This window comes from Epinephelus fuscoguttatus, linkage group LG13, assembly GCF_011397635.1.
Source record: "Epinephelus fuscoguttatus linkage group LG13, E.fuscoguttatus.final_Chr_v1".
In the NCBI taxonomy this organism is placed as follows: Eukaryota; Metazoa; Chordata; class Actinopteri; order Perciformes; family Serranidae; genus Epinephelus; species Epinephelus fuscoguttatus.
This window is the reverse complement of record NC_064764.1, coordinates 24,299,561-24,358,364: the sequence shown is the minus strand read 5'-3', so window position 1 is coordinate 24,358,364 and position 58,804 is coordinate 24,299,561. Positions and strand designations below refer to the sequence as shown.

Below are 58,804 nucleotides of genomic sequence, written 5' to 3'. Positions count from 1 at the left end.
AAACCCTTTAACGGGGGACAAAATGGTAGAAACCTCAGGAAGAGCAACTGAGGAGGGATCCCTCTTCCAGGGCGGACAGACGTACAATAGATGTCACACAGAACACCAAAAATAAGCATGAGCAACTCTTCCCCAAATCCAGAAGTGAGAGTGCTAAAATTCAAATTTGTGATGTCATCGAGTGTAAACTCTGGAGCTGCTCCACTGACAATGAATTGGTAAACATGGTAAAAATGACACTGAGAGCACCCAGGGGAATCTTGGGTACATTTTCTGTTTCACAACCGAGAACACTACAATGGAATAAATCTCGTTTGGGTATAAACAAGAAAACAGACATTCTGTGGGTCCACAAAATCCGTCGCCCGTTCATTGTCTATGGAGCAGCTCCAGACTTGTGACATCACAAGTTTGAGACTTACTTCTCTTGTTTCTGGCTCCGGGAGAGAGAAGCTCATGTTCATAAATATTACTTAAACTTTCCAAGGCAATTGAGGTAACATTAAAATTCTTAATTTAGATGGCGTTCCCCTTTAAATCCTTTTGGCACAGCAGGAGAGTTTATAAACCTTTCAATCATGCAAATGGAATGACCCGGGCTGAGTGAGTTTCTCCAATATTTAAACTATAGTATATGCAGTGACAGCCTGCAACACCTGTGATTACTAGATTGTCACAACTGTCATTTTCAGTAAATGGTGTTATATGTAACACCGCAGCATCTGTTGTTGTCTTTAACTTGAGCCAGGATATGAAAACAAAGCAGATTATTGTTTTCAGTCTGTGTCATGTTTTATGCATAATAGCTTGTTTATGCATAATGCTCATTCTCTGTGCGGTCTCTGTACATACCTGTATGCATGTGGCTCTGCCCTGTATCTGTGTCAGTGGTGTATTCGCAGGTATATTTGTGTATTTTTTTATGACAGAATGGATCCAACTCGCAGACACAACTCTAACGCTCCCAGTTCACCTGTTGATCACCTATAACCAGATATTTTGACATCGCTATAAAAATCCTCGCAGTAACCTCGGGAAGACTGACAAAATTAGATTGTAAAACATGCAAAATTGAAAACAATAAACATATCAAAAATAGCATGTTTATAAAAAGCTTTTTTAGCATCTTTACTGTATCTCAAAGTACTTTACTGGGAGCTGGAAACCTGGAAACTATGAAAATGAGAAAAACCTGGCTGACAATTTTCTAGCAGTGGGTGACATGGTGGCTGTTATCCAAAAGGTGGGCCTTTGAGACATTTGTTCCCAGTGGCATCTGCCAGGATTACTGCTCCCAGTGTCACCAAATGCTTTTCCTGCCTTCCTACTTGGTGGCGTGCGAGGTGGAGAATCTTCAAAAGGCCTTCAAATGATGTCAAAGCCCAGGCTGACATCGGACTGATTTCTGACCATCGTTATGATTACTGTTATGTTGGCTGCCAGGGCAAGATTAACAATATTCTTACCATTAATTAAAATCACCTCAGTGAGGGAACAGATGGCCAAACCCATTAATCTGCTGTAATGCTCTTACTGTCACCACACACGTCTTAATCAAGCCGTGATCTGCATTAATCACCTGACTTAAGTGACAAACAAGTATCACTCCTGTGTTAGCCGGGCTTTGTTTGTGGTGAAGGCCTCTGGTGACCTTGTAGTGATGTATTGATCAGAGAAATACTTGGGACACGAGTAGGCGGTGTTTGATATTGAGGCAGTTAGCTGGAACACAATGTAGGATACATGAAGAAAATCACAAATGAGCAAGACCTGGCTACCTGCTCAGCAGCTGTTTTAAGCATTATGTCTGCACTTTAATTTTAGACTGAAATATTTTCATCCGCAGCTGCTCAGCTGTTACCTTGAAACCACTGCCACACAAAGTGGTAAGTGCGTGATAAGATTAAAGCATAATCCTCTTAGTGGCAAACAACTAATTTGGCTAATAATTCTGCATTACCTTCTGACTCCTCATAGCCACAAAATCCTGGATTTCAACACCCAACCAGCATGGGCCTGTTGTGCTGAAGGCTTTGTGTGTCTGGTAATGGCAGAAAAGTATCTTATGTTTGATCCCCCCCGGCTGAGTGTTCATATGTTCAGCATGATCTTGTTTTTATTAAAACAGCGATATACAGCGAAAAGCAAACAAGAAATGAGCAGATAATGAGATATGGAGGCAGCATTTCTTGTTTACACTCAGCGCAACATCAGAAGATTCCTCACTCGTTGCTGAGCACCACATGTGATGACGCGACGCCTTCGCACTTACGAGACTTAACGATTTTAAATTGTACTGGCCTGCTTAGCGTACAGCCCAGAATACCACTTGATTTAATGGTTTGCAACATAATACAGACCTCAGCATTCAGGAGAAGAAAGAAAAAAAAAACACTTGTTGGTTTGATGCCTTGTGGATTTGTGAGCAAACTCTTAACACTGATGCTGTAATGTGGTGCGACTGAAGCACGTTCCAAGTTCAATATATAAACACAGCAGCTTTCAATGGCATGCATTATAAATTGGCTTACTCTGCTGCAAAGTGTTTTAGCAGTTTGTTATTGTTTTGTGTTCATGCCGCTCTGGTGTTCTTGCCAAGAATATAGCAGGCAACATTATCTGAAAAGGAAATCAATTTTTACATTTATATATACTAAATGTGGCCAGCCCCATCTGAACCTGAGCTGTGCTTTTATTATTGGATCTCTGTGCCAGCCATTGATTGGCTGAAACAAACGCCATGTTGGTACAAGAGCAACTAATTTGGTTAATAATTCAACATTATCTCCTGACTCCTAATAGCCTCTAAATCCATAACAAACACCATGTTGGTACTGGAGCACCTTAGGCCAAAGATCAAAGATAAACTTTGTGGTTGTATCACCTGATCTGCAGCCATACGTCTAGGATACTCAGATGAAGAGACTGCTCACCATCTTGTGGTTTGTTGGATCAGATGGAACATGTAGTGAGGATGAACTGGCAATGTCTGGCCGAAGCCACTGTAACTATCTTTATCTTCCGCCTCCGGAAGAATTTATCATGCATCCCAGGAGACGTTGGGGACATGGAATCCGTGTGGGCCATGTTCAGAGCCCCCCATCGTGGAGGCGGCTGCTCAGAGTTGTGGTCAGAAGGTCGTAGGGAGCCTTTCGTGGCGCCAACCTCACCAGAGAACCCGCTGAAGAGGCCTTTAAGCTTGAGAAGGAGGCTTGGATGGCCCAGGGCTTTCCTGGAGCAGCAGAGAGGTACCAGGAGGCTAGAAGGGCTGCAGCTTCGGGTGAAATGGAGCGTTGGATTGACAAGAGAATTGGTGTGGTGTCAGCAGTAATGTGAGTGTTGGGTCAGACCTTTGAGGTGAAGCGGGAGCTGAGCCAGAAGGCGAAGCTTTTGATTTACAAGTTGAACTGTGTTCTAACTCACCTATGGTTTGAGCTTTGGGTAATGGCAGAGAGAATAGGTGGTGAAAATGAGTTGGTGAGTCTTAAAGATGTCTGGGTTCACTCTTAGAACCACTCACTTTTGCCACCCAGATTAGTGTGTATATGCAGGTTTATTAAGAGACCAGAGCTGTGTACAGAGCCCTGCACAAGTTTGCTTTTCTGTGTGTCATGTTCAACTTCACTAATAGGAAAACAGGGTCAGTAAACAGTAGAAAGCAGGAGGAGGCCAGTGTAAATGTTACAGTTGTTACCTCTTTTTTATATCTGTTGCTTACTCAGTCTCGCTTTAAAATCACTGCAGACCAATTTGGAAAGATGTTCGAGTGCTGCTTGGATGGAGATGGATGGAATTAGTGGCAGCACATCACTGCATCACGCTGGAAAAGGGGCAGAAATTAATGCTTTCACGTGGATGACATGTTTCAATCACTGCCAAACGAAGCCAGTCGCAGCTGGAGCCAATAAACACCCACAACAACTGCAGAATGAATACCGATAACCTTTCCCATTATAGACAAAAGCCAGATGTTAGTGGGCGTTAGTGGGTTTTTTCGTCCAGCGGGAAATGGGCTTTAGAGATGGGCCAAGGAGCTCAGACATCTTGAGGGAGCTCAGAGTAGAGCCAGTTGAAGAGGTTTGGGCATCTGGTCAGAACGCCTCCTGGGCACCCTCCTCTTTTCTTTTTTTTTTTTTTTAACAGGGTATGTCCAAGTGGTGAGAGACCCCGGAGTAGACCCAGAACATGCTGGAGAGATTATATCTCTCATCTGGCAGCTCAGGATCCCTCCGGAGGAGCTGGAAAACGTTGCTAAGGAGAGGGACCTCTGGACTATACTTCCTTAGCTTGCTGCCACCATGACCTGGCCCAGAAACGTGGCAGGAAATGTACGGATGGGTGGTGATATATTGGATATATGTAAGCAAAATTGGGCTTGTGTAACACTTTAATTATGGCTTATCACCTCTTGCTGACACAGTATCACAACGATCTCTGGTCTCTGTGGCTGTTGTGTGCCTTTTCACACCTCCCTGTATGTGCCCACTTGGGGGCTCAGACAGATTTAACTGAAACTTTTGTGAGGTGTCAAGAGCCCTTTGAAGGGCCATAGACGCCTTTTAATCAGCAGACGCTAATCACCCATATGGTTGACAAAGGTCTGGTTGACTCATGCTCTTTTGTTATCACTATGGGAGCTGTTGCGTGTGTGTGTGTGTGTGTGTTATTTGAGGTGGGAGGGAAAATCATTCAGTGGAGTTTATTCTCCTGACTTCTTTGTTCTTCTGACTTCCAAGGCTCTTGTTTTAGAACTATTGTTGAAAAGGGTAAATTAAGTGCATTTGAGTGTTTATTACAATACAGATGGTCTTGATTATACAGGCAGATTTTCCCTCGAACACGGCGCTACTGATATTCTATGTGTAATTAACATCGTGGGTGTCCAAAAACACAACACTAATCAAATGACACTTGTCTGGCTTTGTGGGTTTCCCTCACCACATTATACTTAAATTCCTCCCCCGCTATTTGAACAGATGAGACGGTGTCTACAGCTGTACAACAGAACGAGTGACTTCTGCTTTTCCTTATTTTGTAAATTATTTATGTGCCGTTTCAATATGGATAGATAGATTGTGAGAGAAAAAGCTAAAGAAATAAATATTTATGACTTCATAGTTTGGGTTTCATTAAGCTGAAATGTCAGGGTAAGGATATTTATTGGGCTGTGTGATTATAATATATAGTTATGTGTGAATAACAATGAAAGTCATCAAACTCTGGGATGCTCCATTATTAAATGTTTTCTTGAGTTTTGTATTTTGCATTTCCCACCTAGTAAAAGTACTTCACTGAAATATCTTTGCTTGATTATTCCCATTTTATGTCATATTATACTTCGATTCATCTACATTTCAGAGGGATTTATTGCACTGCTTTCCAGCTGCTAGAAGAAAATGTTGGCATTGTGCACGTCTGCAAACCACAAATACGGCATTTGCACGTTTCACACTTACATCAATGTCTCTAAAGTGACAGAACACATGAGCTGACATTGTCATCCGCAGGTGGAGGGGATGGTGGATGTGTGTCACCGAGGCGAGACGCCTGCCAAGCTACAAACCACTGCAGACCGTTGTTCAAGACCAACAAACAAACACAAAATGGTTGTGTTGTAGTGAGTCACTGCTCTGTTTGCAGTGGCTTTTTAGGCACCAAACGTGGGTGTTTTGTTGCAACCCATTGCTGTTTCTTCAGCACACACAGTGCAATGAAAAGTGGTTGTTTTCTTATTGAGATGTTGCTGTGTTTCCTGCAGGGACAGTGCCCCCCATACCAGGTTCTTTCAAGCCAAAACATGATATTTTCATAACCAAAGCCAAGTGGTTTTTAGTATCTGCTACATTATAACGTGCAAATGCAATTATTTATTTATTTATTTACCCTTTATTTAACCAGGCAGTCCCATTAAGATTGAAGCAGCCAATCAAAACACATTTAAAACACAACAAATACAACACATAATCCAAAAATCCACAATAAAACAACAACTATTCAAACATAGTGACCTCTCAAGAAAGAAAAGAAAATGTCTCTGTCACCATATTCTTTATGATGCTCTTAAATTCATCAATTAATATAAGTGTTGCTAATTCTAGATCAACAAAAAATGGTTTGCAGAACAATGCCAACATGTTTTCTGCTGTTCGGATTGTGCACTTTTTACTTCACTACATTCACCTGACAGCTATTGATTAGTTAGATGATCAAGTTAATATGTAATGCATTGTTATAGATTTAACAACCCAGGAATATATAAAATGCCTCCCCCTTGATTAACTACATCAAAATGCTGCATAGGTATTAATAAATGCAATCCAATATTTTAATCTATAATACAACACTGTGAAAGCAGTCATTATGCATTATTAATATTATATTATATATTATATAATATTATTATTTTAAGTACATTTAGCTAATGATTCTTGTAGCCTGCTTATACTTAAGTTGTTTTTTTAATGCTGTAGTATTTCTATATTGTGGTATCGGTGCTTTGACTGAAAGAAAATAATTTGAGAACTTCTTCCACTGCTGCTTTTTACCACTCACACCTTACTTTTTTTTAAGTTCAGCAAAACAAAACTATTTTTAGCGTGCCAATGTTTCTCACAAGTCTCTGATGTTGTGAATGTTTTTCAATTGTTGCAAATTATTTATTTTAATTACATTTTTATGGGCATGTGAAGTTTCCCTCCTGCTTTCCCACCACAGTTTCTGCATAATTATCTGTAACTAACTGACTGACTAACAATCGGTTCAGCTTCCTATGATGGCACCTATAGTCTTATTAAACACCCTGCTGTCCTCTAAGTGTTTTAGTCACTTAATTAATTACCATGTGCAGATTTATTTAAGTCACATTGTTATCAGCCCTTCTAAAGCTCCACAATCAGTTTATCCAATAAACCATTTGCTTCCCCCCAAAAGTGACCAGCAGTTTGCTGCAGAGCCAAACGCTCCCCTGTTGGTGGACCACTGGAAGGCCATTGGTCGATGGGGGCAGGCTATTTGCATATACCGGGGCTTATAGTCCCACAGCAAAGTCAGAGTTTAACACAGTTGTGACTCGACCTGTCACAGCACAGAGGTGGATTACTTGCATCATTTATGACTCTTTTGAGCGGCACTTTTTTAACCCTTTAACATGGGATTTTGCAGGATTGCAGCGCTGTGCTTAGTGCTTTCTTTGTTTTTACAATATGCTCAGTGTACAACTACAAGGTATGTCACCTATGAGGAGGATGCACCCGGGACAGAGATTGGAAACCTGTCCCAAGATTTAAAGATTGATCCAGCTGATGACCCGGACACATCTTTCCGCTTCATGCAGGAAAACAACTCCTCTGTGATTGACATGAGAGAGATTGACGGACTTGTGAGTGTTGCAGAGATAATCGACAGGGAGCAGCTCTGCCCCAGGTCCCCGCGCTGCTTCATCACCTTCGACGTCGTGGCCTTCTCCAAAGAAAAGTTTCAACTCATCCACGTGGAGATCGAGGTGAAAGACATCAACGATCACGCTCCTTATTTTGCGCGCAACGAGACAAAGTTGGAGATAGTGGAGAACGTCCCGCTGGACTCCAGATTCCCTCTGCAGATTGCTCTCGACCAGGACGTGGGTGAAAACTACATTCAGAGCTACAACATTTCCCCCTGTAGTCATTTTGCCATTGAGGTGCGCGATCGGGAGGATGGAGTGAAGTTTGCAGAGCTGGTGCTGGTGAGGGAGCTCGACAGGGAGGTGGAGGACTCCTACACAATCGAGGTGACTGCAAGTGATGGAGGAGTGCCTGCAAAGTCCGGGTCTATGACTGTTAACATCAGCGTGCTGGACTTTAATGACAACAGCCCGACGTTTGAGCACAGCTCGCTGAAAGTTGATCTGAACGAGGATTCTCCGGTGGGTCATCGGGTCCTCAAAGTGCACGCGTTTGACCCGGACGACGGTGCCAACGGCGAGGTGACGTACGCGTTTGCAGACGGGCTATCACCAGAAGCGGGGCGCATTTTCCACATCGACCCTTACTCCGGGGACGTGACCTTGAAAGCGCTGGTTGACTTTGAGAAAAGGAGGTCATACGAGCTGCACATCAAAGCCTCGGACTCAGGCGCAAACTCTGTCCCGTCCACCTGCAAAGTTATGATCGACATCGTGGACGTGAATGACAATGCACCTGAGATCAGCATCAAACCGATGACTTCCAGCAGTGACGGGGTCGCGTACATCACCGAGGCTGCTGCTGCGGAGAGCTTCGTGGCTCTGATTAGCACCTCGGACAGAGACTCTGGCTCCAACGGGTACGTGCGCATCAGCCTGCTCGGGCACGAGCATTTCACCCTCCAGCAGGCATATGGGGACTCCTTCATGATTGTTACCAGCACTACTTTAGACAGAGAGAAGATCCCAGAGTACAACCTGACTGTCATTGCAGAGGACCTGGGAAGCCCACCCTTCAAAACTGTCAGGCAGTACACCATCCGTGTCACAGATGAGAATGACAACCCCCCTCTCTTCAGTAAGACATTTTATGAAGTTTCAGTGCTGGAAAATAACATCCCAGGTTCATATGTGACCACTGTTGTCGCTCGAGACCCTGATGTGGGGAAGAATGCCAAAGTCTCATACAAACTCTTAGATTCAGAGGTGCCAGGTGGATCCCCAGTGTCCACTTATGTCTCTGTGGATTCACTCTCAGGGTCTTTGTATTCTTTGAGGTCTTTTGATTATGAGACTCTGCAGCTGGTTGAGCTGGTCATCCAAGCTGAGGACAGAGGTTCCCCCTCTCTTTCAAGCACATCCACAATTAGAATTAGAGTTGTGGATCTGAATGACAATTATCCATACTTCACCTTTCCTGTCCTTGTAAATGACTCTGCTGATATCCCTCTGCCTTTTAATGCACCTGCCGGCTATCTCGCCCTTCGCGTCTCAGCTGAGGACAAGGATGAGGGAGTGAATGGCGAGCTCTCTTACCAAATCGTGCAAGGTGACCCGCAGCTTTTCGCAATAAACAAAGACACTGGAGAAATTGCTTTAAAACAATGGCTGACATCTGAAATTGGAGACGTGCTGGAAATGAAAATCGCCGTGAGCGACAATGGCAGGTCCCCGCTCTCCAGCAGTGCCACCATTAGGTTTGTCGTCTCAGACACACAGCCCTCCGAAGACCAAGTCGTCATTGTGTTGCGGTCAAGTGACGAAGAAGGCCTCAGCTTGGACGGCTCGCTAATTGTCATTATTATGCTCGGCGGGGGATGTGCATTGTTGCTGATTGCAATAGTGGTTGTTGTTGTGACATGCAAACTCAGCCGTGGGGGGAGAAACCGGGGCTCCAAGAGAGAAGTGTGTCGCAGCCTCTTCGACGGCAGGCCCATGCCCATGCTGGGCCCAGCAGAACCAAACATATACACCGGCCAGCGAGGCTTCTTCCACGAGAGAGCCTCTTCCTCTCTGGATGGTTCCTGCCTGTATGAGGAGAGGAGTGGGGACTCAGAGACAAAGGTGAGTCAACTACAAGAATAGGCAATTTTTTTTCATCTTTTTATTTTCATATGCATATGATGTTCCCAAGTGCTGCCTTGATCTTTGTGCCAGAAATGGAAACTAAGCTCTGTGCTGTCATTTGTGTTTGTTCTCTTAGATGTTCCTGCCCTCCAAGCATTTCCAAGCAACATCTGTGTGGCAAGGTGACAAATACTGCTTGCAAGTGAGGTAAGACAACTACATGTAATTTCTTTCTCAGATAGGATAAGCTTTATTCACAGTCAAATCTGTCTGTTCTCAGAGGATACTTAACATGCACCGTGCATGCATTTTGTTGCTTGTGGCATTCCAGTGGAATGAGGTTAGATGGGTTGCAGAGAGTGTGTGTGAAAAAAAACAACAACAAGATATCAATAATCAAGCTAATGTGGTGCAGTGGTGGCTCATACTGTATCTGTTGATTGTATTTGCAGTGGCATTGGCAACAGCGACCAGCTGAGCGTGAAGGACAGTGGTAAAGGGGACAGTGACTTTAACGACAGCGACTCTGATATCAGTGGCGATGGAGGCAAAAAGAACTTCAGCACCTTCCAGCCAAGGCTAAAAAGTGAGTTTTCCACTCGGAAGTTTTGAAGTTTTGACATCACGCACTGCTGAATTAAACATAAATATTCCCCAGAATGACATAAATGATATATGGTGGTAATGTAATACCTGCATCACCAATTCCTCATCCTTATTTTATCTATTTTGCTTTTATTTCAGGTTCATCCAATGCTGCGAACAGCTTGTCTGTGGATTGCCCAGGCACGTATTGTGCTGTGCCACCCCAGAGCTTTAGAGGCCCCAGAGACAATGCATACACAATAGGCTTCTCCCCGGTACCAGTCTTCAATAATCCTCATGGCTATCCTCACTTTTGGAAGGACTCTGGTTATGGTACAAATCGCCCCAAATCAAGGAGCAGCATGCAGACCTTCTCTAGAACCGGAACCCTGCCTTCTTACTTCCCCCAGCAGCAGCGTGACACTAGTGTTGGAGATGCTGACATCCACAGCCAGGGTCCAAATATTGTCACTGTGGCCACGGCGTTAGAGGTTGCAACTATCTTTTAACTGAGATGTATCTGGAGAATGTAAATATTTGTAAAACGGGCTGTTGCTACACAGTCAACAGGTGTATATATTTCTTTAGATGAGAGGAATTATTATAAAACCTATTATGTTTATTCCTGTTAGATTATTTCAGTATTCTGTATTATATGATGCACACTGCTGTTTCTTTTTCCAATAAAAATGTGATTGAAATCATAAAAAAGGGTTATTTATTCAACAATCTTCTCAAATGTGACAATTTAACGAAAATAGAGAGATCAGACAATGCATCGATTCAACGGAGAAATATTGCATCTTGAAGATTAAATATCGCTCCCTTGCCAGTTGAGACTCCACTCTGAATTGGTAAACATGTAGAACTCTCCCTCCAGTTTGAATCTACATGATCAAGACTCCAGTCAGCGATGATCAGATGTAAAATCTCAAGCTGCTGCATTACCTGGGAGACTGGCTTTGAAGACTCCTAGGTTGCGCGGTTGAGTTTCTTGCATGCAAATGAGAGAGTAGAGCCGGTACTCAAGTGGAAAATAAAGTATAAACCATTATTCCCACAAAATCATGCGCGGTGCTGTCACACCTGCTTCGACTCTTCTAAATAATTTACATCACTTTACACAACACAGTACAGCACGTATTAGGTCGCTCGGCAAATCCCTGACAGTCATTTGTTGCTGTGAGGGGCGGGTGTTTAGCTCTTGTATGTTGACTTAAAATGGGACAAAATATACTCTGGATAAAATGCAACTCTTCCTCTGTGCGCTCTGACATTGATCAAGCACTTGTTTGCCTAGCTGTACTGTCCTATTTGCAGAACAGGTCACTTTTATTAAGTTCAATTCAACCATATGTAGGGCAAGTGCAAGCTGTCGCTGGTCCCAAATGATTTATTGATGAAACATTGAGTGTAAAAACCACAACCAACACATACAAACATCACCCTGACTACTGGCGAGAAGTTATATGTAGCTGTAGCATACAAATTATACAACATTTGCATTCTTTTTTCTTATATACATCTCCCAAAATAGAGCAGCAAGAGGATTTTAGTAAATCCAGGACACACAGATGCAAGAAACCAGAAAGTCTAGCTAAATTATGCAAGATAAAATCAATTAAATACATCTCTCAATCAAGGGACCATGTCCATGGGGAGGTGCATGGGTTTTCATCAACAACTTCAAATGTACAGACCCGCTTTAATATTGCTTTTCATCAACATTTTAGAATCTGCACTCAAGTTGAGTCACTGAAAGGCTAACTGAGAATATGCATTTTAAATTATATTAAATACCTGCTGGTTTTTTTTAAATTTTTTTTATCTGCTCACGCACAAGTTTGTCACAGCATTTTGTCCTCATTATTTTTAAGGTCACTCTAAATGAGCTTTTGATGTACAAAAGCAAATGAGACAGAAGTAAAGGGTTGTTGCAAACTACATAATAGCTATCTAAGGGCCAGTCCTGAAGAGAAAATAAATAGTTTCCAAAACTGCTGCCAAGGAAGAGCTATCAGTGGAAGCTGACGGCAGACTGAGCCATTATTTTTTTTTCTTCTGTTTTCTGTTCATCGGCGGTAAAAGGGGGGCTAAGAGCATCGCTCATTTACATAAGCATAAATACCTGCTTTTTTGATAGCTGTGATAAAAGCTGGAATAGAGTGGATTAGATACCCTTTTACATAACTGTAAAGCACTAAACAGAGTTCTGACACGTTACCACAATATGCCTCATGAATAGAGGACATTCAAAAACAATTTTTCCTATTTAAGTAGTTCTGATCACCCTTTTTTTTAAAAAAAAAAAAAAAATAAAAATGTAATACTCTTAGTCTGCAAAGTCACAGCGGTTTGGAAATTGCAAAGTTATTAACTTTATTTTAGGCATAGAGTCCGCTGAGGTTTCAAGGCCATGCTGTACAAAAGGCAAGCAATAAGAAAGAAGGTCATATCTGTGCCCCCAGTGATGTGCACTGGTCTGACAGATAGCCAATTGTAGAGAGAGGGAAAATGCATTTATCAATCAATACAATATGATTCCCTTCATCATTGCTTCATATGCTCCTTGTAGGTCAAATAGTTGTGCATTGACCTGGCAATTTGTGCCACAAGGTATATTCATCTGCACAGTTTGGTATAAAATGTGTGTCTATTTGAGAAGTCACTGCTGGCAGACACTGTGTTCATTCCTATCCAAATGGACTTCACATTAATGTCCTGCAGCAGCTCTCACAACACATTTGAAATCTCCGGAGGTAATAGAAAATGAGTGTTTCAGAGCTGGTTTTCAGCTCATCAGTAGTCCACTGACAAATGAGTCAGATCCACGCACGTCATTTTTAGCCTCCGCACCTTTTGGTGTTAGGTTTATTTTTGACAAATGGCTAACTGTACGGCTGTGATTATGCTGTTATGGCCTCTTAGCATCTCAACTTTAAGTCCCCAGTTTACCAAGTGTGTAAAGATGGAGCCCTTTTTGAATCGATGTCATTTGGCGCTCGAGGCCCATCCCACGATGCAATGTTTTGTACCACTCGCACCTCATCTTCATCTTTGTCTCAACTGCCAAGTGTGGATATTGACTTTTGGATGCTTTGAATTGTGGGGCTGGTGTGTGAAAAAATAACACCATTTGTTTTCCACTTGACAGTTTGTCTAGAAGGAGAAGTTGTGTGTCTATTTCATTCACCATTAAGATGTTGTCTGCTTCATTTACAATAAAGTTATATCAAAGCAAGCTCACTCCCACAACAGAATCTCATACTTTAAGATAGTTAAAACGTGAAACTTGTGGAAGGTAAAAACAACAGTTTCTGCTAAATTACAGGATGCCATCACTGGGCTTTGCCATCCGTATAATTGTGGTCTAAACATACAGCATGTTGTAGACTGTTGTAATTTATCCCCTGGACGGATCTACACGTACGTCTTTTGTCACCTCAACATATACGCGTATCATAAAGGAAAACTTATAGACACAAGTTTATATTTTGGTTTCTGTTTAACTATTGACAGTCCAGGTCAGTGCAGATGTTAAGTAATTCAAAGGAATAGTTCCATATTTTGGAAAATAGGCTCATTCATTTCTTTCAGAGAGTTCCATAAGAAGATTCTACCCAGAAAACAGTGAAGCGTCCAATCAAGATGTCGTGTTACAGTTAGAGTTCTTATGAAATGGTGTCATCATGTTACTTACTTAACGTAAGTCTACGTAGGTTAGGTTTAGAAAAAATAAAAATTCAAGATTTGTGGTTTGATTGGTGGGCGGCACGGTGGGCGGCACGGTGGTACAGTGGTTAGCAATGTCGCCTCACAGCAAGAGGGTTCCTGGTTCAATCCCAGGAGGGACCCCTTCTGCACAGAGTTTGCATGTTCTCCCTGTGTCTGTGTGGGTTTTCTCCGGGTACTCCGGCTTCCTCCCACAGTCCAAAGACATGCAGGTTGGAATTGGTAAATTGGCCATAGGTGTGAATGGTTATCTGTCTCTATGTGTCAGCCCGGCGACCCTCAAGAGGATAAGCGGTTATGAAAATGGATGGATGGATGGATGGTTCCATTGGTGATTTGATCCCTGGCTCCTCCAGTCTGCATGTTGAAATATCCTTGGGCAAGATGCTGAGCTGCAAGTGGCACCTTGTGTGGTAGGTTCGGTCACCAGTGTGTGAATGGTTGAATGTGGGTGGTATAATGCTAAAATTGGGTGGTGCAAGTCCATTTACCATCCACATTACCTGCTTACTGTAGAGTTACATAGGTTATATTTAGGAAAAGAAACATGATGACGAAGTACCTTAAAATAACTCATAGTTCACTTGGTTTTACACAGTCCCCAACATCGGTCTCCTGGGGGAAAGTCCTGTGTTTGTTTGAACCATTCACCACGCTAACCTGCCTCCTTAAGTGGACTTTCGCTCTTTATGCTACTTATTTTACGCCCATCAGTGCATTGATCGTGTAATTGCAGCCTCTCCGATTAGGTGGGCTATATACAAATTCCTGGTTCATGATTACCTGGGTTATATACAAGCTGTGGTGCGTTACTCTCTGTAGGTACAAACAGTGCATGAAAGAAGCCATGCTGTTATGGTTAAAACATAGTTCCAAAAATAAAGTTGTGCTGACAAATTGAAATTTGTTCATTCATTTATTCATTTTTTCGGGGGCTAGAGCCTATCCCACCTGACACTGGGCGAGAAGTGGAGTACACCCTGGACAGGATGCCAGACTATCACAGGGCTGACACATAGAGACAGACAACCATTCATGGTCACATTTACACCTACGGAAAATTTAGAGTCACCAGTTAACTTGCATGTCTTTGGACTGTGGGAGGAAGATGGAGTACCCAAAGAAAACCCACACTGACATGGAGGGAACATGCAAACTCCACATAAACTCCGCTCTCACCCCTGGTTTGAAGCAGGAACCTTCTTGCTGTGAGGCAATGATGCACCACCTCACCACCATGCCGCCTTAAGTTCAAGTAGGACCAAATAATTAGCTAATGTTGACCCATATGGGACTTAAACACTATTCTTCTGGGTGAAAGCTTTGTGCTTCAGCCATTCATCCACCACAACTTTTTATTTCTGTGGACTCTGTCTCTTTTTATACTACGTCACCTGAATTTATGGCTAAAGGCCCTGAGGGCTACCTCCCCCATGTGCAAAGACAGCTTGGATAAAGACTTTTGGCTTTAACAATCCCCACAGGCTTAAAATGATGAGATAGGAATATAATTTACACATAGATAATGGCATAAATGTCTTCTTTCCTATTTCCAAAAAGGGCATTGAGTAATAGTAGTCACTGGATGTGGAATGGACTCACAGTGTGGCCACCTGACAACAACCTTTTCACAACCAAACAAATAAATTGTCAATAAAATGTTGCATTAAAAAGATGCATGTGTTTGCTTTTATTATAATAATAATATCATCATTATTTCCTGGTTTGTAAGAGAGGGTCTAGACATGGAAACAACATCAGCATCTGCCCGTCTGACTTGTAACCGCATCGCAGTTTTTGGCATCCGACTTGGATCATTTTGGGCCAGGGATGTGACGTCACTGTCTGATACTGGAGCCAGCAGCTGGTTAGCTTAGCATAAAGACTGCAAACAGGGGGGGACAGCTAGCTTTGCTCAGGAGTTTTCTTTACTTGCCAGTCAACCAGATGAAACTCCAGGAATTAACCACACATTACCTCCAGCACAGCAATTGTTGTTTTTACACTTTGGATTTTGTTTGGATTAAACAAACGAGACGGAACGTGTAATTAGTGCGCTTTAAAGGTACTTTCAGGTGAAATTTGTTACCTTTGAACAGAGCTAGGTGAGCTGTTTCCTCCTGTTTCCAATCTCTATGCTAAATTAAGCTAACCAGCTGCTGGCTCCGACTTCATTGAAGGACAGGCATGAGAGTGGTATTGATCTTCTCATCTAACTCTCGGAAAGAAAGCAAATAAGGCTAATTCCCCAAATGTGGAATTATTCCTTTAAACCTAAAATTGACCTATCAAGGACATCGTTTCCTCTGTTTTCTCGCTCACTCAAATCATCCCATAAATACTTGGATCTTCATTTTCTAATCTGGGCTGAGAACATTGTTTTCTCTTTTTTGCCAAGTTGTGCCATATGCTTGTGCCTATGATAGTACAAAGCTCTTCAAGACGGAGTCATGGTTTGCCCACCGTGTTACACATGTCAGAGCATCAGACTGTGGTCACATGGTGCTGTCCTCAGTTGCACTGCTGCTCTTTCTGCATCTGTTTGAATTAAGTAAAGGTATTATTTTGACTGTGGAAAGCATTGCTCTATCTGTACAACAGTTATCTTGTCAAATATGCATTTCGGTATATTAGAGATATTGCTGTTATACATTATCTTGTAGACTTGAAATGTCTGCTTGCATTTATAGTATTTGCAAAAACTAGATTGGAGTAGACCTATAATTTAAGGGTTTGGGCAAATTACGAAAAACCTTTCCAAAATCAGTCAAAGACTTTAAGAACTACTCCAAATATGGATTGCAAAATAAAGTGCTCATTTCATCTTTATATAAGCATTTTTCTTTCAGCTGTAATGATTTTATGGAAATCTGGGGAATTGAAGTGTTTTGTTTTGAAAACGCTGTGATGTGTTAATATGACATTATAGTGTGATAATAAAGTGCAGCTAAACTTGGAATTGACGATTGCAAAAATTGAACATGTTGTAGTTATGTTCCTTAATTATAAATACGGAAGCCGTTCTAGCTCTGAATGGACATTTAAAATACATTAAAGACACATAAAACACAGTTATGTTTCGGCATCCTCTCCCTGAAAACCCACTAATAGTAGACCTTCGAGCACACGCGGGTGCGAATAATGATTTAGATGAAGATTTTTATTTTTTTTTTTTTTAAATGAACAATGAGGTGTGGTGTGACATTCTCTCCAGACATCTGTGCCTGTGTGGGTTTGAATGATTGATTTGATATATTTACTGCTTTAATATGATGTGCTAGATTCCTTTTGTATCTCGAAAGTCTGATACAGATAATGACAAAGCGGGAGAAGTAGTAAGACACTAACATCAATTCATCACAGTAAAAAGAGCCCATTTCAAAGGAAGAGTTGTCAGATGATATGATGTAGAAGTCCTCTAGCCATTTCAGCCGCCTCATCAATCACTGCTGTTTTTTTTACATTATTATTATTGGGGGTATTTCCTAAATTCATAAATGTTCAAAACAGTCCTGGACAAGTAGAAAGGCTGATACTTGTTCATTACTTGGACCTAATTCTCCAGGTGATAAAAGGAAAGCTGGTTAATTACACAAGTACAACTACACAGCATCCATCCTAAACATTTATTATGTTTCATTTATGTACATAATATTGTGCAAACTGTGAGGACAACATTTACACAGGTGAAGTTAAGTCACATGAACCCTCTCTTGTTATTTAAGACAACATACCTGCCTGATTAATTAGCACATACTGCATGTAGCCTATAACAACACTGAGCAATGCCTATCTGGTCTATTTTAGTTCTTATACCACTAGGGGGAAACATCAAGCTATGCAACCTCACAACATTACCACCCAAACACCATTTACACCTATAGGCCACAGCTTCACATACAGCAGCCTGGCTAAAACATGATAAGAGGGGTATGATTTATCAAACTAAACAGCATATTTAACTCACTGCTGTTGTGACTGGCCCATCAGAACTTAAATATCTGTCACTGCTGAAGCAGGGAGGTGGAATTCATGAGCTGCTGCTGTGCTATTGCAAAATGTCAGTTTTAAATGGAGCATTACACATGAAGCCTGTGTCCAACGGTACAATGCAGTGATGTGTTTGTACTTTTATATCCAGGCTGCTATCTGAGATGCGTCCTCTCACTGTATGACTAGTGCTTTCAGTGAGAAGTTCACCACACAGCAGTGTTGTCGCTGTTTACGTAATGTCATTAAGAGCCACCAGTAATTTAAATTTTTTCACTCTAGGGTTGCAGCATCTGGAGGGCTTATACGCGTTGCATTCAAGTCTGGTGAATAAACAAGCGGTGGGTACACTTCGAGGGGCTTCGGCAATCAGGCCATCGAGTGCTCGTTTTCAGCTGGGGCACATTCAGCGAGTCATTCAGTGCCACCAATCCCACATTCTGCTCTTTTATCTTATACAGAACCAAACCCACACACGGCAAGGAGCAAATTAATATTCTCGATTTTGCCTTCTCTGTAAATCATATTCATGATTCTATAGAAACACTTGGGATAACCAATTCATATTCCTATTGAGCATATTTACAATACTGTACAACAAAAGCTGAAATCCCGATTGAGCTTGTATTCAGGATGTGCTGTTATTATGCCTCTTTATAAATAACAAATATCATTGCGTGCATGAGCGAGCAGAGCATTCTGAATGTTACCTCAGCGACAGAGGAGGCAACAAAAAATAACAATAAATATAAATGATCTCCCTTTAAGCCTCTTTGTTATATGGCGTCCATATAAAGCGATTGAAAAACAGAATGCTTCATCTCATCAGGCTGACAGCCAGAGGAATATTAATTCAGTTTATCGCTGCATAAATGTACACATGGAGTGGCTGCTGCTTTCTCACCTCAGTAACAGGCTGCTTGACCTCTGTCTTAAACAGCAATGGCAGCGCCTGCAGTTCCCTATCTGCGGAGTGTGTCAGTTCGCACATAGAGCTTTGGTCCTGAGCTGATGATGATAAATCCGCGCCAGTTGTTCACCAGTTGATTGTGGTTTACTGCCGAGCTGGGAGAGTGTCTCATTGTGTCAGTGTGGGCTGTCACAGAGACAGCTGCCAAAGGAAACAGGCTTTATGCTCCTCTGCTATATGGAAGAGAGAAATTAGGGAGACAGAGAGAGAAAGGGAGAAAGAGAGAAGGAGAGAGGGAGCACAAAATAATATGTTGCATCAATCAGTCTAAATGACTTGCTTATGTAATTAGCTAACAATGTTTTGTTTCTCCGGTTCCCTGAAGTTATTAGTGGCTCACAGTTAACCTTGAAGTAATTGGAAAGGCTTCGTTGATGTTTCCCTATCTGTACGGGACTGACAGTTTATTTTTCTTCTCTGGATGGCTTCCCTCCTCTTTCATGTTGCTACAGTATTTATGAATTAGTTTCCTGTCACTTTACAGTACAGCCTAATACTAATTGGTGGTGAGATATATGGGTTATTCACATCCCACTAGGTGGCATGCTGTCTTCCTTCCTCCCCGACATTAACATGACTGAGAATTGTCGAAACTAATAACATGGTGTTGCTCCGGTTATACTGCTGCACAAATTACACCTTCCTTGAAAATGGCATAATCTCAAACATAAATTTATGCACTAACTCCGCAGTCACTGCTCCTCCAACTAGTCCCTGACATTTTAATTTGATGCTTCATCTGCAATTAGACATGCACTGCATGGCCATTGGCTTATTTTTATTTAGTCAGAATCAAACATTCACTTTGGACTCCTCTTAATTTAAAGGGAGCCTCGGTGCAGAGGTTTCACCCTCAGTTCTTATTAAGTATTAATAAGCCGGACAGTGTTTTCACTGAAAAATGAATTTAGCTGTCATGGTTTTGATGACCAGAGTATCAGTTGCAAGCTATAGGACACAATCAGAGTGTGAATGTGCCAGAACGAGGATGATGCGAGAACAAGTCTGCTCCTCATTGTTTAAAATTTTGATAAGAAAAACACCCAAAGACAAAAAAAGGAGTAAAGCAATCTGTTAGGGAACATCTTGGAATGTTTGCGTAGCCGATGCTTTGCTCAGTTTTGTTCCATTTCTATTTCACACAGAAAACTGTTGCGTCCCTTTTTTAATTTTCTGATAGTCCCTTCCCTCTGTCGACCACTTTGCTGGATAGATATCTGCCCAAGAAGTTAATTTAAATGACTTCTTGAGGATGGTGATTGATCCATTGCATACTAAATAACTTTCCCCAGCCGTAGATAAAGTGCCACTGCAGAAAGAATAAGGAAATGTCATGAGCTCTCCTAAATCACACTGCTATTGTATCTATCTCTTATCACTGTTTCCATCTAATTATGTAAGCGGTGCTCGTTCTGTGGCTCTCACCTTCGAGTAATCCCACACAGAATACTGAAATTGAGTCATTGTCAACATCACAAATCTTATAATGAATTTATCGCATTGTTGTAGACTTCTTTAATACCCTGCATTTTTAAAAGGCGTTTTTTTTCAAGCGCTTCTGACTCATGTCTAATATTTAAAATATATAAAAACCAAAAAAGGGCTTTGTTTATTGTTTTCTGTGGGATTGTCAGGGATCGTGGAGAATGAGGCAGGTTTTCTTTTGTTTACCCAGGAAGATCACAGCCTGGGTCATATTAGAGATGTTTACTCCTCCTGTCAAAGGATAAGTTGTAAATTTTAGCTCACAGGAAATGAAAGATGTAGTGGCATGCTGAGTACAGACACCAAAGTAATGTCACCTTGAGTGAGCATTTCTCTTGTCTGGACTGGCAGGTGATATCAGAGGATAAACTCCATTTTGACCTTGTGTTCACTCATCACAACAAAAACACAAGAGAAGAACAGCACCCAAAAAAAAAAAGCGGAAAAAAAAAAAAAACCCACCCGTCACATTTCAAATATTATTGCTTCAGTCAGCTGATATCACCTGGCAAGGCTGCAGATAACTGCACTTCACTCTGTCTGGAGGAATGGATGGCTAGGTTTGATGTTAACACTGTTATTAAAAATGCAAAAAACAACTAAACATATCTTCATTAACATTCAGTGCCATGGAGGTGTGATTGATTCCATCATCAACCAAGTCATTTTCGTGGCCAGCATAGGAACATCAAACACCATGACCTCCATTATTTCCCCTTTGAAATTGCATTCACTTTACTCGCCTCTCTGGCTCTCCAATACCTTGAATCATTTCTCCTGGGAGGTGTTTTTTTCTAACCTGCTGCTTCTCTGCCGGTCCTAAGAGCAGTGTAACCAGCAATTCTCTCACACTGTATGTGGGACACTTGAGCTAAGAGTGAGACGAGGCATCTGGCACAACCTTCCTGAGACTGTGCGCTAGATTCAGCTCGGTGAAATTTAGACAGAGGCCCCCCCAAAAATAAACTGGCACACATGTTATATTTATCTTGATAATATATGGATCTTTTGTGGCACAGATCAAACTCACTATTCGATACAGAGCACAGGGCTGGAGAAAAGAGATGAAAATAGATTTAAACATTCATAAGTCTTTGTTAAGTTTACTCTGAACTTGTGTACTCCCCAAATCCCATTATAGATAGGCTTTATTCTCTCCTTTATATAATTCTTACAGGATTAAATCTGAGAGTTGGATGGGATACGACTTTCTTATGTTTGCGCTGTAAGTGTGAAGCTGAAGTCAAAGGAAAATTAGCTTAGCTTAGCAATAAGGCTAGCTTTAGCCTGGTCTCCACCTTGTAGTCCGGCTCTGTTCAGTCCAGTTCATTACACACTAGAAATTTTTGTGTTTCCATTGTCAAACGTTTTGGATAGAACCAATAAAACCACTCCACTCCACCCTGTTTTTTCATCACCCCTCTGATGAGGTACCTAGCACACTGATCGAATGCTAAATGGTGACGCTAACAACACCACAGTCTGTTGATTGATCAAGAATCCTCACTCTTGCTCAACAGAACTCAATGTACAAACCCCACTATTTTTAAATAACCCATCTATTGCGACAGAGACTCTTAACACTCAAGCCTGTTTTTTTTTTTTTGTTCTGACAATGTCGGCACATACCCCCATACTGTGGATGATCAATGAGGTGCAGACGTTCCTCTGCATAATGACATACAGTAACAACCCTGTCTACATTTAAGAGTTCTGTTTGCAGTGGAAACGCAAAATAGATCTAAGGTTTAGGTACATGTCAGGTTACCTACGGTTTCTCAGGGTGCTATGCTGAAAGTGTTCGGTGGAAATGCCAATTTAGATCCATCTAAAGCTTGAGCATCAGTCTACAAGCACCTCTGTAATTAATACAGTGCGTCATGATTGTTTAATTTATGCACAAACAGAAATGTAAAGTGACAATTTGTGGTTTCATGCAACGTGTTCTCTTCCCAACTTGTCACATACCGCCATACCATGGCTTTGTCAGTGGACCTGAATGCTACAATATGACGCACTAGGTACCCACCTACGACAGATCTGGACGTGGTTGGGTTTAGAAAAAAACACCATGGTTTGGTTTAAAATAAGTACAGTTATTACCAACGTCATGTCATGTCACTGTTATACGTCACTACACATACTAACACATCATGTTGTTATTAAAACAACTCCACTGGCTTTTGGTTTGACACGTGAAACGAACATTGGGCTCTTGGGTGAAAGTCTTAGGTTTGTTTGATCCATCCACCTTGTACTGACTTCTCGCTCTTTTTACTACGGTGGTTGATACGTTTTATAATGCTGCAAAAGGTGCCTTTGTGTGTCGTTGTTAGACACAGAAGTCCACTGACAAAGCGGCGGTATTTGATGAGTTTGGTTGTTGCCTGCTGCATGAATACCGCTGTGAAAGGTGCCTAACTGCTTCGGTATCTGACACTGAGATCAATCAGATACAAAAAATCAGGGGTATTTGACAAGTGCAAATGTCACCCACTGTGTCAACAACCGCTGTCACCCGTGAACATTATACCCCCATGGAAGATGCCTCACCACGTCAATATGTGACACTGAGATCAGTGAATAAGCAGCAGTATTTGACAAGTTGGAAATGAGAATGGGCTGTATGGGAGATTACAACTTTCCATGGCTACCTTTGAGGTTACCAGGCAACCACTGAAGACGCTGCACAGACGTGCTGGGTTGATAGATAAAGAAGCTGTGACATCACAGCTCCTTCTAAAACCACCAATTTTACATAACTGCATCCAGATTAAACAAACTTAATACACTGTATCAGTCAGGGAGGGTTTAAGGCGCCAGTGAGCATATTTTGGAAATTTGGACACAGTCACACCAGCTATTTCCCCATTTCCAGTCTTTTAGCTAAGTTATCACTTCACAGCTGCAGGTGCATACTTAATGCACGGACATGAGAGACGTACCAATCTTTTCTTCTAGCTCCTGTCAAAATGTCAAACAATTATATCCCATTTAAATCTTACACAATGAAAAGGCAGGATGACTCATAATAGTCCAGGTAGAGTGGATAGCCAAAGGTAAAAAAAAAAAAAAGGTCCATAACCTCTAGAAATTTTTCATAGTGGTGGCTAGAAGGGACCACTGAGAATCTTGGAGTTGGACACCAAAAGCAAAAGCCAAAACTGAATTTCAGGAGCTCTAACTTGCTGTTCAAATGCTGGTTGTCCTTTTTCTTAAAACGACAAATATACAGCTATAATTTGAAGGGGTATATTGATTATAAGACACATTTACTGGATATAGGCTTTCTCAAGTTTAGGGGAGACTTGTGGGTAACCATAGGACCCTTTGAAAATGGCCATGCCAGTTGCTCCCTCACCAAAATTCAGCCTAACTTTAAAGCATCATTTAGCCCCCCTCCTGATAAGTTATGCCGACATGGATGATATCAGTGGTTGCCTTTGGCTGTCTAGTTTCACAAGGAACCACTACATTGGCTTAAAAAATGACTGCACCACATACAGACAGCAATATCTGCCTCCAATTATCTTCGTTGGGGGGGGGCAGTGGGGGTACCAGCAATTGTATCCTATCTTTAGGGTGTATCAGTGCAGATCTTAAAGTGTTGAATAGTTTGTGGTAAGTGCTGAGTCCTTGTGAGTCGCAGACATTACAATAGGCTTGTCAGACGGGGAAAAAAAAGCCCTCAACTGAGCTGCCAACCACCGTTGAAAGCCTGACTCAAAATTTCAAACTTAAAATATTGTATTGTATTCCTATGATCATCAAAGACATAAAGACTCTCTCAGTAATTGTGAACATGTGTTAAAGGCTTGTTTTGAAATTTGAGCATCAAATTGTAAGCAGAGCCTCTGAAGCCACGCGGCAGGTTGTAGAGTACTGAAGTCTAACAAGTTGGGACACGAGGTCATTACTGAGATGAATAATCAATGTATTTCTGGACGGGTGATTCTTCCTGATGACTGCAATACTGTAGTCTCTCCAGCTCAGGCTATTTACAATTACTGAAGACTAATTTGTAATACAAATCCAGATTCTTTTATAAAACCGACTTGATTAGATGGTAAATAGTATGGATTGGCTGAAATATTTACAAAGCATGTGTGTTTTGTCGCTGTTACAATATTGCGACCATCTCTCATTTGCAACTTATCAAGAGGCAGACACAAATATGTCACTGTAATTGACTGTTTGTATTGTGTTAACTAGTTGACTTATTAACAAGGTTGTAATATGGGTGTTGAACAATAAACCAGCAGCCATGACAAAGTGCAGGTAATAACATAACATAATCTGACCTACTGACATTTTGGCTTGTTTGAAAGCAATTAGAAAGCTCTCTTGTTGTAACCCTGACCCCCTGAACATCACAGTATATTCAGTCTGCCTGTCATTTACTGTCAGGGCGGAAACCCAAAGGACTGTCTGTTGATTCATCGCAGGTTATGATGTTTGTTTTCTTGTTTCTCATAATTATATTCATGATTCCAGTCTCAACTGTTTGATGTGAATTGAATGTGAATCCTCTTCCGGAGAGTACACGTTTCAATCCTAATGTGTTTTGTGTTTGGATCAGAGCAGCATATTACACGCTTGTTTTCCAGACTGATTGATGAGCAGGTAATTTGAGAGTTTTTGGGCGGATATTTGTAAAAACCCTTTAAAAGACGCATTCTCAGCAGACAGTCACAGTCTTAGTTCCTTCCTCCCCGAAATGCAGATCAGGTTCAGAATTTATTAAACCCATCTTACCGACCACCAGCCGAAACTCCACTGGAGGCTATAAGAATCCAAAATGCTTTCAAGTCGGACTTTCAGTTTTGAGAATTTGGCAGAGGGTTGACTTAGCTGTTGGAGCCCCAGAGAGTTTCTCTAAAAATCTAATGCAAAAACATCACCTCATGAACCCCTACACTCTGGAGAGCACGGCTCGACTCCTGAGTTTTGATTCTGAATTGAAATGTTGGAGAATTGGCACATTGACCCCTTGAGGAGTTGCATTTACATGCAAATCCACAGCTGGTCTGTAACAAAAAATAATTTATTCGACATGTATCATGATAACAAGGCTTGTGGGATGTGAGGCTCCTTTTGTTGCACCCTGCCTCTCTGCCTCTGTGTGGAAGACCCACATGACAAATGTCAACCTACAGAAATGCAGGAATAATGGCTACTTGTGGAAGGCCAAGGCCTGGTCATACTGTGTAAAGAAAACAAACAAACAAACAAACAATAATGATATATATCTGTCCTATACCTATATTTAGTTCCACCATCGAGGTTTTTTTTCTTGACATGTTTGCATTTATACTCTATAGTTGACAGTAAAGACAGTTAGGGGAGAAAGCAAAGGGAATAACATGAAACAAAGGGCTCTAGCTGGCGTAATATGAGCAGTGATGTGATAACATGATATGTGCCTTACACCAGTGGTTCCCAACTGGTTCAGCCATGGGGTCCAGATTTTTCCTTAGTCATTAGCTCGAGATCCCACAGTTTATTACAAACATCTTACTTGTGTTTGGCCATGTGGTTGAGCTAGCTTGCTGTCCCTGTCAAGTAGCTGTCCGTTATTCTCTCATTCTACAGCAGAAAACAGCATTTCAAAATAAAAGCTCTGTTCTGGAAATTTACTTGACACGTTTGTGAGTCACTTGTGGTCAATGTGGTCCATTCAGAATGGGCCAGTAACCCACTTTTAGACCGTGACCCACCAGTTGGGAACCACCACCTTACACTATAGTCCTAATTCTTTATAAACGTAAAATTATTAATCTATTTCTAGGAAACAGGGTTGACACTGCGGCTAATCCACAAATTTTCAGTTGTTTTTGTCTCAGAAAAATGAGCTAACATTTGACGATCTTGTTAGTCGGATACATGAATTGTTGTCTTGTCTTTTGTGGGATTTGTTTACAATAAAAAATATATATATATCACGACACTTACCTTAAAAAAAAACAATTTTTTGCACCACAAATATTGGCAAATATTGATGAAAATACAATATTACTAGACATTCCCATACCAGAAAAAAATGTAGGTCTTGCCCCTAGTGATATTCATTCATTCATTCATTCATTTTCTGTAACCTCTTATCCTGCTGGGAGTCGCAGGGAGGCTGGACCCCATCTTGGGTGAGAGGCAGGGTACACCTGGACAGGTTGCCAGACTATCGCAGGGCTGACACATAGAGACAGACAACAGTTCATGCTCACATTCACACCTACGGGCAATTTAGAGTCACAAATTAACCTAGACTGCATGTCTGTGGATGGTGGGAGGAAGCCGGAGTACCCAGAGAAAACCCATGCTGACACTCCACCCTGGGTCTGAACCAAGAACCCTCTTGCTGTTTGGCAACAATGCTAACCATTGTACCACTATGCTGCCAAGGTAATGCTGAGCCATGCATATATAGGGGTTTTCAACTGGCAATTTTGGCCACGTTGAGTCAAACCATGCTGCGCTGATTTGCGTTTCCTTTGTCAGTTTAAACATGCCTAGCCACGCCCAATAGTGTCACTTTTATCTGCTGCAGTTTCAAGATATCCCATTCTGCAGGCACCCTGATAGACTGGAAGAGAATTGCATTTTCTTTTGGGTGCTCAAAACATTGGAAAATGACAAAGCTGCTATCTAGAAACAATGTCCTGGTCACTGCAGATATAGTCACAGACCTCCGTGGACAGATTTCATCTCAACTACTTTCTACAAAGTGAATACACCCCATGAAAAGTATGGGCAGTATCAGTTCTGTCGATTATCCAGAGTAAGTGCGAAACTGTTTGCAAAAAAACATGCTGCTAATGTTTTTTTCAAATGTATTTTACTTCAATTCTCCAAGCAGCAAAATTGAAATCCCATTTACCTCCACTGTATTGGGCTGCAGAAGTTTCAGGGGTGGATTTTTCCAAATCATGACACATGGAACTAAAGAGTTATGCATGGCTAGAGTGAACTGACCCCTTAAATTGGGTACTCTGCTGAGGAGTCATGACACATGGATTATGCAGGGATATGGATCATTATTACAGGGTAGAGGACACATGATAGTTGGCAAGAGAAAAAACACTGGATAGAAATATTCATCATAGTGATAGTGGTAATATGATTCAACTGAATTGTGTTTACTCTGGCAGTCTTAGGGAAGTTATGATGTTTAACTTTTATTTTCTCTGTGACTGATTAAGATAATGTTCTTAAAACCCTTGCTGTACATGTTCATTTTTTGGTGTGAAATCCACATGTTAACACAATGTCACATGGAGAAATTTGTTCCAAACAGAGCTCTCATGCATTTTACTCTGCGGCAAAATCCACCAACTTGTGCTGTTTGTCACCCCCACTCACCACCATCAGTATTCCAGTGTGCAGCTTGAGGTGTGGTGCAACCAGCAACGGGCGCAAAAACAGAATGATAAACAACTTAATCTCACCTCTAATCATGCTTGTGCGGAGTGGTAAGTGAATCGCATGAAAGCGATGCCAAGATACTGCACGTATGCTTAAATGAGCATAGCTACTGTTTGTCATTTCAACCTCTGTGGAATTACAACAGGTAGGATTTTACACCAACATAATAATGTGCTTTCAAGTAAAAATCAATTCGTCATGAAACAACTGATGCATCCGTGTCTTTTTACTGCCAACAAAGCAGCAGAGATGGCGGTTCATTCCAGGGCAGGTGCTGTGGTCTCATTAGAGAAAGTTATCCATGACAAAGTCGTCAGCTTCTACAAAAACAAGGCGGCCGAAGCCACACATGAGGATGTGGCCTATTTATTATGGATATGAACCACCCTCTCATCCGGGGTTCAGATCATATTAAATAGTATGGTATTGATATGGTATTAAATGACTGTGACAATGTGGACACAATTGTCAATAGCAGTCCTTTCCTGCAGGTTTTAACATAGACTGAATGATAATTAGTTTCCCTTTGTTGTCCTTATCTCTTACCTGCAGAAATGGCCAATTTATGCAGGCTGCACCCTGGCCAGGCAAAGTTGATGCTCCCCAGAGGAGGAAAGCAGCTATGTTTCAGACAATGGAAATGAACTCAGGGACAACTCAAGGTTGATTTAGATCCTGGGCAACATGGAATTAAATGAGGAACCAGGCCACACTGAGCTTGCCCTAATGTTGACACAGCTTCCTCTCAGAATTACTCTCGTAGTGTGTACCTGCATCCCCAAGGAGCCCCGCGCGTCACCGAGATCTGGTCAAGTGAGAATAAAAATGCAAATGTCATATTGTCGAAATGCTGAGTGAACTAAATGTCAGTCCATCTTTTCAATATGAGATATGAGATTGATGTGGATAGGCTATTGAAGGCAAGTGTGAAAGCTGCAGAAGGCAGGTTATACCAACAGCTGTGATATTTGAGCTGTGAAATAAGCCTTGTTTTTTTTCCAGAAGCATAAGTAATTCTCTTATGTCCTTTACAGAGATTATCCTGCAAAAACACTCACAGTCTGTCCTTTTATTTTATCTCGCGGCTGGATTCGTCTCAGAACTAATGATAACAATGTGCAACACAGGAGACAGGTTGTATTGTTCTCAATTATTGATAAGAATCTTCAGTTCTGAATATCCATTGATATTGAGAACACAGCTCTCTGAGGGTGGAAAAAGAAACCCAGTAAATCTTTAAAATGTTTTGTCCTCTTTAATTTTACATTTTCCACACCACATTGCAAATCTGATCCACTTCTCCCCGAGAATGACCACTCACTGCTTCCCACTACATCCCATCCAGACACATTTCGTCGATCTATTCATAATCCCTAGTTCACATCCACATGTATTAGGAGCAACATCCACCAGCACGTTTCCCCTCTGATGCTGCTGCTCTGTGCGCGCACATCAGTAAATGAATCACGTAGCACTAGAACAGCCCTTCTTCATGCGATCTTGCCAGACCTATTGGAGAAACCCCCCCAAGGCAAGATCTGTCACTGTTCACTCATTTGCTGGAAGACGATCAGAAACTATGTTAAATGCAGCAAGAAATACACTGGAGTCTGTTATAAAGGCGTCGAGAGGATTCCGGTCAGATCTCACTGCGAAGGGAGCAGGTTTCAACAGTTGACGCGGAGAGAACTGAGCGCAGGGAAAAAGCGATTAATTTTGATTATCTCAAATCTTCCAGCACCTCTTTTTCGCGTTTTTCCACCGGCAAACGTTCACACAGGGGCAGTGCAGATGAGCATTGTCCGAATGAAGGATGCAAGAGCACTGGGTCCAATTGGACTGGATTATGGGATTACTGGACTGATTATAGGACAATCATCGGGCAAAAGTCGCAGCCGTGCTATAGATGCTCTTGAATGACGGGAACACAAAAGGTTGGACGGGATTAACAGCTCTGTATCCTGCTTTTATTCTACTTTGTGGCATGGGCAGGCTGTATATGCAACGCGAGCAGAACCCATATGCAACAGTGTGCCGCACAGGAGAAAAAGTAAATGCATTGTGAATGGTAACATCGGACAATGCTGCATTTTGAACGGGCATGTCAGTATTTGCTGTAGCCTAGGTGTAGATGTCGCATGAGGGCAATGCGCTTTTGTAAGCTACGGTCTAACCTTCACCACAGAGATTCAAACGCTTTAACCTTGGATGCAGTGGGGAATATTAATACTTTATAGTCATCGATTATTCATTAAGTCCCCCCCTGTGAGGAAAAACAAAGCATTTCACGTACACTATGTTGAATTTGATCTTTTATTCATGCATTAGGTGTCGTCGGGCGGTCATCTTTGTTTACAGAAAGAGTTCATCATAGCCGAGCGGCATGTGAAAGAGGTTAAAATAGAGATTAAAAAGGCAGTAAGGATTCACAGATCGATTAAATACCTAATTAGTGTGGGATCGGCGTAAACCACATGCCTGGTTTGGGTTTAGTCCTCTAGGTTTGCCGTAATCAACAGGTTGAAAGTCAACGAGGATTTTTTTTTCTGTCTGCCACTACCGCATATCCAATTGAAGGGATGCGTCTCTCTGTACCCATTTTCATTCTGCTGTGGGTTAAAGCCCTGACATTGAAAAATCTCAATTATTCTGTCCCGGAGGAGCAAGGACCCGGCACTGTTATAGGTAATATAGCAAAAGATGCTGGATATGGGACCATGGAGAGGGGGAAAAAATCCAACTTCAGAGTACTGGAGAATTCTGCTCCACATCTGGTGGATGTTGACCCAGAGAGTGGACTAATCTTCACCAAACAAAGGATTGACAGAGAAACGTTATGCAGGCGCAACCCAAAGTGCCAGCTCTCCATGGAGGTGTTTGCCAACGACAAGGAGATATGCATGATCAAGATTGATATACAGGACATAAATGACAACTCGCCCAGTTTCCCCTCAGATCATGTGAATATTGATATTTCAGAGAATGCAGCTGCTGGGACACGCTTCCCTCTGACTATTGCACATGACTCAGATTCAGGGGAGAATGGGATAAAGACCTATCAGGTCACCAGAGATGATTACAATACATTTTCTTTGGATTTAAAAGTGAGGGGTGATGGGACTATATATCCAGAGCTGGTGGTTCAGAGACCTCTGGATAGGGAGGATCAGAGTCATCACACCCTCCTCCTCACTGCAATTGACGGTGGGGAGTATCCAAGATCAGGCTCCATGCAAATCAACGTCAGAGTGACTGATTCGAATGACAATAGCCCCGTTTTTGAAAAATCCTCTTATGTGATTGAGATTATGGAGAATTCGCCTCCTGGAAAAGTGCTCATAGATTTGAACGCCACTGACCAAGATGAGGGAAGCAACGGGCAGGTTGTCTATTCCTTCACTGGATATGCATCTGAGAGAATCCAAGACTTGTTCTCCATTGACCCCAATACTGGCGTCATTAAGGTCCAGGGAGAAATTGACTATGAAGAGAATCCAATCATAGAGTTTGATGTACAGGCTAAGGATCTCGGGCCCAACCCGATACCAGGCCACTGTAAAATTACTGTCAAAGTGCTTGACAAAAACGACAACTCGCCAATAATAAGTTTTGTCTCTGTCCGGCAGGGAGCCATCAGTGAGGCAGCACCTCCAGAATCTGTCATAGCGCTGGTGAGAGTGACGGATAAAGACTCCGGCCGCAACGGCCAACTTCAGTGCAGGGTGCTGGGAAACGTACCCTTCAGACTGCAGGAAAACAATGATAATTTTTACACGCTGCTCACAGACAGACCCCTGGACAGGGAAATGAAAGATGAGTACAATGTGACTATAGTGGCGAGAGACAATGGGATCCCGTCTTTGAACTACACTAAGTCGTTCACTGTGAAAATTTTGGATGAGAATGACAATGCGCCACGCTTTACAAAGACAGTGTACGTGCTACAGGTGCCTGAGAACAACATCCCAGGGGAGTATTTGGGCTCCGTTCTCGCCCACGACCCAGATGTAGGTCGAAATGGAACTGTGTCGTACTCCATTCTGCCATCACATATAGGAGACGTTTCAGTGTACACCTATGTGTCTGTTAATCCCACCAATGGAGCCATATATGCTTCACGCTCGTTCAATTACGAACAGACAAAATCCTTTGAGTTCAAAGTTCAGGCTAAAGATGGAGGATCCCCTCACATGGAGAGCACTTCTACAGTCAGGGTCAACATCCTTGACGTCAACGACAATCTCCCAGTTATCATTTTACCCCTGCTGCAAAATGATACAGCTGAAATCCCAGTGCCTAGAAATGTAGGTATTGGATACATTGTGGCTACAGTGAAAGCAGTGGACCATGACCACGGAGAGAGTGGCCATTTGACCTATGAGATCACAGAGGGAAATGACGACCACCTGTTTGAGATGGACCCGGTGGGAGGGGAGGTCCGAACTGCTCATGCTCTTTGGGAAGAGGTCGCCCCAGTGGTTGAGCTGGTGGTGAAGGTAACTGACCATGGCAAGCCCCCCTTATCTGCCGTGGCTAAGCTGATCATTAAGGCGAACACAGAAACGGCAGCAGGAGGGGGTTCCAGCGCGAGCGGGGAACAGCAGCACTGGGATGTATCCCTGCCCCTCATAGTTACCCTCTGCATTATCTCTGTCATGCTCTTAGCAGTCATGACCGCCATCGCTGTCAAGTCCAAACATCAAGATAAGGAGACTGGGAATTATAACTGCCGCATGGCTGAGTACTCCAATCCTCCAGTGGGGAAAGGCAAAAAGAAAAGGATCAACAAGAGTGACATCATGCTGGTGCAGAGTGAGATGGAGGAGAGAGATTCTGCGAGCCGGATGAATGTGGTGAGCAGTCCTTCTCTCATCACTTCACCAATATGTTTTGACTACCAGAGCCCTCTGCCACTCACACTGCCCAGGTCAGAGGTCATGTACCTGAAAACCACCCCAAACAGCTTGACAGTCCCCAGGGCAGGTTGCCACTCCAGCTTTGCCGGGCTTAGCACAGACACTCCAGCGAATAGGATGTCAGTGATACAGGTAAGGAGGATGCTGCACTGTATTCTTTATCTCCCTTTTATTCTGTCTTATCTGCACCCGCTGCTTTGCCATACAAATCTGACAAAAGAAAAGTAATCGACCGAAAAGGAGAAACTCTGTCACTGTGAGCAGACATCATTATTATCACTTCTCTTTCCCTGTTATGACAATATGAAATACGCTCTGCATGATATGGAAACTTGGTGCCGGATTTTATTCATGTGTTGTTAATGGTATTTCACTAAATATACTTTATGCTTTTCTGCATTTGAGGAATCAGAGTCATTATGGGAAATTGCTCCATTGTAAGTCCACTTTTGCAAAATGGTACAGGTGGCCTGCATAATCAGAAAGTCCTCGCAGTTAGACATGCAAACAGTGTGAGTCTTGAACAAGGCTGCTGTGACCCTGCCAGATCCACTGCTATAGAGTGAAAACAAAACCCTGCCTGAAATGTGGGATTGGACAGGTGTTTGAGCAGCTTGTCCGATCACATTACTGAACCAATGTGCACCAGACAGCTAGATGCACACAGCATAACCTTACAATCGCATTTTTCGCTCCCTGCAAATATGGGCCAGATCCACCCATCCGCATCCAAAGTTGGCACGATAAGGCCATTAATAGGGTCCAGCCTTGCCTTGTAGAGATGGCAGGGTTGTATACACGAGCCAGCTAACATGCTAATTTGACAGCATGGGCTTGTAGTGCTGTTTAGCACAGCAGAATTATCTGTTGTAAACGATGTAAATATCTAGGACAGTCTCGCAGACAGTCTCATTTGGAGATGATAACACAGATGACAAGGCCTGGCACTGTCACCAGTCACTAGGGTATGTGGGTGTGATCAACACAAACACATTATTCTCAAGATAGGAGAAAAAGGATGCTGATGACAGTGGCTAATGCTTTTCTCCTTTGCCTTGCCAAAGCTGCACATATGGTCACAATGGAAATTTGTTCTTATCATGCCGTCATCACTGGCAGGTGCTCTATGGCTTTCATTGACATCTTTCAGGTGTTCTGATAAATATTAAAAAAAAAAATAAAAAAAATAAAAAATTGAATTGAAAAGATTTCTTTTCCTGTCTGAATGTCATGTTGCTCGGGCTATTGTCGAAAACCGTATGAAAATGTTAACATGACCAATGCAAAATATTATTTCCTTTCATTTCTAGACGGAAAATTTCCCCTCAGAGCCCAATTATGCTGGCAGCAGGCAGCCGTTTGTTCAAAGGTAAGAGCTCTATCCAAAAACCTCCTGACCAGTGCATTTAGCTTCTTCATCTTTGTATCAAGCCAGCTGACTATGGCTATCAAATGGAAGCGCTCATGCAGAGGTAATGGTAACTTATGTTTTTTTTCCCCCTCCTTCCATTCTGCTGCAGCTCAACATTTAAGGATGCAGAACGAGCAAGCCTCCGAGACAGTGGCCATGGTGATAGTGACCAGGCTGATAGTGACCAGGATACTAATAAAGGCTCACACTGCGACACGTCTGCTAGGGAGGCCCTCAAGATGAAAGCAACAGCAGTTAATGGCCAGCCTTTTGAGCAGGGTGAGTGGATGCACTCTCTTCCTGACATCTTGAAGATGCCTAACTGACTCTTGTACCTCACATTGTTTATACTTTACGCACTGAGAACATGCTGCTCGCCGGTGTTTAAGTGGAGGTCCGCCAGTCAACACAGATAAACATTTAACACGGAAGATGTAAATTCACAGTGTTATTAGACGCAGGTAGTGCTACTTTGTACCGCTTTACATTGCAGACAGCCTGAGGTGTGTTGCAAAGATGACATGAAGGCACCAGAGTGGAAGGTAGATGGTAGTTTAAAAGGATAAAAGAGTCCATTGGCTGAAGGTAGAAAATGTTCAAACATCTTGCGTCTGATTTTGCCATCAAACAAGCTCATATGCATGGCAAAGTGTACCTCCGTCTGTGTCTCTTTTGATCACGTCATTATTTGAACACAGATTCGCCGCATGAATGTCTTGAATAACACGACAGAGACAAGAAAGCATGATAGACACTTGCAGCGCAAAATGACAGGTATTTCTGGTGCAACATGACAGAGTGTTTCCACCTTTTGCAGGGAAAGATTTTCTCAGTTATTATCGGTTTTGCCGCGGTTACACTGTTTTGAGAGGAGCTTTGCTTTGCAACTGAAAATAGAAATGTTAAATTTTATTTCGCAAATCTGAAACGATCCACACTGCCAGGAGTATAATCATAGATGATTGTCAATCTGTTGCAACCTGGCTGACCTGATAGGGACTGATATATTTAGCTGTTGCGGATATAAACTGAAAATATGAAAGCAACTCTCACTGGTGAGATAAAAGATAATGGGGGACTTGAGCGAAGTGGTGGTGTTTCTCATTTCCTTGTGTGAGCCTTGCAAGAGAATGGCTCTGGTCATCAGGTCCCTATGCAGTACTTTCCACACCATTTACATTGCTATGAACTGTTTGTTTGTGGCATGCTCAGGAGGGCAGAGATGGAAACACTCTTGTGGCTGCCAAAAGGATGTGTGAATCTCTCTCTCTCTATCTATCTCACTTGTGTGTGTTTGTGTGAGTGTGTGCAATGAGGAATTATGGCAGACCAAACTTGACTCTGTGGGAGGTGTAAATTCAATCACACTTTTTTTTTTTTTTTTTGCAGCACATTTCTGAATCTGATTCAGCCCAAGTTCTAAGGCCAATCAAATAGACAGATATTGAAAGAGATGTTTTGTACATGCAAGACTGAATATTTACATGTGCGGCGCTGACGCCCGTTTGACGGGAATGTCAGTTAATTTATAGACCTGCATTTGTTAGATAAGAGAAATGCAAAGAAGTGGGGCATTGCTTTTAATATTAATAGGTTTTGCTAATGCCTTCCGTGTTTGCATGTGGGGAATGTAGTTAAAAAAAAAAAACAACAAAACTAATGGTTAGATTAAATGGTGTTCTCTCTCTCGGGGGTTGGTCAGTTGAACATTAAATGGTGTCACTGTCTGCTGAGTACAAGATGGAAGATCTGCATTACGCATAATGCCTTAGACCTGATCACTAAAAACATCACCCTCCAACCCACACACTCCTTCTGCCTCTCGCTCACACACACACACACACACACACACACACGCACAGGTACATTTATTGAACAACAAAGTCACTGTTTTGCAGATTCTGACAAGATAGCACTATTATCCAAAATGGAGACACCACAGAATTTTAGTTCCAAATGCACCAACACAAAAGCTTGTGGGTTAAGTAGTATTGCTTTTATGTCTTTACCTTTACCATCCCTCTAGTCTCCTGGCTGCTTTGATACAGGTAATATATGCACCTGTGCAGCTTCCACTATCATGCACTCTGAATATTTATTCACTCTCACAGACACCAGATGCACAGTGGGTATGTTGCTAGGCTTTCTCTGATTCTATTTATAATGGGCAGGCAGTTTCTTTGTTTTTGAGAACATGGTATTGTTCCTCTCACAGTTGCCCATAAGATCACAGCTATTCTGTCACTTTGTCATGATTCTATTATGCGGCTATGTTAATGCAGTGGACTATATAAAGCCATTGTATAACTCATGTCATTTTGGAGCTATTATTTAACCCGTTTTTATTCAGTTATGAAATGGAAAAATGGAAAGCCAATGGCAGGCGCGATAGATGAAAGCACCCTCACTTCCTCATCCTCTTCCGTCTGCATTATTGTTTTTAAATAGTAGAAATGATAAAGCTACTAACAGTGCTGTGATACATGTATTTGTTCCATATTGGTAGATGTATTTAATGGCTTTTTTTGATATATTGTGTTAAAGGGAAACTAAAGCGTGCGATTATGCCAGGGGAAGATAAATCTCTTGTAAGCATTAAGAATTAAATGTTATGTAAACATGCAGACATGTTCCTTAAATTGCTCCCGGTTGTACAGCGAGACAAATACCACAATGACAAAAATACCTTACTGTGTTTTTTTTTTTTTTTCTTTTTCATAACCTTCTAAGCACATACATCTCTTTGCATCAGCATCATCTGCTAGCTCCTCTGCGGTGGTGATAGGTACCATGAAAATGAATTCAGCATCTCCCTGCGTCTCCCTGCTTATGCTCATTGTTCCGGCCTCGTGTATCTGTGCCTAAAAAATACTTTTCTCTATGGCGCTAGTACAAAAAAAAAAAAAAGAAAAAAAAAAAGACAGAAACACAAAATCATGGGGCACAGAGCTGTAATCTGGGGTGTACCTAGTTGCTTCAAAGCATAGCAGCGATAATATGCAGGATCTGTGTTGCGGTTTTCCCAAATCAAAGCCATCATTTAGTTCTCCCTTTTGATGTGAAATGCATTTTGAACCCAAATGCGTATTTTCTCTTGATCTTAGTCCTGACAGAGATAGCACCAGAATGCTCTATGCTAAGAATGCAACAATGTAAGTTCACATAATATGTAACATGACAGAGGGGGAAAAAATCACAGTGCACAGCCTTGAAATTAGACTTAATGCAAAAAGCTGCAGTTAAAAATGGCACGTACAAATGTGTAGTCATGTGTAAATAGGTGCAGTATGGTTTGTTGCACCATAAACTCAGCACTGAAGTTAGTAGCCAAGCAAATTCTTAAAGAGAAACTTTGCTACTACTACTTTAATACAGAATTTAACTGTAAACATAATGGTTAGCTAGCACCTCAGCTGCTCGATATACATTTTAAAAAGCACAGTAGATCTAATTGTGATCTAATTTGTTTTCAACCCTTTAATCAACTTCATTTATACCTCCAGAAGTTATCCATATAGGGATGGCCAGATGGTGCCACTGAAAATCTCAGGGTGGCACACCAAAACCAAAAGCCATAACTGAATTTATATAGACTAATTGAGAACTATGTCAATATAAGAGTTAAAAAATCGCATACTGATATACCTTGGTTTCTTATTTTACAGTTGATGTTAGTAATAATCTGATGTGTATAGACCAGTCGTGTCCAAAGTCTGGCTCAGGAGCCAACTGTGGCCTGCAGACCAGTTTTAAACAGCCCTTGGCTAGTCTTTCAAAATAATATATGAATAACACGATATTCTTTAATCAAGCAAGGTCACTTTGCATTTCTTTTTTTCATTCACCTCACGATGGCAGGACTATGATACAGTTTGTAGACATGCACTAAGTAGGGACTACGCAGGTAGAACTAATGTGTTTTCATAGACAGATGGTAAACAAGCAAATGAATAATTACCTAACACAAGATATTTCGTGTAAGATAGCAGACATGGTCGCAGCAAAAAAGCGTAAAGTCAAGGGTGATGGCTGCCACTTTCAAAAGAGGTGTAAAGTTGACTACTTTTTCACTCAAAGATGAAAAAGTTGCATTTGTGTCATTTGTATGGGACATTTCTTTTAGTAACCCATGTGATGCAAGAAGCAGCTGACCCCCTGGTATTTTCACATCATCTAATCTGGCTCCCATTCAAAAGGTTTGGACAGCGCTGGTATGGACTAACACTGATACAGTTAAAATTTTGAGTTCCACAGTAATCCTTTTGATGTATTATGCATGCTAGGTGATTCATTGCTCTGCAAACAGGCTGGTCACCCTGTTCCTTAAGAAGAAAAATATACAGCTTTAATTTGAAGGAGTAAACTTAATGCAAGGAACAAAACATTTACTGGGAACAAGCATTCTCGAGTTTAGGGTAAATTTGTGGTTACCCATCATTCTGATTTCTTGATCGTTCAAGGGATCACTTTGAAAATGGCCATGCCATAGCACCCTTCAACTGGGCTAGTGAAGGATTTAGATATTTAAGAATCACTCTAACCCCCAAGACCAATCAATTATATCAAACTAATTATGGGAAGCTAATTTCACAAGTCAAATCAGACATTGCTAGATGGGAAATTGTACCTCTCTCTTTCTAGGGACAAATAGAGTCAGGTCAAATGAATGTGCTACCAAGATTTCTTTTTTCTTTTTCAGTCTGTACCCATACAAGTTCCTGCAACTGCCTTTAGGGTACTAGATAAACTTTTATCAAAATTTATCTGGCAGAAGAAAAGACCCAGAGTTATGCTAACAACACTCCTTTTACCAAAAAGCAAAGGTGGTCTAGGAATGCCAAATGTTAAAGACTATTACTGGGCAGCCCAACTACGGATATTAGTGAACTGGATTAATAATGACTTGGACACAGGATGGGTACAGATTGAATAAAATTTGATTCCAGAGACCCCTCTCCGATCAATAATATTTTTGGGGGAAAGCACACTGGAAAAATATGAAGATTAGAAACATCTGGATACAAAACACACTGAATGTGTGGGAAAATATAAGGAAAAGGTGGAGAGGACCAAGTTCAATATCAAGGGCTATGCCTTTAGCTGGTAATACAGATTTCTGCCCATCTTTGTGTGATGGAGGCTTTAGAAGATGAGCTGACTCAGGCCTGGTTACAATTAACCAATTAATGGAAGGTGATCAGTTGAAATCCTTTGCAAAGCTACAGCAAAGGTTTGGGTTGCCTGCGAAAGACCTCTGTCATTACTAAATAAGGAATTATCTAATGGCTCACAATGAGTGGGAAGCAATAAGGGGATCACCGACAGGTATCAAACTGTATTTCATTGATATGACTAGAAACAATCTGACTCAGAGTTTGATTGGAAAGTTAAGGTTAGGTACTTCAGGACCGCTAAAGTAGTGTCTGAGTTCAATGAGTTCATCCTCTCCACTATGTTGGAGAGGATGTGGAATGGTTGGTGATCATACACATATTTTGTGGGACTGTCCGAAACTGCAGAGATTTTGGGAGAACATTAAAAGTGAGATTACAGTTATTCTAGATGTTGTTTTACCTTTGAATCCACTGTACTATATGTTGGGATGTATACCGACAGAGTGTTATTGTTAATTGCAAGGAAAATGATAACTGTTTCTTGGTGGCGAAGTCCACCTTCTACAGTGGAACAATGGACAAAGAGACTAAGGGCCCATCCCAATACCCCCCCCCCCCCCTACCCCTACATTTGTGCGTTCCCGCGAGGGGTAGTGGTGTCCTTTTTGGGTGTAGGGGTAGGGGGCATAACGAGGGGTAGTGGGTATCTAACTAGCCCTTCGGAGCGAAGGATTTCAGATGCTGACTTGCCAGCGAGGGGTAGACATTGCCATGGCTACCGCAGAGGAAGAAAAAAGTTCATGAGTGAGACTCCATTGTAGATGCCGGTTGGAAATGTAGATGGCTTGCAGCTTTGTGTTTGAAATAGTTACGTATGCGTGAACGTAACTGACGTGGTGACGTAGTGAGTGGTGTCACAATTCCTAGGGAAAGATTTCAACCCTTACCCCTCGTTGCTTCATTTCGAGGGCCAGGGGGTAGTGGGCTGGGGTAGGGGTAGTGGACAAGGGGGGGTATTGGGATTGGGCCTAAGACAGGTGTACATAATGGAAGAAGTAACTGCACAATTGCAAATGAAAAAAGACATTTTTGTACAGAGATGGACATGGAGTTTTGTTGTCAAGGAATGTCCAAGATTGTATGGGATCAATGTACAACCTTGATACTAAATTAAATTAGTTAAAAAAAAAAAAAAGAAAGAAAGAAAATGGCCATGCCAGATGTTCCCTTGCCAAAAGTTAGCCTCTAAATGTGGAGGTAGGTACCAAGGTACCAATGGATGCCTTATGTTGTCAAAGATACTACTACCTTAGCACTCGTTTAAAAGAAAGAGCCGCAACAGCCTCTGAAACACAGTAATGTCAGCCTCCAATTAAGCAGGGCGGGCATGGTCCTTTGGGGGCACCATTTCTTAAAAATGAGACATTTTCACATGATTTCCTTTCAATCTCTTATTTAACCAGATAAAGGTCTCATTGAGATTAAAATCTTTAAGAGAGAGCCGACCAAGAGGGCAGCATAAAAACACCATTACAACAATAAATACAAACAACATAAACGGACTGTCACACACTGCAAGAGAGGATGCACAAAGAGTACGCACTATCCAGTTAAGATGCAATCAAAGAGTAGAATCAGTCTTCAGTTCAGGTGTTTAAACAGTTACGATTTTCCAAAACTATCCAAAACTAGAGGGGCATTCAGAGAGTGCAGACATTCACCAAGGCCAAATGTTCTATCTCACAATACTTACGAAAGTGAAAAATAATTTTGTATGCACATTGTGATTCGGATCTGCTCCAGAATGTAATGGGCTCTTCCTTGGCCCACGGTTCATCTTTCCAGTAAGTTTCAAGAAAATCAGGCCAGTTGTTTTTTTTTTTACGTAATCCTGCTGTCAAACAGACACGCCAACAGACAAATGCACACACGGCTCCGAAACCATGACCTCCTTGGCTGAGGTAATAAAGTACAAGCTGTAAAAGCAAACACATTGACTAAGAGTGCTATTTTCCAGATCCTTGAAATTGACTTTAATTCACCAGCAGTAATTTTACCACTTTGATCTGAATAAATAAGCATAATTAATATGTTATTTAATATTTATTTAAGCAGGATCCTAATAAAGGCTGTTTCAAGGTTTATAATGTTATGTTAAATAAGCATCTGTTGTGTTCTTGGTCGAAGCAGACTTAACTGATTTTAGTGCGTGACAAGTAAAGTTTATTTTTCATGTGAGCAGTTTTTATGTAAACCAAAGAAGGTGAATGGTGTGCACAGACACAGGGGGGAAAGTACAGAACAGAAACAGCATACATAAGGGAGAGGTTTTCTGAACAGTGGAAAAATCGCAATCTCTCAAAAATTGATGCAATGTTTTGACCTGCAAAGTGTTTCTCAGGTTAATGCAACTCCCTGAAAACTTGGTGTTTCACCCAGATGGGCGTGGCTTTGCAGGATGCAGCAGTGCACGCTTCAGCAAGCTCCATGACCCTCTCAGCAGCCTGTGCTCTGACTGCCGCACGTTTTTACTTTACACAGCACGATATGCCCTGCGTGCGCCTTTGAAAGGATGCAGAACAAAAATCCTGCATTATTTTGGTTTGACTAAAATGAGGACTGAGTGGCAAACTAGACTGAATAATACATGCTGTAAGTATGAAGGTATACAGAATACTCTTCATATTTTCCTATAAGTTGAATCACACCATGGAAACTGATGTCTGCCTTGTAAGCCTGTTTGGGCTGGACGTGATGGCAGATACTACATTGATACCAGAATACATACCCCTTATGTAGGTAGATTTTTGTTGTTGGATACAATTTAGTTCATCTTAATGTCACTATATTTAGCTGCACATATTTCCTGTATAATGTGATGATGGTCAATTTGAGACTTAATTAGCAGTCAGGTAGGAGTAATTTGAAAATCTGCAGGGGAGTCTGGTCATTTTTGCAGCTGTGCAGCAGTACAAGGAGCAAAAGTGTAAGTGGATCCTCATAAATCAGTGATTACAAAAAATGAAAAATCACTATTTGAAGTTACAGTTAAGTGTAAGGTCCTCTGGGGGTTTAAGGCAACAGTTTGTCTAATAAACAACATTTGAGATTATATTTTTGCTAGCTTGTCCAAAAATAGATGAGATGAACCAATGCGAGCCGCCAACATTGTACATCATGTGCACAACAGTGTTTGACGAGGGTGTAAGCCACAGCTCCCGGGTGAAATACCAGATTTCTAGGTTGCCTTTGTTTGGTTATTTTGGCTTAAAAGATCTGTTTTCACCAAACACTTTTGGTATGGTACCTCTGGAACCAAAAGTAACCCTTCAGACATGGTACCCAGACCCTAGGTTCGCTTAGCATTTCCACCGCAAACAGTACTTTGATGTGGGCAAGGTTGTTGTCATTCACTGCTCCATCCAGCACTCACTGTATTTCCTCCTTTATCAGTCTGCACCTCGTTTATCATCGACAGAACGACACTGCACACTGACATTTTCAGAACAAAATAGAAAGGCTGCAGTGAGAGTCTCTCTTCATGGAATATTTAAGTGAATAGTGGGTTTGTGCATTTTGTCCTTCTCAGGCAAGCTCAGAGGCTTAGTGTTGCTGCAGCCCACAGGAACGACGATCCACGATGCTTTTTTTTTCTACGAGTGAGGATTAGAGTATATGCAGTTAAGATAATCCAGTCGAAATTAATATATATATGTAATTAAACATTTGAAGATCCACTTGTTACTAAAAGTCTGTGTCATCCAAGAGAGACAATAAAAACTAAAGTAATGCTCAGTGTTGTCACATTAAAATTTAAGGTGTGTTGATGGATTCACATCGTCAGCTCATGCATTGAGTAACATTACAGGTAAACGTTCCACCTTAGTTGCCGGCTGTCGGCCCGGTGAATTCAATTTTTTTTTCTCAGACTCCAGCTGCTGCAAGAGGCAGCAAAACATCCTTTCATTTTATAGTTACAGTAATAAAACTCTCCACAGTATGAATGGTGGTTAATTGAGCCTCAAAACCAGCCACCACTCAGCCCTGAGCAGAGTGACCTTCTGCTACTGACCAATCAACAGACTGCAGTGTTCACAGCTCCACCTTTTAGTACCAGATCTGTGTGCTAGGTACCCCAACAGAGGGGGGACCAAAAATGGGGACGGTACAGAACGGTTCCATTGGTACCATCCACAATGTTTCACAGTGGAAACGGAAAAAAGCGAACCGAACTGAACCGTATCATACTGCTAGGTGTAAATGGGGCTTTGCTGTCTCTACTGCCACAAAAGATACACATGCTCACACACAAACAAGCCAACCTTGCAGCTGTTAATACATACTTTATTTATTTAACTCACTATAATATTGAACGATAAACAAAGAGGCTGTATTACTTGTCCTCGTCAACTGTGGGCATCTTTCTGTCTGACCACTGCAGCATGATGTCAAATGTCCCTTAAATGTAATTCTGGCTCAACTTTTCACCATAGTCCTTTTTTTTTCTGGCATCCCCTGCTTCCCCCAGCATGACAGCCTAAACATACCAATCACATTCAAATGAATGGGAGGAGTGGTATTTTCACAGCAACGCCTGATTTGGTGTGCATGCACCCTCACGGAGTCCCTCAGGAAAAAGTCCCACCTACAATTAGATCCTATGACACAAAGAGACACCCATTATCCCAAAGCAATTTACTACGCACATAAAAACACATAATGCAATAAAGAAAGGAATGCGGGACATAAAGGAGGTATGTGATACATATTTCTTGGCAAGAAATGTCGAAAAGCCTTTTCCTTTAACATTCTTAATTTAAGCATTCTTTATTAAATCTCTAAAACAGTTAGGGTGCAAAATTAACAGCCCCATTTAGCATGTTAAATCTCCGTCCAGTCATCGAATAATTAACTGCTCCATTTTGTCCTATGGCTGGAAGTGTGTGCGTGGGTGTTCATGGACTTGAGCAGCAGTATGTGATAGTGGTGGCACTTTGCAAATGAGCTTGCTTTGCATGTGTGGCACATGGTGCTGGTTTTCCCATCTCTTGAGGGACTTGTAGAGACAGAGACTGTATCCTTTTTTTTTTTTTTTTTTATTTTGTCAGAACTTCCTCCAGCAAACTGGCCGAGGCTGGTTGTGCGAGGAAGGTACTGTTGCCTTTGAACAAGAGGAGCTCCCCACCTCTTCTAGGAAGACTCTCGTCATGTGGAGCGTTCCCTCGTTCCAGGCTGATATTCTCGTCCTCATCAGGGTTAGGGAAATGAGATCAAGTACCTCATTCACAGCTAGTCACTTGTTCATTGTCTTTGATATCACAGAATGGCATGTGAGCAAGATAGAGACGCCTTATTTATAGACCAAAGCTGAGCTGATCAGTGGAGTATCAGACCATGTTGTGATTGGATGAAATATTGTGATTATTCCTATGAAAAAAAAACAGGTTTAATGTTTTGGTTGGAATTTTTGGAAACAGATTTATGAGAGAGAGAAGGGATATTAAGTGTTAATGTGTGACTGCATCTGTAGATGTGAGAACTTTTTGTATTTCTTGTCATAATATTTTACTAAGAACATTTGGTTCCTGTGGGGAGAGACATCGACATTGAGTGGGAGATGTTGCAGATGTGGTGCATATTATCTTGTGTGAGTTTCACTGGATCATTCATTCATTTCTTAGAGTTGCAGTCTGACAAGAATCACAGTGTTGAAACCCCTAAATAAATAGTCAAATTCTGATCAATTCAGCGACTGTTATTTCAATTTCGTTTGCATATCCAGCATAAAGGATGACATTACAACTTCATGGCAATCACAGCAAAGAAGACACATTTATTAGAGTAAAGTTGAATCAGTCATCAGAACAACAAGAAGATTAAATTTCTACTTTTACAAATGAAATTCTGCTCCTATGTATAACAAATGAAGGTAAACTGTCATTTACTACCAATTTACAAAGACACATTTGACATTTTGCTTCATGACTCCACATGCAAAATACCTCCATGCATCATTGTCAAATTAATTTGATAGCATAGTGTAATGGCTACAGAAAAAAACATGACACCTTCTTCATCATAGCACCGTGAAAATTGGCTCATTCTGCGCGTTGCTCTCTGTGTGCTTATTTCATGTCTACCAGGGTTAGATGTGGTGTGAAATGTAAAAGACTGAGTTACGGCACAAAGACAGAGCTTTACCCATTGCTCCAGTTTTTACCACTGACACTAATACACAGTCAGTCGCACATGTTGTTCAGCCCCGTGGCGTTTGGCTTGGTGTTCACCATCAACTCATGCAGCTGAAGTCGACTACAGAAGGACCAGGGAACAACTCCAATCAACGAAAAGTTGTTGAGGAGAAAAGACTGCATGTTTTCTTTCCATCAAGTAACAGAAATGACCAGCACTTCAATTTTAAATTCTACTACTAGTAGTGTTAGTCTAGTGATGAGTCAGTACAATGTGGGCTATATTTAAGGCTTATTGCACCCAGTACTGTAATAACTTCCTGAAAATGTGAATTAAAAAAACCTGCGCTAATCTTGATTGAAAATGTAATAAAACCCAATTATAGGTGTAGATTTCAGGCGTGACGCACAAGATATGTCTCCGTCAGTTAGTTGAAGTAGCAGAGGACTTTTTATGTTGACAAAATTAAAAACATTAACACTATAAATTCATGAACAAAAGACACAAGCTGGTGCATAAAGATTCACTTGGGGGAATTAAGTGTTTGATGCTCACAATGCTCTGGCAGAAGACCCCCAAACCCTGTTTCATTTGTCCACCACAGACTGTATAAAAAATGGATGTAGTTACCTTCATGTCACCTATTGGTTTTCTGGACTCCTGCTTTGAAACATCAAGTTTGGCATTTCAGCTGTCACCATCTTGGTTTTTGGAGACAGAATTGACAATATTTGGATGAGACGGTGGAGCTGTGTGAACGAGACGTGGATCTGACTCATAGACTGTAGCCATGTCTTGCAAACAGCCTTTCCCTTAAGTGAACCCTTAAATATATGTGACTTTAAGCCTTGATAAAATGTTAATGGGTGAGTTATAAAAAAAATTAGCTATAGAGACCAAAATCATTTTTTGTACCAGGCTATAAACGTGTTTATTTCTGCTATAAAGCAGGGCAATTTAACATGGGAGTCTATGAGGATTGACTCGCTTCTGGAGCCAGCCTCAAGTGGCCTTTCAGAGAACTGCAGTATTTGGCACTTCCACATCGGCTTCATTTTTCAGCCCCAGAGGTTGCTGCTTTGTGTGCCGACAAGTGTTGAAACAAAGCTTACTCCACTGAACCCAGAAACTGACCAACAATTTCATCAAATGTCCTGATAGATATTATAATTTTAAAAAAGAACTGTACCGTAAGCTAAAGTGACATCATATATCTAACCCTAACCCTAAATATGAAAGCTGTACTGGTGTAACGATGGGTCGCCATCACTAGGTCTCTCATTAATAGTAAGTAAATACATTTGTAAAGTACAACCAAACTGTTCTCTACCCACTTCCTCATTTGTATAAGATATTTATTAGTATTAATTAAGCTGTTTGGATGTGTAAACTCCCTTCTGCCCACAAAGAAATTTCATAAGATCAAGTGAGACAAAAGAGACACTTCATCCAATAACAAGTCCAAAAAGAAAATTTCATTGACATTGAATCAACTGTTTTCCTTGATTGCTCCCTTGCATAATAGAATGGTGCAGGAATGAGTCCTAAAACCCACAAGTGATTCAGCGTTTCAGCATTCTGGCTTCCCTCGTCATGAAATCAGTGGGAGTTTTGAATGGGATTTTGGTTACATGTCTGAAATAAGGTCTGTGGTTAACACAAGCTTATGAGACATCTATGTTTTGTTCTTCAAAATAAAATACATAGTACCCCACAGCCAACAGCAAAGGCTTCTTTTGATGGTGTCTAATCTGCGATCCACTCTGGTATAATGCACAATGACCAGTCAGCATGGGGGAGTATGGGCAGGTTCAATTCCAATTGGTAGGGATTTTAGTTTAATGCAGTGGTTCCCAACTGGTCTGGCCAGAAGGTCCAGTTTTCTCCTTAATCATAAGGTCAAGGTCCACACAGTTGACCAAATTCAGTGTCATACTTGTGTCAGGCCATGTTGTTGAGTTAGATTGCTGTCTCTGTCAAGTAGCTGTATGTTAGTCACTCACTCTACAGCAGGAAACAGCACTTAAAAAATGTGCTGGAAATTCATTGTACTTAAAAATAAAGAATGTTTTTTTTCAAATTCGACATATAAGTCCATTCAGATTGGACCAGCAACCCATTTTTGAACCGGGACCTACCAGTTGGGAACCACTGGTTTAATGCATTTTTGCCTGATAACAGCATCCCATTTAACATCTTTTGCAAATTTCAAATTCTACATAAAGCCTTGGGTTTACATTTCTAAACACAAATTTAGTGTCAGATGTTTGTGTTTTCAGTACATGACACAGTATGATAATTTTTTTACACTTGCACACTTTACACTATCTGCCAAGTTATTACATTATTGGGTTTTATTACATTTTTGTCTAGGTTAAAGGTCCAGTGTGTGATATAGTGGCATCTAGTGGTGAGTGTGCAAAACTGAAACGTCTTCTGTGAATTGCCCTATCTTGAGGCAGGGTTTGAATTTCCATTCTTGGTTACTGTAGAACAACATGGCAGACTCCTTGGAAGAGGACCCACTCATTTTGTAAATATAAACAGCTCATTCTAAGGTAATAAAAACACAACAATTTCTATTTTCAGGTGATTATAAACTAGTGAAAACATAGTGAATATTATATATAATTTCTGCTGATAGATGCCCCTAAATCCTACACACTGGACCTTTAAATATCATCACATTTTCGGGCAACATTACATTTTTAGTTAATTATTTCTAGTCAGGTGCTACAAAGCTTATTTTGCATTTTTGGCAATGTGCACCGAGCATATCCAGAGAGGCATTTTACCAGCAAGGACCACACCATCAACAAGATGTGTTTAATTAAAGACAAACATGACTGATGTGCGAGGTCTGGACTGCTTGTAGCTCATCCACTTTGCTGAATACTTTGTGGGATAGCTTGGACAGGAAATTTCTATATAGCACCAGGCACGACGAACCCCCTCAGGACTCTATGTAGAGGACAGGAAGAAAGAGAGAGAGAGAGAGAGAGAGAGAAAGGAGGAGTGTGTAAGGCAGGTATTAATTCAGGAAGTGACACAGTTAAGGTGTGGTCCTCCTCCCAACTTCTGCTAGACAGCTTCAAATCCATTCATATTGCTTTCTACACATCTAAAAGTAGTGTTTCCTGCTGCAAGAGGAAACTGTTGACCACTGTTCTTAGTAAACAAGGTCCTCTTGTGGCAAGGACAGGTCACAATTTAGGTTCATTAATAAGAAGTGAAATTAAAAATGGGCAGGAAATGCAAATGGGCTGCTGAGAATGCACCAGAGTCCCTCAAAGTAATTAGAAAAATTACCAAAGGTCAAACTAATGAGTGTTTGTGCTACAAATGGAATCTCAAGATCCTATTCACCTTGAATTTCTTATTTCAGTCATTGATCTGATTTTCACCCAATTTCAGACTGCCCAAAATTAACACTGATGAATTCTGTACTATCACCCATCTGTCATCTCGGTTTTGAAAAACACAAAAATTAAAATAATGAGCCCTCACAATATTCCAACTAACAGCATTCTAACTAGGGAGTTTGCATTTTCTGATCAGAAATGGTGAATATCACTGCTCATGCAAATTTGCAAATTGTTTTTTTTTCCCGTGTTTCAACACAAACTGCTTCTGCTGCTGGAAATGTAAATGAACAACACATCACTTCCTCTGCACCAGATGATATTTTCCAGGAAACACCTACACAGGTCGTTGAGAATAGCAGAGGGAAAAGGTTTCTTGGATAGGTTGAATTACTCATTTGCTACATTGACCAGCCTGACGTATATATGATATTATCACTTTAAAGTTGCATTGCGACTGATGTCCAGAACAGAAAAGCCTGTACTTTAATAAATTAACACAAGATTGCTAAATTTGAGCCCATAGCTGCTGCAACAAGCTGCTGGTTCTTATTTTATGCTGGAAAAAAATCCAGCGATGCATACTAAATAACAACAGAGATAGTATTGTTTGTAGGATTCTATGAATAGTAGTGGACTTAGTGTTTGTTGGAGAGTTTTATTATTGTTGCTCATCCCTCAAAATGTCATCTGCATTTCCTCCTAGGTTGTTTATTCTTACCCCAGCAGGGTCCAATAACAAATGTTTAACTGTTTTTGCAGAGCAAGACAAATCAGTCCACTGCACCGATGAATGTCGTGCACTGGGACATTCTGACAGATGCTGGATGCCAAAGTTACGGGTAGGAAGCCAAGCAGACAGCGCCGATAATCGCACCAACCTTTTCATCCCTGTGGGAATGGATGCCATGGTAGAGACAGAGATTTATGGCACCATCAGCTGCAGCAGCAGAAAAACCCTCAGCACGTTTGGAAAGGAACAGCGGGACAGCACAATCCTTGTGGCCAATGTCAAACCTTACTTAAAATCGCAGCGTGCACTAAGCCCACCGCTCCAGGAGAGTCCATCTGCGTCCAGTAGTCCCACCAAGAGTAGTGTGCCCATGGACTTGGCCAACCAAGAGTCCAAAGAAGAGAGAGAGGGGGGTTCAGACAGCAGTGCCTATGGCCCTCCAGATGGCCAGTGCTCCCCGCTGCACACCGAATTGGAGGAGCCCTCCTACCTGACCTGCGAGCTCAGGCCCAAGTCCCTGTCAAGCAGCCTCATTCACAGCTCTGTCATCAGCCAGGAGTGTGGGGGGTCAGAGTGTGCACTCGACCCGCGGGACTCCGGTAACTGACAGGGCAGGTGATCCCGCTCGCTCTCACCTGCCAGGGGTGTGATGATGATATCACAGATTAATGACCAAGATGTGATTTATTTTGACCCACAAAGGTGTCCAGACACGCATTGTATAACCAAAAACCATCTGCTTTGTCTGTTTTTTGTTTTTTATTTCCCCTTTTTCTTTTCTTTTTTAGTTTGTGACTTGTTGTGTTTAGGTGAAATATGTGTCCTTGACTGCTGTGAAGGTTTGGGGAGGGGGGCGGGGGGGGAATCAGTGCTTACCTGACTTCAAGTGTTTCCATGGTGTACTGTACCTGTCAATTTAGATGTCTGTATTTTACACATTTCAAGCTCCAATTTTGTGAGGCTGTGGAACAAATTGCTACTGTTAAGCTATTGAGTCCTGTCTGCTTTTGTACAGTGAAGCTTCTTGTCTCCATTTAGTGTATAAGGAACATCTCTTTGAATATCACAGGCAACTGAAATACATATCAGTGACGTTAAATACAAAAAGTGAAGTGTCTTATGAACTGTTAATGGTGGTGCAACAGGGAATGTCCCTTTTCATAAAACCATTTGAGGTTCCTATAAAAACAAGTTTTTTAAGAATGTATTTGTAATTTTATTGTTGTCCTCTGCAGTTTATGTGAAAATAAGCTGAGCTTACACGTGAATGTGGGCTACTGTACTTGTTGTGTATTTTATTAAATTTGTATACACTGTGTGCATGGAAGGCAATTATTTTTGACTGGCGACAGCTTCTGAAGCTGTCATGTTTTTAGGTGAGAGAAGTGCATTTATGTCTACAAGGTGCTTAATACGTGTTCTCATGACAAAAAGCACTCTGCAAACGTGCCATCTTTAGCTATATACTGTATACCAGCACATGTTATCTAGCAGTAGTCTAGATCCTAGTTAGGGGGAACTTCAAAAAAAAAAAAAAAAATCACAATCAACATTTTACACAGCTATTTATATTCAAAAACGCAAATAAAAGCAGGCACTGTGTATTAGTGCACCCACTGGAATATGAGTTGACTTCCTCTGCTCACTGCTTTTATTACCAGTATGCATCATGAGGTGGAGATGAAAACAGTGCTCACGCTTTTGTACTCTGAAAGTCACTGCTGTCAGTTTATGTCTACTTGTGATTACAGGTTTATTTATAAATGTGTCTGACAATAACGAGAAATGAGTCTAGTTTAAAAATTTTAAAGTTAAAGGAACAGTTCAGAATTTTTGAAGCAGGGTTGTATGAGGTGCTTATCCATAGGCAGTGTATTACATAGATGTCAGTTGGCACCCCCAGTTTGGAGAAGCAGGCTGGAGTCCAACAAGGAAGGGCGGCTCAACAACAAAACATATTTTAGCCACCTAAAAAAAAATTCATTATCACTTGAAGTGTGTGCTATATTTAGATTTTTTCACTGCTTTTTCTTAGCGTCAGACAGCAACTTGCAACAAGGAACTGAAGCTGTTACATCGCTCTCTTCAAAGCCAGACTCCATTGAGAAAAACAGTGATTTAACATTGCTGATCACAGGAGCTGCTGGTCTACTACTACCTTGATCACTTATTTTGTTTGTGCTGTTGTGTGACTTAAGCGTTGTGAAGGGTTAATTTGGATACACCAGAGTCACACTATGATGCAAAGAAAGTATCCGATCGAGGCAGCGGTAGACCAGCAGCTTCTGTGTTAAGCGAGCCAAAATTGCTGTTATTCTCAATGGAGTCTTAGACAAGAGCACAGATAGGGAACTAAAGCCATTAACAGCTCCCCTGTTGGAACGGGCTGTCTGACATAGTGTACACTTACACTGTTATAGAATTTTTGTGGCTAAAATACATCTTGCTGCTGCCGCCATCCACAGCAGTACATTGCTCAGCTTCAGTTTCAGTACCCCTTAAAACTAGGAGCATGCCTACTGACATCTTCTGTATGTAATACACTGGCTATGGACACGTACCTCACACAACCCCACTTCAAAAAAAATCAGATCTTTCCCTTTAACCTTCAGCTGCAACTAGCGGTAACAAGTGAAGACTTTTCTCAATGAATTCTTTGACGGATTATATAAAATTTTAATGATCACTGTGGGGGAAAGTGGGTCATCGCAGCAGCAAAGCACTGAACAAAGAGTCTATTAAAGGTTATCACAAGTAAATAAAAAAGAGAATTATACAACTAATAAAAATAGAACATCTTCACTGAAGAGATTTCCAGATGTCCATCATTTGCTCCCTGTTTGATCTGCAAGAGTGCATGTGCAAAACTGCTGTTTATACTGTATGCATTGTACATGTCTTATTATTCAGTCAAATGCAGAAAGGGTGGTTGTCGTGACAGAAGGCCACAGTCCGCAGACATATTTTAGCAGCCAAAACTGCTGCAGTCCATCCATTTCTCTGCTGTTTTTTTAAACATGGCAGCTTCTTATTCATTCAAGCAGAAGACAGAGGGCATAAACGTCGCCGTGACCGGAGTAATATTATTTAGAGAACCTGCAGCATATCCACTACGTCTGCCTGACATCTATATAGAACGCTTAAATATAAACATGGATGTATGTTTACCGAGATGGATCACTAAACTTAGGAATCCTGGAAATGTAGAACTGTTTTTCTGTTTTTCATGTGCAAAACAATCACAAAAGAGCCTCCTGTTTCTTTTTACTTAGTTTAGTTTAGTTTCTCCATCTGGAGACACTGACTTTTGTACCCCAGCTCGGTGAGCGGTTTGAGAATGCCTTGTTTTTCATGAGCTCTGGATAACAGAATCCTGTCATCTACTGAGAGCTGACTATAAGTACGACTCAGTTTCTCCTCAGGGAAAACACATTAATTTGGATTTTGATTTGCATTTGTTTTGGTGCTGGTATTGACACAATTCCAGACCTAGATGTCTCATCTCAGCAGGCAGCTCTGATGAGCTCATCTGCATAAGTTGAAATACTCTTTGAGAGGGAGATTGCGTGGGTCACAGCAACTCATCCCATTGAAATACAGACAGAAACATCACATCATTTTATCTGTATCAGTCCCAGGGTATCAGAACACGGGGGATGAAGACAGGTGAGCAGAATGTCAAGTAGAAAAGGGTTGAACCATCCGCTGCGACACTTACACCTCCAATTTTTTTAGCACTATATCGCCGTTTTACATCACAAGACAGTAACACAGGTTAAACTTCCACTTCTGCCGTAATTATTCAGAATTTGCTTTCAACCAAACCCTTTCTTAATTAACATTGTGCTACAGTACAGATGCTTGACGGGAAAAAAAAAAAGTGCTATGTTGTTGAGGGGAGCTGAATGCAGATTAAGGACTAACATGCAGTGTTGAATGAATATGACTTGTCTCTCAGAATGATTACAGTCACAGTGAAAGGGAATTACAGACAATGAAACAGATCTGTGTAATACCTCCATTCTTCTACATTTTACATACACAAATGATCTATTCAGATGAAAATGGAATGAGCAGTGTACCATTCAGTTGTGAAAAATTGACATGCTCACCCTGAGTACTTAAGCTTTTAATTCAATAATTCAATAACACAGCCGATTAAGAGCTTGTCTTCCACCTCCACCAAATGCTATGGGAGATGGTTCCACTTGGCTGAGAACTGTTGGTGGGGAAACAACAGCGAACACAACACATAAGCATTATTGAGAGTGTAGTTTTCATTTTAACCGAGAGATGTCATTGAGCACAGCGTGCATGCCTTCGGGGTGAAAATATTAAAATGCTGCTTCTAGGTTTATTTGCATGTTTGTTTTAAGCGTAGAAAACAAACGTGTGCATATAAATAGCAAAAACTGAGCCCAATTAGGTAATGTAAATGTGACGCCGCTGAGTTTAATGTTAAAGAGGTGTTACTTGAAGAATCACTTTGTATGATACATACTGTTAATTCATTAATACACTCATTCAGTGGTTCATTAACACAATGCATGTATTTTTAATGACAGGCTTTGAAGTGTGCTAGAAACACTTCACTGGTGTGAACGTTTGTCATGCTCCTTTTTCACCAACATTGTCCCACCGAGTGACAAAATGCCTTGACATGAGCCAAGAGATGACACTAATAGGTTTTATGATTTGCAGTGTGCTGTCATTATCGTTAGTTTTAAATGTGGATTAAAATAATACTTTGACATTTTGGAAAATATGTGATTTTCTCTTTCTTGCTCCGTGTTCTCGATTGCAAATATGCAGCTATAGTCAGCAACCAGTTAGCTTAGCTTAGCACACAAAGACTGGAGACAGAGGAGACAACTAGCCTGGCTCTGCTCTTGAAGTAACACAAATCTGCCTTCCAACACCTCTAAAGTTCACACATTGAAGTATTATATTTCATCTGTTTAATTCTGGTATAGAACAAAGTGTATGAAAGGTTAGAGGAGACCGGGGTTGGTTGGCACACAGCGTTTTTCTGCTCCTTTGAAGGTCACAGAAACAAAAATGTAACATCAGAATGTTTGCTTTCCTGACCTGCACTCATCTTCTATTTTAAAACATCTGAAAGTCACAAACGTTTTTGCTGAGGGTAACATTTCAGTTTCATAGCATCCACCATCAATCCATCAATTTTCAACCACTTATCTGAAGCAGGCTGAGCAAAGTATTCTGGACACCCCTCTCCACAGCAATGAGTTCCAGCTCCTCCAAGGCGTTCCCAGGCCAGATGAGATATGTAACCCCTCCAGCATGATCTGGGTCTGCCCCAGGGCCTCCTACTGTACCAGTTGGACGTGCCTGGAGCACCTATAAGGCGAGGTGTCCAGGAGGCATCCTGATCAGATGCCCGAACCACCTCAACTGACCCCTGTCAACGCAAAGTAGCAGCAGCTCTACTCCGAGCTCCCCCGGATGTCCGAGCTCCTTTAAAGGGAACTCATTTTAGCCACTTGTATCCGTGACCTCATTCTTTTGGTCGTTACCCATAGCTCATGACCACAGGTGAAGGCTGGGGCGTAGACGGACTAGTTAATCGAAAGCTTTGCCCTCTGGCTCGGCTCCCTCTTCACCACGACGGTCTGGCACAGTGCCCGCATCACTGCAGACGCTGCACCAAACCGCCAATCCATCTCACACTCCATTCTACCCTCACTTGTGAACAAGACTCCGAGACACTTGAACTCCCTTGCTTCATAGTATCAAAGGTAAAAAATAAATAAATAAATAAATAAATAAATAAGTGGTCTGTGGACTAAAAAGAGTATAAAAATAGAAATACTGGAAATGGTTATTTCTAGTTAAAGGAATCTTCATTGACACAGCTACATTTTGATATAAGGTTTAAAAGTCTGTGATGAGTGATGGCAGCTGGCTTCATGACAAAGGTGGGTCAAATGTGAGCAGTGGTCTGCGATTTCACATGTCCGAACCAAGTGTAAAATCAACAGTTGTAGCTCGAACTCTATTTTTATTTTAATTAAAAAGTTAAAACTATTTTGAAAGTTAAAAAACAACATTATTTTTTTTTGTAATGGCTTATGGCAGAAGTAATTAGATATTCCTACTGATGAAATGCTTAAAAATGTTATTATTTTTAAACAAGGCAAATGCGTTATTAAATGGTGGTGGTTAACACTGTCGCCTCAGCAGCCAGTTGGGGGCCCTCTGTGTGGAGTTTGCATGTTCTCCTCGTGTCAGTGTGGGTTTTCTCTGGCTTCCTCAGCTTCCTCCCACAGTCCAAAGACATGCAGGTTAATTGGTGACTCCGTATTCCCTGTAGGTGAATGTGAGCATGCACGGTTGTCTGTGTCTATGTGTCAGCCCTGTGATAGTTTGGCGACCTGTCCAGGGTGTACCCCACCTCTTGTCCAGTGACAGCTGGGATAGGCTCCAGCAACCCCTCATCCCTGTACCTGGAGAAGTGGTTAAGGATAATGAATGAATGAATGCCTATAGCAGGGGTGTCTAACTCATTTTAGTACATGGGCCACATACAGCCCAATTTGATCTCCAGTGGGCCATTGCACAAATACCTGTAAATAACAAAGCCTTCAAATGTGTCCCTCTCTTTTAGTGTAAAGAAGGAACTCTACAAGTAGCTTACAGTCTGAAATCAATGAATGAACAATCCATGTACAAAACAAATGATAAACAGCCTGAGATAAGGGCTGAAGAATGGCAGAAAAAAAACATGCAATTTCAACAATATATCTGTTTTTCAGCAAACTCACCCTCAGGGTGTGGCTTTGGTGCTGATGCTTTGTTAGCAGTAAGGTAGCTAGTTTCACAGCTGCACTGCTAAAACTAAACCCAGACTTCTTTTTCCTTAAAACCTGCCAATATTTTATCTTCCCTGTTCTTTGTTTTCCTCACAAGTTGTTGTATTTATCACCATGATGAGTTTGATACTGGTGCTGAATATAATATTCCTTGAGCTCTGAAAGGTGCTGTAAGCACACCAAGTGCACTGGCTTCCCGAGTGGGCCAGATCGGACCCTTTGGCGGACAGGTTTTGGCCTGCCGGCTGTATGTTTTACACCCCTGGCCTGTAGCATTTTAACATTGTGCACAACATGATTTTAGTCACTAATGAGCTGTTTTTAGAAAAAGATCTGTATACATTAAAACATATCTATTTAAAGCTGGGACCTTAACCTTTAATTCACTGCTGGTCAGAATAGTTTAACAAAAATTATGCCTGAGAAGTAGCCTACAGCAAAGAGTGAGAAGTCAGTCGGGCTAACTGTTTCCTGTGTTCCCAGTATTTATGCTAACCTAAGCTAACTGGCTGCTGACTGTAGCTTCATATTTAGTGCACAGAAATGAAAGGGATCAGTCTTCTCATATAACTCCCAGCATGAAGGCAAATAAACTTATTTCCCAAATCGTCCAACCGCTCTTTTTAATATCAGGGAACTATTTTTAAAAAAACCTTGAAACCTGTTTCACAGTTTCATACCACGGTGCACAGATTCAGAATCCTTTTAGGTCACTTTGCTAAATTTGGTTCACTCATACAGCAGATTTTACGAGGCAAATTGTAAACTCATAAGAGAATATTATCCTCACTTTGACCATGCAAGATTTTGGTTCAAGCAAGAAATATTGAGCACCCTGCCATTTGGTGATATTAAAATATAGCCTATGCACTGTGTCTTTGTTTTAGCTTTTTTTCTTCGTGCGTTGGTGGAAACTGTAAAAGCAGTTTTCTTCAGAGAGAAGAGAGAGCTGTTATAATGTCTAAAGTAAGAGTAAACTGGTCAAAGGAGATGACTGTGAAATCCCTGCTGAAACCACACTGAGAAAAAGCAGTTAACCAAATTGATTAATGTGTTGTTAAATTTCCACAAAGCACTGTGACATGGAAATAAATGTAAATGCCATCTTCCACTATTCGGCAATGATTTCCTTAATTTGGATTCAAAGTAGCACTGTGAGATATGCATGTGCTGCAGCAGCCGCACTTTCACCATTTATTTCCCCTTTGTGACTGTAGACAGACCTGACAGGGCAGCGTGAGAGGCTTTTGCAAAATACTGTCCTTTAAACATTGTTCTCCTCCCGGAGCATGACATTGTTGACTGCATTTAGCTTTCATTCAGACCCACAGGAATTAACACCCCTTTTATTGACCCCGTCTGACAGTAAATTCCAGACTACACAGCCATTCGGTTTGGAGCGCTTGTTAAAAAAGGTGTTACTTATGGCGTTCTCCTCTGGGAGGAGTTCAAATGCACGCCAATCTGTCAATCATGATTAATGTTCAACGCCAAGAAAGGATATAGCATAAGGGAAGCGATCCAGCAGGACTTCACACAGGTTTCACTATGTGTTACTGGGTCATGACACACTTTCCTCACTTTGAATTGGGCAAAAATAGTCCTCTACACGCCTTTTTAGTGACAAAGTGGGCCAATATCTGCATAAAGTGGAAAAGCTAATGCGCTCTGTCATCTGCTCAAAAGTCCTGAGTCTAAAAAGCTTCACCCTTTAAGTGCTTTGTCTGCCATCACAAATAAGATGGAAAATTCAAAGGTGAGACGGAGAGAGAGAGAAAGGGAGAAAGGGAGCGTTCGACGGAGACAGTCGGAGTATAGAACATGCCCAGCCTTTTTAGAATCAATAGACAGTTTATTGAATCAATACACAGTTTGGTGTAGTGCGAAACCTGTCTGTCTGATGAAAATGGTAGATGTTGAGTACCGTGGCCCGATTAAGTGTCATACAGGCATAAGTGTGCCATCCTTGGGGTTGTCAGACACAGCGGGTCTCCACACTATTTAGCGGTGAAGGTAACAGTGAAGTGAAGGATGTCATATAGCTTGAACGTTAAGCTTTTTGTATAGCTTCTATAGCTGTTAAAGAGGAGTTCTCATTAGCATTTGCTGTGTGTTAACTCTGCAGTTAATAATGCAGCCACCTTGGTTGGAGGCGGTTTCAGTGTGAGATAGTTGGGCTTTTTTTTTTTTTTTTTGTAACAGTTTGCATGCATTAGCACATTAACTATATAAGTATTTGAAGAGAGGAGAGAGAGAATTACTTTTATTGGCCAAGTATGTGTACACATACAAGGAATCTGACTCATTTTTCAATGCTCTCAATGTACTTACACATAATTTAAGATTACAGCTAGAGGCAAGGACAACAAAGCTGGACAAATAAAGGTAAGACAAAGACAGGACTATTATGTGGGGGATGGCCGAGCTGGTTAGATCCCACTCCCTAGAGGGCACTGTTACAAAACATTTGTACTGATATTTTCAGAGCAGTTTCAGGGGTGAGATGCTTTGCATTAAGGTGGGAGGTCTTTCATTGTTTGTCATGTCAAAACAA

General features: G+C 41.4%; 2 protein-coding genes across 2 annotated transcripts; both read left to right on the top strand.

The window, feature by feature from the left end:
* Nucleotides 1-7,115: 7,115 nt before the first annotated feature.
* On the top strand, nucleotides 7,116-10,602 carry pcdh8 (protocadherin 8). Its single transcript, XM_049594245.1, has 4 exons — nucleotides 7,116-9,505; nucleotides 9,645-9,715; nucleotides 9,961-10,094; nucleotides 10,253-10,602. Exons 1-4 carry the CDS (start codon nucleotides 7,148-7,150, stop codon nucleotides 10,600-10,602), a joined length of 2,913 nt encoding a protein of 970 aa, XP_049450202.1. The 5' UTR covers nucleotides 7,116-7,147.
* An 18,558-nt stretch (nucleotides 10,603-29,160) lies between these two features.
* LOC125900153 (protocadherin-17-like) lies at nucleotides 29,161-50,733 on the top strand. Its single transcript, XM_049594957.1, has 4 exons — nucleotides 29,161-32,737; nucleotides 33,916-33,974; nucleotides 34,126-34,295; nucleotides 49,447-50,733. Exons 1-4 carry the CDS (start codon nucleotides 30,269-30,271, stop codon nucleotides 50,022-50,024), a joined length of 3,276 nt encoding a protein of 1,091 aa, XP_049450914.1. The 5' UTR covers nucleotides 29,161-30,268; the 3' UTR covers nucleotides 50,025-50,733.
* Nucleotides 50,734-58,804: the final 8,071 nt, after the last annotated feature.

Excerpts from the sequence above, each read along its gene's own strand:
- pcdh8 (XM_049594245.1), top strand. The coding sequence starts at position 7,148 with ATGGGATTTTGCAGGATTGCAGCGCTGTGCTTAGTGCTTTCTTTGTTT. Across the intron at positions 9,506-9,644 it reads GTGGGGACTCAGAGACAAAG|ATGTTCCTGCCCTCCAAGCA; the intron begins GTGAGTCAACTA and ends TTGTTCTCTTAG. Across the intron at positions 10,095-10,252 it reads CTTCCAGCCAAGGCTAAAAA|GTTCATCCAATGCTGCGAAC; the intron begins GTGAGTTTTCCA and ends CTTTTATTTCAG.
- LOC125900153 (XM_049594957.1), top strand. The coding sequence starts at position 30,269 with ATGCGTCTCTCTGTACCCATTTTCATTCTGCTGTGGGTTAAAGCCCTG. Across the intron at positions 33,975-34,125 it reads AGGCAGCCGTTTGTTCAAAG|CTCAACATTTAAGGATGCAG; the intron begins GTAAGAGCTCTA and ends ATTCTGCTGCAG. Across the intron at positions 34,296-49,446 it reads TGGCCAGCCTTTTGAGCAGG|AGCAAGACAAATCAGTCCAC; the intron begins GTGAGTGGATGC and ends CTGTTTTTGCAG.